Source organism: Rhamphochromis longiceps, linkage group LG4 (genome assembly GCF_057381845.1).
Source record: "Rhamphochromis longiceps isolate RC_006_pf linkage group LG4, R_longiceps_female_GT1.1, whole genome shotgun sequence".
In the NCBI taxonomy this organism is placed as follows: domain Eukaryota; kingdom Metazoa; phylum Chordata; class Actinopteri; order Cichliformes; family Cichlidae; genus Rhamphochromis; species Rhamphochromis longiceps.
The window spans coordinates 5,917,208-5,983,591 of record NC_140560.1 but is presented as its reverse complement, the minus strand read 5'-3'; the positions used below and the strand labels follow the sequence as shown (position 1 = coordinate 5,983,591).

Genomic DNA, 66,384 nt, shown 5'->3' with positions numbered 1-66,384 from the left:
ACGCTGTTGGACCTTCTTTACAACATTGAAGGTGTTTGAGCTCCATTGGAGGTCTGTGTCTATGTGCACTCCCAGGAACTTAAAGCTGGACACCCTTTCCACGCACGCTGTGTTGATGCGGATGGGCTGCAGCTTGGAATTCCTCCTTCTGAAGTCAACTATCAGCTCTTCCATCTTAGTGGCATTAAGGTCCAAGTTGTTGTCTGACACCAATCTGACAGTTTCTGAACCTCAGCTCTGCATGCCATCTTGTTGCCCCCAGAGATGAGCCCCACCATGGTGGTATCATCCAAAAACTTAATGACTGCATTGTCTGGGTACTGACATAGTTATGTGTGTACAGAGTGTACAGTAGGGGACTTGTGGAGAATCTGTGTTAAGGCTGAGGAAAGACGAGGACCCACAATAACTCTCTGTACGCAGCAGCAGGTGGCAAAAGGAGTCTGAAATTCCGCAGTCTGTCCGGAGGTATCGTATTAAAAGCAGAGCTAAAGTCAACGAAGAGCAGCCTGGCGTAACGTCCCTGTTGTTCCAGGTGGGAGATGGTGGTGTGGAGTGTTATAACAATGGTGTCTTCAGAATCAGAATACTTTATTGATCCCTGGGGGAAATAATTTTTTTGTTACAGTGCTCCATTATAAACCAACATAAACCAACATTAACAAGACAGACAATACGCTAACTAAGAATAGTACAATATATATATATATATATATATATATATATATATATATATATATATATATATATATATAAGTCACTCATTAATAAATAGCTGGAAAAGAAACATGTGTAGCTGAGCAGTAACCAGTGTGTTAAGTGGATGCGTTGTACAGGGAGATGGCCACAGGCAGGAAAGATTTCCTGTGTCGTTCAGTGGTGCTTTTCGGTAATCTCAGTCTCTCACTGAACGAGCTCCTGTGACTGACCAGCATGTCATGGAGTGGGTGGGAGGTGTTATCCAACATTGTCTTCATCTTGGACAGCATCCGCCTCTCCGACACCACCTTGAGGGAGTCCAGCTCCATCCCCACAACATTACTGGCCTTACGGATTAGTTTATTAAGTCTGTTGGCATCTGCGACCCTCAGCCTGCTCCCCCAGCATGCAACAGCATAGAGGATCGCACTGGCCACAACAGACTCATAGAAAATCCTGAGCATTTTCTGGCAGATGTAGAAGGATCTCAGTCGCCTCAAAAAATAGAGACGACTCTGGCCCTTCCTGTAAAGTGCTGTGGTGTTTGTAGCCCAGTCCAGTTTATTGTCAATGTGTACTCCAAGGTATTTATAGTCCTCCACAATGTCAACACTGACCCCCTGGATTGAAACAGGGGTCAAGTGTTTCCTGGTCTTCCTGAAGTCCACTATCAATTCCTTGGTCTTTGCCACGTTGAGCTGCAGATGATTCTGCTCACACCACGTGACAAAGGAGTCGACCACAGCCCGGTACTCTGTCTCGTCATCCCTGCTGATGCAACCAACCACCGCAGAGCCATCAGAGAACTTCTGAAGATGGCAGGTCTCTGTGCAGTGGCTGAAGTCTGTGGTGTAGAGGGTGAAGAGGAAGGGGGAGAGGTGGTGCCCCTGTGGTGCCCCTGTGTTGCTGATTACCTTGTCAGACACACACTGTGGGAGACGTACATATTGTGGTCTTCCTGTCAGGTAATCAACAATCCAGGACACCAGAGAAGCATCCACCTGCATCGCTGCTAACTTATCACCCAGGAGGGTCGGCCTGATGGTGTTGAAAGCACTAGAAAAGTCAAAAAACATGACCCTCACAGTGCTCGCCGGCTGGTCCAGATGGGTGTAGACACGATTGAGCAGGTAGATGATGGCGTCCTCAGTTCCGAGACGAGGCTGATAAGCGAACTGAAGGGGATGCAGATGTGGTCTTACTATGGGTCGCAGCTGGTCCAGGATGAGCCTTTCCAGGGTCTTTATGATGTGGGAGGTCAGTGCCACGGGCCTGTAATCCTGGGGGCCACTGGGACGTGGCGTCTTTGGTACAGGGACGAGGCATGATGTCTTCCACATCACTGGGACCCTCTGCAGACTCAGACTCAGCATAAACAGTTTATGAAAGACTCCACACAGCTGGGGGGCACAGGTCTTGAGGACGAGGGGACTCACTCCGTCTGGTCCAGCAGACTTCCCTGAGTGAAGTCTCCTCATTTGCATCTCAACCTGGTATTGAGAGAAGGTGATGGGTGGGGGAGGGGTGTCAGGAATCTCACAGGAGGCAACAGCGACATGCGAAGAGAGAGGCTGGCACAGTGGTGTGGCTCTGGATTCCAGGCTGACTACAGGTGAGGTTGTGGAGGTGGGAGCAGACACTGTGGTGTCGAATCTATTGAAAAAAAGATTCAACTCGTTAGCTCTATTCTCACCTCCCTCAGCTCCCCTGCTGTTGGTTGGCCTGAATCCAGTGATGGTCTTCATGCCCCTCCACACCTCTCTCATGCTGTTCTGCTGGAGTTTCCAATCCAGCTTCCTCCTGTAATTGTCCTTAGCCTCTCTGATCTTGTCCTTTAGTAACACCTGGACCTTCCTCACCTCCTCTTTATTGCCCCCTCTGAAAGCCCTCTTCTTCTTGTTGAGGAGGGCTTTGATGTCCTTAGTCACCCACGGCTTGTTATTTGGGTAACAATGAACAGTCTGAGCTGGAACAATGGAGTCGGTGCGGAACGTTATGTAGTCTGTGATACACTCAGTAAGCCCATTGATGTCGTCGGCGTGAGGCTCACAGAGTGTTTCCCAGTTGGTCACCTCGAAACAGCCCTGTAGTTCCGCTAAGGCCTCCTCTGACCACCTCCTAACACTCCTCGTGGTCACAGGTTCCCTCCTCACAATTGGCACATAGCGGGGGGTGAGGTGAATCAGGTTATGATCTGACCTACCAAGTGGGGGGAGGGAGGAGGAGCTGTATGCATCCTTGACATTAGCATACAGTAGGTCTAGAATTTTTTCAACATATTCTCTGAATGTTGTTAGTGTATTTTCCAGTGATACATGGTTGAAGTCACCCGAGATCACAATAAAGGCACTCGGGTGCTGAGTCTGTAACCGGGCTATGGCAGAGTGGATAGTGTCACATGCAGCTGTGGGGTTAGCAGAGGGAGGAACATAAACAGTCACCAAGATGACGTGAGAGAATTCCCTGGGTAAATAATACGGCCTGAGTCCAACAGCACACAGTTCAATGTCTGGGCAACAAATCCTTTCTTTGATTGTTATGTTGGCAGGGTTACACCACCGGTTGTTAACTAAAACAGCAAGCCCACCTCCTTTCCGCTTACCGCTAGCGATGCTGTCCCTGTCCGCCCGAACATTGTGGAAGCCTTCCACGGAAGCATTCTCATCGGGAATGTCCTGGTGCATCCATGATTCGGTGAAACACATCAGGCTACACTCTCGGTATTCCCTCTGACTCCGTACCAGTGCTGAGAGCTCGCCGATTTTATTCGATAACGATCGCACATTTCCCATCACGATAGAATGGTAAATGGCCTGTATTTATATAGCGCTTTACTAGTCCCTAAGGAACTCAAAGCGCTTTACATATCCAGTCACCCACCCATTCACACATACATTCACACACTGGTGATGGCAAGCTACATTGTAGCAGACACGGCAGACACGGTTTATACCTCCTCCTCGCTTCAAGCCTCCGCTGTCTCACCGTCTCCTTCTTTCTTCTCTTCTGTCCTTGACCTCTGCATCCCCGATGTGTTTTCCTCCAAATTTCAGCTGGTACTTCTGCAGGCCTGGCCAGCGAGCCGGCCAGCATCAGGGCGATCAGCTGATCTCTGGAGTAAACAGTCCGTGAGTGTAGGAGATGTGCCGCGGTCCCGTTCCTTGATAAAAGTAATAGTTCCACGGCCACCAGAAGAACAAAAACTCTCTCAATCCACATGATTGAGTAAAAGATAATAAATGGATGAAAATACAAGTCAGACAAAAAAGAATACGTAACAAAAAGAGCTAAACTAAGAGAAAAAGCAGGAGCGACTGTAACAGGCTGCACACTGGTTGGCGCATGCGCACTACTTCAGCTGATCTGTTAGCTCTGTATGCGAACTGGAGCTGGTGGAGTGTTGGTGGCAGGCAGGACATGATGTGGTGTCAGACTAGTTTCTCAAAAGACCTCATTATAACAGGTGTAAGACTGTGGCTAACTTTAGGCATGGCAGGATGCAGGACTGGGACAGTGGAGCGTTGAAGATCTTAATGAAGACCCTGGCCAGCTGGTCTACACATTCTTTTAGGATCCTCCCGGTCACCCTGTCTGGACCGGCTGTCACGGTTCTGGGTCCGTTGGACCCAGTATTTTGAGTTCATTATGTTTTGGTATTTTTGCATCATGGATTTTCCTTTGTTTCTCTGGTACTTGGTGTTTTTCTATATTATGATTTATGATCTGATACTGTTGTGATTATGATTATTATTTAGTAGACTTTGGCCATGTGTCAATTTCTGTCTCTGTGTTGAGTCCGTGTCTCTCAGTTGTGATTCATGTTTCCTGTTTTATTGTGAAAGTCTTTCTTATGTTAGTGTGTGCAGATTTGTCCCCCTGTCTCGTTAGCCCTGATCTCTCCCAGCTGTGTCTCCCTCCTGTTGCCGATTTCCCCGTTACTACCCTGTGTATATAAGCCCTGTGTTTTCCCATGCTCAGTGTCGCGTCGTACCCTCAGATTATGCCTGTGTGTCCTTGGTCTCAGTGTTCCATCCTCACTTCATATTTGTTTTCCTGCCAGCAATAAAGCTGAGGTTTTTGAGTTACAATTCTGTGTTCGAGTCCTGCATTTGGATCCTCATCTCTGCCTGCCTGCACACAGAGCCCTGACAGAACGACGCGACCAGTAATGGATCCAGCAGACTCCGTATGGTATCGGCGACCCGCAGTCTCCACCTTCCTCAAGGAGAGGGAGAGGCAGGGGGCTAGGTGTGCCTGGGAGCACGAGTCACCATTCGATGGGTCTCGTTTGGCTCTGGGTGGGCCCCGCAGCTTCCAAACTGCGATGGCTACCGCCGTTCCATCAGCTGTTCCGTCAGGGATGCGAGGGGCCAAGTGCTCTCCCTCGACGGCAGTAGCTCCTCCGTTTTCTGGTGTCACTCCACCGCTGCTCTCAGAATTCAGGCCCTGCAGGAGGGGCAAGCAGCGACGAAAGAAGGATTATGTGGTGGAAGACACTGGGCTTACTCCACTGCAATCCTTTGCTTTGTTTTTGGGACTTCCACGTTCGGAGCTACACAAACTTCCCACCTCTTCGTCCCAGCCCGGCCCACCGAAAGACTTTCGGCCCCGTCTGCAGGAGGATTCGCAGTCTGGCTTACCTCCCTCTTCCCAGAGTGAGCGACGCTCACGCAGCCGTTGCTCCGCTTCCTCTGGACAGTCAGCAGTGGTGAGCAACAAAGACTGTCTTTCTCATGCTCCTCCTGAACTCATGAACATAACAAACAATAAATCCACCCCTAAGATTCTGAAGACTACCTGCCATTCAAGTGAATCTAAATCTACTAACTTAAAGGTAGTTGAGTCTGTGTTTGTCAACCCTGTGAACCCCTGCTCTGAGGATTTAAGAACCTGTTTTCATTCTGCCCAATCTGAACCTAGTGTTAAAATGAATAAGACTACTCCACTTAAATCTGGGGGGAGAAATGTTCGAACTGCTGTGAAATTTCCGGAGGCTTCAAGTTCTGTTTTCAAGTCAGCTGAAAGGGGGGTGGTTAATGTTTCTAAGCCAGCCTTTCAGCCATGTACTTTTCAGCAAGGGCGCAGGCAGTTGGTAGGGACAGAAATTGCAGGCTGTAACTCAGGCTCTCTGAAGGAAGGGGCTGTCTGTTCCCCAAGGACATTTAAGGACTCTAGTTGCATCTCTCTACAATCTATTAAGACCGTGGCTCTTCCCAGGGACTGTTCTGTGTCCCGGTTGAATGTTTCTGAGGTTGCCCACTCTGCTAAGACTATATGCCCAGACCCAGTTGGCAATATTGGGCATTTTGAGACCATTCCTGAGCTTCTCTCTCCTCCTGTTTCTGCTCCTAGGGTAGCTTGGGCCCAGCGTTCCCCTCCACCCGTTTCAGTTCCTCGGGTGGAAGGGTTTGGTGTTCAGCTGGTGCCGGCACCCGTTCCTGTGTCAGCTGGAGGCTCAGGTGAGCCCTTCCAGCAGTTTTTGTCGTGTTCAGAAGGCTCAGGAGGATTAGCTCAGTCACCATCACAACCACCATCACTACAACCTTTATGGCAGTTCCCAGCTCAGTTTTCTGATCAGCAGCCACCTTCAGTTCAGTCAGCTGATCAGCAGCCACCTTCAGCTCAGTTTACAGTGTCCCCTGATCAGCAGCCACCTTCAGCTCAGTTTACAGTGTCCCCTGATCAGCAGCCACCTTCAGCTCAGTTTACAGTGTCTCCTGATCAGCAGCCACCTTCAGCTTAGTTAGCTGATCAGCAGCCACCTGTAGCCCTGTCACCTACTCCACTATCACTTTCACCTCAAGTTCAGTCATCCATAGCTCAGTCGTTACCGCAATCGGATTTTCTACATGCTTTGTTACAGTCCATAACCCAGTCAGTAGCTCAGTTAGTGAAGGAATCATTGGCGTTGTCATCCGCTAAATCAGCCACTCATCTCCACCCTCAGCCAGGGGTCCCACTCACCTCTGGTCCTGCATCTACTCCAGCTGGAGGGCCTGAGGAGCCCGTCCAGCCTCATGTTTCGCCTGCTGGGGGTTCGGGAGAACCCAGCCAGCCTCATGTTTCGTCTGCTGGGGGTTCGGGAGAACCCAGCCAGCCTCATGTTTCGTCTGCTGGAGGGCCCGAGTCGCCCATCCAGCCTCATGCCACGTCTGCTGGAGGGCCCGAGTCGCCCGTCCAGCCTCAAGCCACGTCTGCTGGAGGGCCCGAGTCGCCCGTCCAGCCTCATGCCACGTCTGCTGGAGGGCCCGAATCGCCCGTCCAGCCTCAAGCCACGTCTGCTGGAGGGCCCGAGGAGCCCGTCCAGCACCACGCCTCGTTAGCTGAGGGTCCTGGGGGACACCTGCTGATGGTCCGGGGAAATTGGTTCAGCCATCACCTGCTGAATTGCCCCCCGCGACTTTTACATCATCACCTGCATCCGTCCCGCTGCCGTCAGGTTCCGCAGCCGTCCCTTCATCCACGCCTGGTCCGGCCTCCGTGTCTTCATCCACGCCTGGTCCGGCCTCCGTGTCTTCATCCACGCCTTCGTCTTCGCCTTCGTCTTCGTCTTCGTCTGGTCCGTCTTCGGCGTCTTCATCCACGCCTTCGCCTTCGCCTTCGTCTGGTCCGGCTTCGGCTCCGCCTTCGTCTTCGCCTTCGTCTGGTCCTGCGGTTGCCACACCGCCGTCAGAGCCAGCTCGACCCATTCTGCCTCACCTCTGCCGGCCGTTTTCTAGGCCTATTAGGTGGCATCATGGCCTTCGGGGACGGCCTCCGGAAAGGGGTTGTCGCCGCCGCTGGCATCGCGGCCGCCCTCCGGACCTGCTCAGTGGCTGCCACTGCCTTCCAAGTGGTCGGCCTCCGGAACTGTTCGCCCGTCGCCGCCGTTGCCATGTGCACGGTCGGCCTCCAGAACTGTTCGCCCGTCGCCGCCGTTGCCGTGTGCACGGTCGGCCCCCTGAACTTTTTGTGGACTCTTGGTGAGCTCTGGTTTCGTTTTGTTTTTGATATGCTTTCCTGCGTTTTTGGACTCTGGTGCTCCTTGTTTTTTGTTTGGGCTCTGTCCCTCCATCCTGGACCCACTCCGCCCGCCCTGGCCTGGTGCTTTGTTGTGCTTTTTTTTTTTTTTTTTTTGGGGGGGGGCTGTCAGGAGCCAGCCCTTAGCGGTGGGGTACTGTCACGGTTCTGGGTCCGTTGGACCCAGTATTTTGAGTTCATTATGTTTTGGTATTTTTGCATCATGGATTTTCCTTTGTTTCTCTGGTACTTGGTGTTTTTCTATATTATGATTTATGATCTGATACTGTTGTGATTATGATTATTATTTAGTAGACTTTGGCCATGTGTCAATTTCTGTCTCTGTGTTGAGTTCGTGTCTCTCAGTTGTGATTCATGTTTCCTGTTTTATTGTGAAAGTCTTTCTTATGTTAGTGTGTGCAGATTTGTCCCCCCTGTCTCGTTAGCCCTGATCTCTCCCAGCTGTGTCTCCCTCCTGTTGCCGATTTCCCCGTTACTACCCTGTGTATATAAGCCCTGTGTTTTCCCATGCTCAGTGTCGCATCGTACCCTCAGATTATGTCCTTGGTCTCAGTGTTCCATCCTCACTTCATGTTTGTTTTCCTGCCAGCAATAAAGCTGAGGTTTTTGAGTTACAATTCTGTGTTCGAGTCCTGCATTTGGATCCTCATCTCTGCCTGCCCGCACACAGAGCCCTGACACCGGCAGCCTTCCTGGGGCTCACTGCCCTCAGTGTGCATCTCTTCTCAAATTCCTGCACCATGCTGCTGTCTGATGTTTGAGTTGTGGCTGCCTCTGGTCCCTTCACTTCGAAGTTGCAAAGAAGTGGTGGTCGCTCTGGCCCTCAGTCATCATGGTATTGCCAGTCTTGTAGTTGCTTAGGTACTAAACTCCCTGCCATACCTGTCATGAATTGTTGTTGCTGAAGTGGTGTTCATCCTTCCTCTTGTGCGCCGCCTTGGCCTCTCTGATACCTCTTTTCAGATCTGGTTGCACTGTACTGCATACTGTCACCAGATCTGAAAGTGGCGTCACGTTGCTTCAGCAGGACCTGGACCTCTTTAGTCATCCAAGGTTTCTGGTTGGAATACACCCGGAGACGTTTGTCCACAGTGACACTGTCGACACAGAAGTTGATGTAGGCGAGCACAGACGTATTATGCTCCTCCAGGTCCTGGGCCCTGTTTCAGGAAGCCGGTTTAGTGGAAAAACTGAGTAAGTATACCCTGAGTTAACGAAAACTCTGGGTTTTTGGTTTCACAAAGCGAGTTCAGATGAAGCCTCAGTGAGTCACTATGACGACACACTCCGTGAAGCTAACCTGCCCCCTAGCAGGTTTACTACAACTAACCCTGACTGTCTCCGCCCCTTTGTCGGAAACCTGACAGTAGGAAGTGTCGGACATGGCGTGCCCCTTCCTTGAAGAGCCAGTAGATCGTGAAGCCCAAATTCTCCGCAGAGCTCTCCGCCGGGAGAGAGTGATTAGAGCGCGTTTGGACATTTTATCATTTCCTGATGATTTTCTGTGCGAACGTTACCGTTTCTCAGCACAATCTATAATTTATTTGAATAACATCCTCAGGCCATATATTACGCATGTGACACATCGCGGACATGCTCTCAGTTCATTACATATTATTTGTATTGCACTTCGGTTTTTTGCAAACGGGAGCTTTCTGTATAATATTGGTGACGCTGAGCACGTTTCCAAGGCTACCGTCTGTCGGGCAGTCAGGAATGTTACAGTTGCACTGAAACGTCTCCTGTACTCGTTTGTGGTGTTCCCCAGTCATAGACCCACAAGATTTATCAAAGAGGGATGCCACAAAATTGCAGGTATCAGGATGACCAAAACTTAATTCATGATGTGGTGATACTTGAACTACTACTTAAATTTTATATTTATTTCCAGGGTTCCCAGGCGTGATTGGCTGTACAGATGGCACTCACATTCCAATCATTGCTCCTTCAGTAAATGAAGGAGACTATGTGAACAGGAAGTCTTTCCACAGCATCAATGTACAGGTACATAGTTCCCTGTAGCATTTCAAACTAACAAATTATTTCATTATAGTAATGGATGCTAATTTGTGTTCTCTGCACTGTGAAGATCATATGTGATGCTGCCAACATTATCACAAATGTGGAAGCCAAGTGGCCAGGCTCTGTTCATGACTCACAAATATTCCGTGAATGTACACTGAGCACAAAATTTGGACATGGTGAGTTGAAAATACTTTAAAATATATAAAGACCAATTGCTACAGGGACATTTGAACTGAAGTGTATCCTTCTGTCTTAGGAGAGTTCACTGGCTACTTGCTTGGTGATAGGGGGTATCCATGTTTACCCTATTTGCTTACCCCTTACCCTGACCCTGAACCGGGCCCACAGCAGCGATATAATCTGGCTAATTGCAGGACAAGAGCCAGAATTGAAATGACTATCGGAATGCTTAAGGCCCGGTTACAGTGCCTGCAAAGACTCAGGGTCACCCCAGAAAGGGCATGTGACATTATTGTGGCATGTGTGATTCTTCACAACATTGCCACAATTAGAGGAGAACACTGTCCTTCTGAACCAAACAGCAGTGATCCAAACCATGAACATCCTGACCCTCCCACGGACATACAAGATGGAAGCGCAGTCAGAGACACCATATGTCACAATCATTTCTTTTGACCCATCACCTCAACATGTTGAAAGAGGAATAAACAGATTTTTTGTTCAACTGGCTTTATTGGTCGCCTGTGTTTCCTGTACACAAAGTATTAAAAGATGTAAACCTCATAAAGTGTCTCTGTTGCTTCCTCCTCTGTAACAGCTGTCAATGTTTCTTCATTATTTTCCTGTAGTAAAGAAATAAACAACATTGCTGTTCTACTGTAAACTCATATAATCTGTGGAGTATTACTCACAACTGCATGTTGGTCTGGCTCAACAGGAGGCTGCACCAGATGCAGTACACCACCACCATCAACTGATAGAATATGAGGTTTATACAGGTCACTTATAACTTACAAGGGACCAAATGGCAATTAACAAACATACCAAGCACCTTACACTTCATTGTCATTATGCTCTCAAAGACAACCAAGACTGAGGGAAGGCAAAATCAGTAGGAAAATAACTTCACTACAAAATAATCCATTATGGTAAAGAGTTTATCAAATGAATGAGCAGCACTGCAAAGGTGACTGTGAAGAAAGGATGTATGCACATCATGTATTATTTTGAATTTACCCCCTATGTAGGCACTTGTGTCTTGCGGGGTTATTGACTCAGAGGATGTCCCCGCAGAGATGCCTTCGGCCACAGGGCGCCCACTGTTTTGGCTGAGGGCCAACTGCTCAGCCTCTGTGAGTGGTGGTGGTGGAGGACCCCCACCTGTTTTTCGGGCCTCCGCTTTTTTTCTGTTGGCTATAACGGGCCACATTTGAGCATACAGAGTAAGCAAATATGTACTTGTAATGTGCTCAGATAATTTCAATAAGTGCTTACAGAGGGGAAATTAATGTAGCCTCTAACTGCAATTGATTTACATCGGACAAACAGACCAAGCACTATGGCTCATAATACAATTACACCTCACCTGTTTGGACTATATTTTTATATTTCATTTTTACTTGCTGCCAGGAACGTTTGGGGCCTGTTGGGTTGCACCTGCGCTCACATCATGTCACAAAATAAAATGTATGAAATAAAAAATAAAATAAAATATAATAAAATAACGTGTTAAATGGGTGGGAAATCCCTAGATCAATGTTTAAATTAACACTCACGCATTGACTCTGTCGGCTATGTTTTGCCATGCATGCTCCCTTTCTTTTGCAGCTGAGGCTGTGTTACTTTTTTCCCGCAAAATTTGCATGTTATCTGCATATGCTGCCATCAGAATTTGGGCCTCAAGCGCTGTAAGATACATTGACCGCGCCTTCTTTCCCTCCGTCTCCATGGTGACTCGCTTAATCTGTGCTCCACTAATCAGGGCTTTATGTATCCTCGTGCGCGCGCTTAACTTGGGGTTAAAGCAACTCCGCGTTGATTGAACTAATTGTTATCAGCCTTTCTGAAACCGAATATTCCGAGTTGGACACTTCGGGGTTACTCAACCCCGTGTATCATTTTTAACTCTGAGTTTTCTAAACCGGCTTCCTGAAATAGGGCCCTGGTGTTCAAACACACTCCAGTCTGTGTTTTCAAAACAGTTGTGATTCACCTTCCGGCCAGGTTTTCACAGTCTATGTGGCTAGGGATGGGTACCAGTATCCGGTGCCATTATGGCACCGGTTCTGACATAAACGGTAGTAACCAGACCAAAAAGCAGCGCAGGTTTATTTCGGTGCTTTTTTTTCCTGAGATGTCATACACTTTGGATTCTAGCCAATCATTTTACCTTTGCAAGGATAGTAGGCGAGCCCAGGTACGTACATTCTTTTAGAGCAGAGCTACAGATTAAAAATGCCCAAGGCGAAGCGGTCAAAAGTCTGGCTGTACTCCACAGCAAAAGATGCAAACTCAGCAGCCTGCAACAAGTGCTTTAAGGTGATACTGTGCAAAGGAGGCAACACCTCGAATCTGATGAAACACCTGGCGACGTATAGCATTTTGTTAAAAGCCAAGAAATGCACCGTATTTGATATCTTGCTGTGAGACCTCACACCGAGCACATCTTCTGCACGTGTGGTGCCTGTTATTGGACCCGGAGTTAGCAACATCCCCCAAGAACCCAAAGACGAGAGTCCTGGCCCCCAGCCCTGTCACTGTAGCAGAAATGATGACGGATGATGATGGCAGCAGCAGCCGTTCTTCTCTGCGTGAGTAGCTTAATGTTGTTCGTGTGTAATTTACGTTGAGTAGGCTAACCACGTTATTACATTAATGCACGTAAGGTGAACTAGCAAACACCGTCGTAGTTACATGCGGCTGTCTTCTTGTTTGATGGCAGATACTCCCTTCACCCTGGCCAAAAAGGCTAAAATGACCAAAGAAAAAGTGGGAAAGAGCTAAACGAGAGGTTTTTGGACAAAATTGGTGTTTTTTCCATTGATTAAGCACTGCTTCCAGCCAAGAGTGATACCATATATGCCCTATAGCTGCAGAAAAGGCTAACATTGTTACCTTTTTACAAAAAAACCAGCCAAACATAAGAGGTTTTTGGACAAAGTGTGTGTTCTCCATTCTTTAAGCACCGGTTCGAGCACCGGTGCGAGCACCGTTTAAGCACCGGCACCGTTTCAAAAGTACCGGTTTGGTACTGGTATCGGATAAAACCTAAACGATACCCATCCCTATATGTGGCTGACCGTGCTCTCCTGGCGGGAGTATGCAGGTCTCCATAGCATGGATATGTGGTTTGACAAACCTAGGTGTGGTAGTGGGGTTGTTCTGTAGCTTTTTGGATGTTGCTGTAGGCTTTGTCCAGTGTGTTTTCCCCCTTTAATATGCAGTTCAATTCTGGGGTGTATTGAACTTAAGTCAGCATGGATAAAGTCCCCAGCTATGACATCCACTGTGTCGCGACAGGAGTTTTGCTGACTACTTTTTGCCTTGTGCAACTCATCCATGGCCGAGTTAGCATTAGCATCTGGTGGTACATACAGCTGTTACCAGGACGACAGTAAAATCACGAGTTATGTAGACGGGTCTGCATTTAACAGTCAAATATTCTAAATCCAAATCCTAGGTTTTAGAGTAGAGCATTTAAAGTGGATCATATAGGCTAGGCACCATTAAATACACAGGGTACTTGTACTAAAACAGCAATTGTGCAATTGTACAAAAATGAAACTACAACTCAAAATACCTCATACATAAGAAATAATAATATGTATCTGTAAAATGTTTCTCAGCTGTATTAATTTTATTCAGTTATTCACATTTGTTTTGAGTCACTGTTAACTGAATATTTTAAAATGTAGGTATTGACTTGCAGATTTTTTTATTTCTTGTATGATAATACTTGTTAATTAAACAATAAGAACATGTAACTTGATGTCTTCTTTCATCATGAAGTTATAATCTGATATACACAACTTTGTTGATCAGTTTTGATAGTTTTGTTCTGTGGTTTTGCAGTTTTATTTGTTTCATTTATTTTATTTAATTCTGTATTTGTTTTTAAATTGCTGTACTAATGTAAGATTATGTTTTAAAGGCTTTTGAAAGCCACCTATAAATAACTTGTAGGTAGGTCATGTATGCTATTACACTTTACTTTACTGTTGTAATACATTAATTGGATGCTTTGGCTTGACTTTATATAATTATATAGAGATATTATTACATAATTCCTATAAGAATTAATTATGGAACAGTACAGTGGTTAGCACTGTCGTTTCACAGCAAGAAGGTCCTGGAGTTTGCATGTTCATGAAGTGGTTTATTGACATATGCAAACATAAATGTAAATACAGCATATAAAAATAGATTTTTTTTTTTCTCTTTAACACAGTCAGAACTCTCTTTTCCAGGTTTTTCTGTAATTTCTTTTAGGCATCTCCAGTTTTCTTGAAGGACATTCCAAAGTTCTTAGAAGGCTTCCTGCAATCCCAGCAACACCACACTTCAGTGACCTGATGACACAAATGCACAAACAATCCGTGGAACCCCCTCATTCAGAAGCAGTGTAAAAAGAGAACTTGCTCATTGTAACAGATCGGAACATGAGGAAAACCAGTTTAGTGATGGGCCAGAGATACCTGCCTAAACCACCTGGGTTGGCTGGAAGACTGTTTACTTAGCCTAGCAGGGCGAGGGACACTGTCTCAGCTGAACTCTGGACATTCACACACATACATATACACTGATATGCACACACTCATCCCCCCTCCCGTTCCAAACGCCTTCGACGCTTATTCCCTTCCGATGCTGACGGTGGATCAAGGAGACCAGCGCACAGGCTGCAGGCCCGGATGTACTGTCTAATTCCCCCTTTACCCACCCCTGTTGCTTGTCATGTGTTTCTTTGGTGCATTAAGAGTTTTTTCATGTGCTATGTGCAGAGGTGTTTTTTTCTGTTCTCAAACTGATCTCCCTGTTGGAGCTCAGTCTGGGGGGAGTTATTTTTTTCTCCTTATCTTTCCTCATGTGGTGCATTTTCCATTGTTATACTTCTCTGACCTGTCTTCCCCATGTGATGTTTTGTGTAATGTATGTATATATGGTCGGAGGGTAAGATGGCGCCGCCATTGCGTGCAATAGGTCGGCAGCCTTATGAAATTTCCCCTTGTGGGACTAATAAAGGTATATGAATTCAATTCAAATCAAACCTCAAGCCTATTAAGAAAGATATTATGGTCAACAGTATCAAAGGGACAACTGAGGTCAAAGAATATGAGTAATGAAAACATTTCTGCATCAGATATCAATAGAAAATCAATGCGAATATTTTAAAAAGCAGTTTCAGTGGAGTGCTGATATTGAAAACCGGATTAAAAATGGTCAAACATCTATAATCTGCATAGAGATCTAAACTGATTTGCCAGTTTTGTGACCTCAGTGTTGTCAGACTAAACCTAGATTCACATGTTCACATCCAACAATATGTTGAGAATTCGCCTATGTTTATCAGAGGGAAAAAACTTTAGTGAGCAAATATACATAAGCAGACACTTTATAAGCAATGTCACGATGCTACAATACAGAACAGTTTGCTTTTTTGCTTTATACATTTTACATACAGAATAAACGTGCTTTAAATCCTCACCACTGATTTGTGTCATGAAATTACCCTTCAGGTGTCTTTCTGTTGTGTTATTTATTAACACATAAAATAAAAGTCCCTTTAATTTTAGAAAATACTAAAAAACATTGGTTGAATTTGATTATCAGTGGATATAATTCGGAAGCAGAATTCAACTCAAATCACAGCTTTATTGCTGAATTACAGGAGTCAGGAAGCAAAATAAAATTGAACCCAGGCTGGGAAGCAACAGGGAACGTAGTACCCTGGATACACAAAGGACAGCGAGAGGGAAGATGTGACAAAGAACAGAAGCAAACTGAGGGGATAAATTCACAGGAGGAGACTTAGGATTGCATAGAAACTAATGATATACAATATAAACTGAAACCAAGAACAGACTCAATAAAGCTCAATATAATGAAAAACAGTAAGTGCTATAAAAGGACTTAAAACTCAGAACACTGGGTCCTAAACCCAAGACCATGACCCTGTCTATAGCTCTAGCTCTAGCTAGCTATCAAGTGAACTTAAGATATGTGGGCTGTTTTCAGCTTCATGTAGGATTTTAGCATCCAGCTAGGACCAGCTTATTGGTATACTTACTTTAATACACATACAGCATCTGAAACACAAACAAGCAACTTATTTAATTCCAATTAACTTCAAACTTCAATTTAAATGAAAATGATCACAGTTTATCTATTTAAGCTGCCATGAACAAATCTTAGCTGTTCCTGTCGTACACACATACTGACAAATACTGAAATAACATTTGAATCAATTAAGGTTTCCCACATTGAAAATCCCACCACTCACAGCTGGAACCTCTCCCAACATTAGAAAATCCACAATGCATCTGTAAAGTTGCATTTTAGGCCACATAGGCTGTGTATTTGATTTAATGGTCAAAGAATCTGCCACAATGCATTGTTTAGAGAAAGCTACTGTAGTTTTTTAAATAAAGTCAACTTACTGTAAAACCATTTTTATATTGCCTTTGCTAGTCAGTGACAGACATTGCCCTACCCCAACTTTTTTTTCTAACATCAAATTCAAAAACTTACTTTTTACTGTTAGCTTCACACTCCCACAGGTGTTCTGTCATGTTATTATCTTTCCAAAAACACTTGTGCTCTCGTTGCTCTGTTAGCTTTTATGCCATTTTTTTAATTACCGTTGTGTGCCTTAACTAACATAACATTCTCAGGTCTCTCTTATTCTCAAATGAATAACCAAAGCCAAAGACTCTACGTGCACTCTTCCCAATGCAGACAGCATTGGTCAAAGCATGTTTACCCGCTCAGTGTCCCCCTACAGTTGATATCACCAAGTCTTCCCTGGAGTCAGGAGTCTGGGCCCTGACAACTTTAACAATTACCAAACAGTCCTCAAACTTCACCCTTGGGTTTCCTAATAGGTGCTACACAAATTATTATTATTATGATGATGATGATGATGATGATGATGATGATGATGATGATGATGATGATGATGATAAACCCCATCTGAACATGTAGTTATATTCAAATAAGCAGTCAATAGTACTGTAGTTTTGCATGTACAGTGGGGAAAAAACACAAAAAAATTAACTTTATCTTTTATGTTTTAGGTACAGTGTTGTCATCTGTACATATAATTTTCACTGTATCTCTATAAAATTGTTAGAAGGATGTAATTATTCAAATATTTTCTTATTTTTGTAAACAAATATGGCTGACCTCCACCAAAAGGTCATGCTGTTCTTCACTAGGACAAAACCTTCATGCTGATATAAAAGGACATACATTCCAAATCAAGAGCAGGGACAGTGCCAGACCATATATACAGACCTGGCAACAATAGAGATGGACCAAGACATGCTCAGAATAAGAAAGTTCACAAAGACTCTCAACTATTTCTGGATTGGACTCCATGCTGACACGGAATCATGTAGGTGGTCTCTGGAAAACCAGAATTAGGAACTAGGGCAAAGAATGACAGGATAGCCTTTTTAGACTGCGAGATTTCCATCAGTAATGAAGGGCATTTAAAAACTGATTTGTACCATAAACCAGTGCATATGGATCAGTACTAAAAGGCTTAACTCTCAACACCCACTGGAGCACAAACCAATTCAATTCAATTTCTTTATTGTCCCACAAGGGGAAATTAGTTTAGCAGCAGGATATAAATAAACAGAACAATACTATAAAATAATAATGACAATAATAGTGATAGAAAGTCCAAGGACAGTTATTTGCCATTGAGGAGACAAGATGCAGTGGGGATAAAAGAGTCTTTTAGTCTTCCTCACAGGTACTCTAAAACGGCGGCTGTAAGGCAACAACTCAAACTCACTGTGAAGTGGATGGTTCAAACAATTAATAATAGAATGAGCCTTTCTAAGCACATTTCTATTGTAAATGGCCAAAAGTCCATCTTGCCAGCGCCCTGAAATTTTGCTAGCAGTTTTTACCAGAAGTCCCAACCGATGCTTATTCTTCACCGTCAGGTTACCAAACCAGGCAGCGATACAAAAAGACATCACAGATTTGATAAAACTTCTATAAAACAAAGACAACATCTCAGATGAGACATTAAAAGATCTCATTTTCCTTAAAAAGAACAGTCTTTGTTGAACTTTTTAGTAGTGGCATCAACATGAGATTCAAAACACAGTTTATGGTCGAGTACCACACCTAGATATTTATATCTCTCAACTATCCCAATATCGGCAGTTTTAATGATAGTAGGTGATGAGCTATAAGAGGACTTCCTAAAATCAACAATCATGTCTTTAGTTTTTGACACATTAAGTGAAAGGAAGGACTCATCACACCAATTCACAAAATCATCTACAACCTGTCCATGGCCTGACTCATCCCCCACTAGAAGACTGACGATCACTGTGTCGTCAGCAAACTTCAGGATATGTCTGTTCGTGAAATTGCTGCGACACTCATTTGTGTACAGAATGAACAGAAGGGGAGAGAGGCAGCAACCCTAACCCTGAACTGGGGATCAAGACGTCACCAACACCGTGCATTATGGGACTATTGTTCACACAGGTCCAAATTGTATACATAGAATATTACAGAGCAGCTATCCCCAAGGTCAAGGAAAGTCAGAAAGCCATCTTAAATCTGCACTCTAATCAAAAAACAAGAGAAAGTGATGCATTTACTTGGAAATGTTATTTTTTTTTAAAACTGTCATAAACAACACAGGCTTATAGTTGTAAATTGCTAATATAAATTGCTAATGTTTCCCATTCATATGCAAAATGTTAAGACAAGTGTGCAACACACCTGCAACTTGAATACCTTACTTTAGTGCAAGAGCTGTAAATTTAGGCGAGAATAAAGAGTAATATAACTAACTAACAACCTCTTATTACAAGTTTTAATTCACTTTTTATGTAAATAGATACATTTCTAAAAAAAATGTAACTTAACATGTTAATAATTTCAAACTGAATTTCCCTTGTTACTGCAGTTTACCTGCAGTACCTTTGCAGCCTGGTAATCACTATTATAGAGGTTGCTTTTGGATTTGAAAGTAAAAACCCTTAAAACACTTAGAAACTCTTTATAATGGTGAGCTGTGTTGTAAAATGGCGTAAACATTAGATTACCTCTGTACAGAAGTCTCTATTCAAAGGCTCCAAGTCTCTGATCCTTGGGGTATAACCACAACAGGTTAACAGAAACTGATTTAAGCCAGTGATGGGGGGGATACGCCCAGCACTCACTACTAAATGCCCACAGTCTGCTAGATGATGGGGACAGACAAATAGTCACATAGCCCTGCTTAAAGAACTTTTTGAGTAGATTCACTCACTGATTTCCATCATTATACTCCTTTTGTACTGTCTAAGTGCTGGAAATCAGCCATGATAGCTTGTGTAATATTTGGTTATTTCTTGATGAATTCAGGTGGCTAAATCCGCAAAGAACAACAGCAGAGGCCAGATAATTACAATCTCTACTGGAGATCACTGAAAATATCACAACTTATTTCTAGGTATTTCTTTAACCGCTCTTAACACTCTGACTATGCTGGTTTTCTTGTTTAGGTTTGAAGTTAGGTGAAAAATCATATTGACCCAACGGCCTACAACTGCATCTACCCTGGGCTGGATTACCAGTCCAATCCAGACCACTGATGATTCTTCATATTATCTCAACAAGCTTCTGCTGCCCCCAAGAGGCCAGAAGAAAGAAAAAAGCAAAGATATACATGTAGCCTCATAAACCATCAGTTTTAACAATTTGTGATATTCTATTTTTTTCTTTTTTTTTCTTTTTAGAAAGATGCACATCTGAGTTTAAATTAATTTCTGTTGTCCCATCATGTCGATTACAATGTAATATCCTTGAGTTCTTTGCTTAATTATATTCATGAAATGTAATTAAAGTCTTAATGTAACAGACTGACGTTTTTAAACAGAGAACACGCACAGACGAGGACGTTGTTGTGTCAGTGATCTGTTCTGATTCATTATGATTCAGTAACAAATGATGAATGATATAAAATGATAATTAATTTTAACCACAGGATTTTTCAAACAAAAAATGTATTCATAAAGCACAACAATAAGTACAACAGTGTCACCTCTTAGCAGTCCAAACAAATGATTGTACAACTACATTTCTATCCGAAACCGTTAAAACAATTTTTCAACCCTTTCCCAAGACCGAATTAAACGGGAACTACATATAACGGCCAGGTAAATTGTTTAGGTAAACAAGTAAATAATTTGATTCTAATAATAATAATAATAATAATAATAATAATAATAATAATAATAATAATAATAATAATAATAATAATAATAAAATTGGACTTACAAAAGAAGAAACACTGGGAAACTAAGGTAAACAGTGTTTTTAAAACACGCGAGACTAATAAGTATAACATCACTTTGTGATCCAGTTCGATTTTCTATCGTAGACGCAAAAAATAACGTAAACACCAAATGTGTTTGGTGAATTTTCCCGACTGTTCTTGAACGCAACGCGTCTCGTCACCCTGACCCGGAGGAACTTCTGTTCAGCTTTATTACCCACAATTCCTTTCTCCGCCTTCCTCTTTCCGTGCTGCAGCAATGTCTAAGAGAGGTATGAGAGTTGCTTTATAAAATCCACCTCCATCTGCTCTTTCTAAGACGAGCTACAGCGTATATAGTTGTTTATGTGTGATAGAGAAGCTAAATCAATGTTTTTGTGGGACTAGTTTTGAAATTATGACAAAAGTTAGCGATTTTATAAAGATCGCGGTTGAGATGGGAATTGAAGGAAGCCATGTTTTTCGTTCAGCGCCATGTATTACTGAAGCGAGAAATGCTAGAGGCGGAAAATGTGTACGAGCTAGTCGCATTTTCTTCCACACACTTTAGCCTTCTGTGTGGTGATAAGGTCTTTGTTTTTAAGTGAGTTATAACGATGCTTCCTGACCTGAAAGTGTGCCAATGAAGTGAATTTATTTGTGGTGATCAGGGCTAGCCGGGAAAGCTAAGCAGAGCCGGTGCACACCAAGCGTGAATTGTAGATAAATTGGAGCTGCCACATTTGAAACAAACTCTTATTGAGCAAAAGGGAAAATGCGTGAGGTTCAATGTAGTTTTAGCTCTTGGTTACTACGTGTCATTACTCTTAACCCAGTGAATGGAAAATAGGGTTTAAAGTGTTTACGTGTTTTGTAGCTTCGAAATTAAACAGAATTGTAAAAAGTTGTGTATTTGTAATATCCTTAAGGTTAGACGTTCCTTTAGATTTGGCTTCTCTGAATTTTAACCATCATTGTGTCCTGATCAAAGGTCATATTCATGCTGCGTTACAAGCTTCAGTAAAGCATGCTGTAGCTTGCTGCTTATGTATTACAGTGGGTGTGTAGATTTCTCAAATGTGACATTCGCTCCTAAAATGGACCTATGTGATGATTAAAGCGCTATCGTAAGTCAGGGATTTCAGTGTCACTAAGTACACAAGGGCACTCATGGTAAATACTTACATTTGAAATATCTTTCCTCTGAGTTTGAATCACAAATGCCCAATTTGTCAGGTAGAAATGATTCTTACTCGAGCATGTTTCTTTTCCTGCAGGACGTGGTGGTTCCTCTGGAGCCAAGTTCCGCATCTCCCTGGGTCTCCCAGTAGGAGCAGTTATCAACTGCGCGGACAACACAGGTAGGTCTGTGGTAACTCGTTGCTGTGTCAGGTTGACTCCTGTTGACTTTTGCTTCTCTTGTTCACCTTTTCTATACAATACGGTCTTAAACTCTTAAGTGATTGAAGGGAATTTAAGATCCAGCCTAAAACTTGCTGTTTTTGATGTTGAGCTGTTATCTTTTCACTAAGACTGACCACACCATTCTTCCCTGTATGTGAACTAGTTTATTTGGTGTGCTCCTTCTGATTTTGTTGTTGTAAATAGTTCAAACTAAAAGTATCACAAAAGGACAAAGTTGGTAAATCTCAGGGTTGGTTTGTTTTTTTCTTTCAAATTTTGAAAGTTATGTGAAACTGCTTAATTTTAACTTGGCTATAGAGAACCATGTGCTGCTCAATGATGAATGTACTGGAAACCTGGATTAATTTCTTACTGCTTGGAATGGCGATAAACCTCCCACTTCCTTGGTATTGCCCTGTGTAGAGAAGAAACCCCTTACTCGTTATTCCCTGTAACTTCATAGTGTTTTTTTTCCTAAAGCAGTTGTTTGCAGAGTAATGATCACAAAAGGCTAATAAAACACATTAGCAAATATAATCATTGTACTCTTTCTTATTGAAAGATATTGTTTTAATCCTTGTTGCTTATACCTGCTGATGTTTGCACTGAATAAGTCTGCTTTTGTTGTCCTGGAAGCAGCTTTATCATTAAATATAAGTGACGACTTGGAATACATGGTATCTACCATACTGACTAATGCATATAAATGGATTATTTGAGATTTTTTTATTTAACCTCTGTGTGAAAATTAACATGTAAAGCATCAGTGTGTCAGGTCTAAGGAGAGAGGTTTTCTGAAAACTAAGATCTCACCCAACATGGTTCTTTTGTTTCCACTTTTTCTAGACAGAATGCTTTTGACTGTTTGATTGTACTTGATTGTACCTGAAGGCTCACCTGACTTAAAATCTATACTCAAAAACATGTTGTTGAAGTTGAACTTGGATTAATATGTAGATTAATGGGCACGATTGGTAGCAGTGTCCAATTAATTTACCTTGGGGGGTAAAGTAATTAGACACTGAAGGTATGTTGTTTTTTAGAACCAATTTAAAAAGTACTTGGCAGAAAAAGAAACTGTTTCAGAACTTTGAGTAACTGCATCTCACATTATGTGAACCTGTGCATAAACATAGCACTGTTGTTTAAAAGTGAAACTACAGTGACAGGTAGGGCTTTGCGATATGACCAAAATCTCGTATCCCAATATAAGACATCTATCGTCCCGATAACGATACAAATCACAAAATTGTAACATTTTCTGTGAATTCTGTGAATCTCGGGCAGCTTGACTTGTGTGAAGTGTTTCTAGCTGGGCGTCGTGTACCTGGAGTCGAGTGTTTTAACCGATGCATGAAACGATACATTTTTAGATATAAGTTGAAACGGCCGGCGTTTTCTTTGTATTTATTACACGGCGTGCTGCAGGGAAAAGCCTGTTCTAACGTTTGAGTCTAAGGTTTATTTTTTAGCACCTGGCGGCCCTTTTTTTGCTTCTCACCCGTAAATACTCTGCATACTCTTTCACGTGATTCAGTTTATTTTTGAAAAGTCTCAACAGGATCTTCAGTTTTATTGTGAAAGATTTATGTAGAAAATAAACAAGCGGACACGCGATAGTTTTACCGTCGTTGTTACTAACGACAACGCATAGAAACAGGCGCTTGTCTGTCCGTAGTGTGGTTATATTAAATATAAGAGAAAGAGAGAACTTTAAGACATTAATATAGCCACTACAGTGACATCAAAATAATGAAAAAATATTGCCGTAAACAGTTTATTTTGCGACACCACAAAACAAACTATAGTGTAAAATGAAACGATAGATGTTTTTATATCGTCATGCGATATATCGTTATATCGAACAGCCCTAGTGAAGCACTGGGAAAATGGCTACCAGTTGGTTCCTTCTGTCCGCCCCTTCCAAAAGCACTTGCTTTGTCTGCTCAGTGGCTCGGTGAGTTGTCGTAGAAGGGAATATTGATTTCATCACTGTGGGTGAGACGGCAGCGACCCCACTGTGGCTGACTGATCTCAATCAGGGATGAGACAAGCTGACAAAGTGAATTTATCATAAACCGGAATGGGAGTAGATCTTATTTTCTGCCACCCTGTCCTCTGTTCTCATTATGGTGTTTCTTACTGTGTTTTTCAGGTGCCAAGAACCTGTACATCATCTCTGTGAAAGGCATCAAGGGGCGTCTGAACCGTCTTCCTGCTGCTGGAGTTGGTGACATGGTCATGGCCACAGTCAAGAAAGGCAAGCCAGAGCTCAGGAAGAAAGGTAAGTGGGAAACTGGTCGTCATACAGTCTTCACCAGACATGTAGGTTCTGTTTGCAGCGTTGCACACACTTTCATAAACTAATTATTAAATGTCATTTAAGCTGCTTTCCTGCAGAAGCAGTCATTTCTCAATGATAGATAACTAAACAATAAGGAGCGGTGGATCCATTAACAGTGAAGCTGGTGACTGTATTCCTCTTTGCCTGTTTAGCTTTAGTTTAGTGAAACGTGTTTACAGGTTCTGGTTGGAGTAGCCTTCCAGCTGGAAGATCCCTAGAGCAGAGCAGGAACTACCGTCGCCATCTGCAGTCTTTAAATGTCTAAATATAAGTTGCCAGTTTCAGTTGCAGAAAGTTGTTCAAATATGGTTTTTAGTTTTTCATTTTAAGCTCAAATTAACCTTGTTCCCCTCTCCACAGTGCATCCTGCGGTGGTGATACGGCAGCGGAAGTCGTATAGACGAAAAGATGGCGTGTTTCTCTATTTTGAAGACAACGCGGGTGTCATAGTAAACAACAAAGGAGAAATGAAAGGTGGGTTTTTGAAACGTGGTGTGGCATTCATGCGCGCTGTACAGGGAGGTGATTGGTGTGTGGTCATGACAGGCGCATATTTGCCCTTCCAAAAGCACTTGCTTTGTCTGCTCAGTGGCTCGGTGAGTTGTCGTAGAAGGGAATATTGATTTCATCACTGTGGGTGAGACGGCAGCGACCCCACTGTGGCTGACTGATCTCAATCAGGGATGAGACAATTTATAAATACTCAGTACAACTTTTTCTTTTAATGTATTGGTTAATGTTATGTTTGACCCAAATGATGTGCTCCCAGTAATGAAAATAACACCACCTTATCAATTTGCCTAACTTTTATGCCTCTCCATTGTAAAATCAGTTTATTTTTTAAGCTTTTAAAATAACACAAGTATCGGGACTTATGTTCCTTCGTGTGTGTGTGTCTACAGGTTCTGCCATCACAGGCCCAGTGGCCAAAGAGTGTGCTGACCTGTGGCCCAGGATTGCCTCCAATGCTGGCAGCATAGCCTGAGCTGAACCCTGCACCTGTTTGTTTTCAATAAAAACTTGTTATTGAGATGTGTCTTGGTTGTTTCATTTACCTTTCGGTCCAAAATGTTAAGACTATTACAGAAAAGGCTCTTATTGTTGTGTTTTAATATTCATAAAGAGTCAAGTACATGCTCAGAACTTTTTTGGTAATATGAAGTTTATTTTTCTTTTATATTCAGTATGTACATGACTGAGAGCTGGTACCCCTTGCCGTTCCTCACATTAGATACACTAGGGCCAACAAAGATGTTGTTAACAAAAATGTCAAGACTACAGCTGTAGGGAGAAGTCTAAACTTTGAACCTGACTGGAGAATTTAAATCAAAACAAACTAACTCGTGAGGGGTGAATTTTACAGCCGACATGAGGATGGGATAGAAGCCACACAAAATTAATAAAGAGGAATACACTTCAAAATGTGTTTTTACAGTGTCTAGCTGTCACCACCTAACCGTGAATGAAATCTTCCCCTAGTGGACTTCTTTATAGGAGTGTGGCATTAATAGAGTTTTGAATATACAGTGGAGGTGACCTGTGAATTGGCATGCATGTGTACACCATCCTTTTTCAGTTAGTGTATAAATGTGCTTTCCTGCTCGGCCATTTTCAGTTCTGTCTGCTGTACTTGGACATCCCTGGCACCTCACTGCTTGGCAGATGGAAGCCACACTACCATCTGCATATAGCATGTTTCCTCTGTCATAGATGCCTTCATCATGCCCATGTTCCAAAGTCAATCAGTCTGAGGTACAAAGAAAAGAAAAACATTGCATTTTCCCGCACTTCACTGTGACAGTATGTCTGCATACAGTTTCAGTTGTGAAAAAGTGGCGCTTAACAAAGGTACAGATAATACTGTGTATGTGTAGGTGAACGTTCAGCTGTGGTCATGTAGCCTGTGTACCTGCAGGTTTAGTAAAAGAACTTGGAAGTGTTAATGCAAGAGGTTAGTGACACAATGGACATAAAATGCCTGACAAATAAGCAGACAGTGCAAAGCTATCTAGCTGTAGAATGCACAGTTGTGGTCAGAAGTTTACATACTTTATATTTTGAGCCTTAACAATTTCTTTGAATTGTTCTTTTCCCCTGGTATAATAATTGCAGGGCATACATCTTTAATGTTTTAAAAAATATTTAGTACACAACTTTGAATTTATTTTGTTTTTAGAAAACAGAACTAGTGATAACCTCACATAATCCTCCTCACTAAAACACTGAGGGAGAGAAGCAAAGTGAGACCGGAATAAAGTCTTTCCTGGAGCGAGGTGACGGGAATACTTGTCAAATGAGCCACGAGATGGTTTCTCGTGGCTCATTTGTGGTCAAAATTATATATACAGGCTAAAATATATACACACATTCACTTTTGTCTTTCAACTTCAAGAGCTATTCTCATTATCGATCATAATTGACTTTCTCTTTACCAGCATAGAGGAAGTTATATGACAACAATCATTGAATTGACAAATATGCAGAACAACTGGAAAGTCTAAGAAAGGAGAATTACAGAGTTACACAACTTGGGAAGGTGTCTTGGAGCCATTTATAAACATCTGCAGATTCCAAGATCATCAGTTTGAACAATTTTGTGTAGGTACAAGTTGTTTGGATGTGTCATCACCGCCAAGTTGTAGAAGAAGACCCTATCCTGCACTCAGGTGAAGAAATTGGTTAGGATATTCAAGAACAACCAAGGCTCAAGTCTGCCTGAGTCTTGGAAACTGCTATAATGTCAGTGTCACTGTACAGTAGGACAGGTTTTGGATCACTGTGGTGTTTGGAGGCTTTAAAACCTCTGCAAATATACCAACTATCGAGCATGGTGGTGGCAGTATGCTCTCAGGCTGTTTTGCTGGATACAACAGAATGTTCCAACAGGAGGGTAATGCTAAACATGGATCAAAACTGGTTTTGGACTGGATAAAGCAGACAAAGCTTCTAGAATGGCTTTGCTAATGGCTAATAACAACTAATAAACAACAGTTCAACATTACTTTAAGATATGAAAGTCATTCAGTTTGGGAAACCTGAAGTTTAAGAGATTCTTTCTGCTGCAAAGATGGGTTAGAGAAACCACAGCTCATCAAACAGCATTGCTCTAGAAATGCCCCTTTATGTCTAAATTAGTTTAAAATTGGGAAGTACAACTTTTTTTTGATCGTTATAAAGCCTTCAATTAAACCAATGAATCCAATTAAACTATCAACTACTTTAAGTTTACCTACTGGTTTATAAAATGGTTTTGATTGGATACTCATGTCTATTCTTGGTAATGGGCTTCTTAAGAGTTTTGTTCCCACATACTAGGGCAACACATAGGTTAGTACTGCTGCCACAGAGGTGTAGAAATAAGAAAAGTGTATTTTAATTTTTTTTTTATCCAATCTCATGTAAAAGGAAATTTCAATGCTATTTTTTATTTTTCATAAACAACCAAATCTCAGCATACTTAAAATGTGTGGCACAGTCGGTCTACTCTGGACTGGTTTAGGATGGTGTCATTCTAGTATTACTACTGTGTGTCAGAAATGCTGTGTCATCCATGGCAACTCAAGTTTTCTTCAAGATATTTTCAGTGTCTTTTCAAGTTTTGCTAGATGGACATTATTCTCCATTAACACAGCATACAGTCTGCTCTGAACTTCCTGGACAATCATCTATTTTTCAGGAGAATGGCCCATGCATCTGAGATGGCTTGAAATGAGTAGGAGCACAGAGTTTAAGAGAACACAGCCACCAAAAGCATTTGTGGGAACTACTTGAAGATATTTGTAAAATCTGTAGGTCTTCATGACTTCTTAATAGTGAAATTTAACAGTTTGATGTCTTCAGCAGTGTTCAACAATACAGTAAGACAAGAAAATCCATTAAATGAGCATGTGTTTACAGTAGAATTTCTTTGGCTGTGCGGTATCTCAAAAAAAATTCCTGGTCTTTACATCTGAAAAAAAAGCTTACATTTACTGTATTTGATCAAAAGGCTAGAGTGTCAATTCTTCAGTCATTTTGTATGACAGCAGTTCAGGTTTGAATAAAGTAATGGACTGAGTAAGATAGGATATTAACCACTTTCTTGGGCATTTGTTTCAAGCTGTCTCAGAGTTGTGTATTCTATTTTCTTGTTTGGGTTTCTACTGTCAATATAACTTCTTTCCCAATGGTCTTGCCAACCAGCTCCATTTCTACACTTGACACTAAACATCTCTTTGATTATTTTACAGTTTCACTTTTATTTCACCAACGCCAAACAGAAGCAGCTTAGTGGGGGTTTTTGTTTTTAAATATACAGTAGAGCTTACCCAATGCTGTAGTGGAAAAAGAGTTTAAATTTCCAGGGAGCCACCTTCACTACAAGTCAGAATTTTGGCCAAGCTATGTGAAGTTCCCATTGTGTGGACTTAAGATGTGCCATTTCCCAGAAAGAAATGGGAACCAATTTGTTTTATTTCCCAACAAGTTAACTTTAGATCTTGAATTCAGGTAGAAGAACCGACCCATATGGAAAAGAAATAGTGAAAACTTATATGATTTACTCATGAAAGTGGCCACTTTCTCATTACTTTCATACATTGTTTTAGTAAGTATCCAAAACATACAAGTTTCATTATATAATTTTTCAAGGGATCTTATATCTGTTTTCACTCTTATATGCTTTTCAAGACAGACACAAGACAGATACAAACTTTATAAGATTTATATATATCTTTTCCATATGGAGAAGCTGTTCTATTTGGATAATTAAGCTAGATTCTGAACAATACATTTTATGTGGTGCTCTAAAAGTTGAAGTTTAGCAGACTCATGAGTTGATTTGTACCTCAAGAGTGACTCTGCCTCTGATAAATTTATCTAACAAATTAAAATTCAAGGTATTACATCCAGTCTGGGAATAAATGGCCTCCCTCCCTTCCCTTTGCTGTCCTTGTCGCTGGGGGCCTCAGTGCGGGTGCTCTGTGTTGGGCTGGGCTGTGGGCGCTGTTCACAGGTGGCATGGGGGTGGGTGTGCCATGTCCCATCCCGGTAGGTGCAGTAGCATACTGTTCGCTCGTCAATGTTCACACGCTCCCCTGCTGGGATCACCCTGTTCCCAGCAAAACAGTTGGGACCTATAATGACAGTTAACATTTTATTGTCGTTTCCGTCATCAAACAGTGAACGAGTTCATAGAAGAGCGTATCCTTCCTCTGTAGTCGAGGTTATCGCTTGTGAAACATGCCGGCTGTCTCTCTAATGGGACCGTACCTTTGGTCTCATTGTTTTCAAGTAGGGTTTACTTTTAAAAATAATCATAAACCTAAAGAATAAATAACTCCATTCTTGCATATTTTAAGTCTCAGATCTGTAATTACAGACAAATCTGGCTGTAGGTTATTATAGGGCTTTAACCCCAATTTGATATGGGGGTCCACTCCCAAGCTACAACCCACCAACCACCCACCTCAGCACTGTCAGTATTAGCTGTATGCTTGATGCTTTGTGAATTATTCAGTTAAAAAAATATTATCATGGCTTGCTAGTGTGCTCAAAACAAACAAGCACACAGTGAAATGTTTTTTTTCCATTGCAACACAGGTCTAAATATAGTTGTTTTTTTATTTTATTTTAATATTACCTGTTAAAATTATTGTTTTTCCTGTTTCGTTTAAATTATGTCAATTTTCTTGCATACAGCAGTTTTACTATTGATTTACTATTTTAGTTTAAGAAGTCTCTCTTCCCAAAAGATAAATGAATGCCCTCTAATATCTCTCAGGTCTATATCATATTAAAGCAACAACAAAATCGCAGTTACAAATTATGTGGGATAGTAATTACTGACTAAATAATGCAAACAGCCTGCCTTTGATTTGCATTCCTTATTCACAGATGGGGCTCCTTTATTTGGCGGCTACCTGAGAAACAATTACCAACCCCAACCAGCAGGAGCACAGGAAGTACAGTTCATCTAATGCCAGATCTGATGGCATCCAATAAAGCACAGCTGACATAAGGGAATTTGGCAGTAGTAAGGAAAAAAATAAATAAATTAAGAAAACAGTGACGCAACAAACTGAACCATCTGTCCCGCTGTCTGTGCAGAACTGAAGCAGTAAAAATAGAAGGTTCAACTTAACTGCAACTGCCTTTAGACACCAAGAGCAAGGCAACAGCAAAGCATGTTTATGTGCATGTTCCTGTTGGGTTTTTTTTTTTCACCTTTTAACTGCTTTCCATGTCCAATTTATTCTATAATTAAGGCAACATATAAAAGCAAAGCTAATATACCCACTGCTACAAAAGAGCTCAAACTCTCCCACACACACACACACACACACACACACACACACACACACACACACACACACACACACACTGATGCACCAGTGTTTCAAAGCCAGTAGCAATGAAAGTCTGAGTGACATAACGGGAATGACTGTATAAGCTGCAGGGTGTGTGATGTGACATAACCAGTGCAGCTTCTGAGAGCTCCAGGGTGAACATACTGACTGTCACAATGACCGCTCTTACTATAGTGCACACTGGGATCAACAGCTTAAATATGTGTGTGTGTGTGTGTGTGTGTGTGTGTGTGTGTGTGTGTGTGTGTGTGTGTGTGTGTGTGTGTGTGTGTGTGTGTGTGTGTGTGCGCGCGCATGAGGATAAAGTCAGTGAGATGGGATATAACAGCACAGAGGAGAGTGGATGTACACATAGATGAAACAAATGACAGCTGGGAATGGGGAAAACATTCAGACAGCAACATTTTAAACAGAACTGTTATGAAAAAATGTCCAAAAGCACTGATAAGCTGTATAAAAGCATGCACTGAGTTTGTAAGTAATTTAATGTCCATGTTTAATTAGAACTTCAATTCAATGTTATTTATATAGCGCCAAATCACAACAACAGTTGCCTCAAGGCGCTTTATATTGTAAGGTAGACCCTACAACAATAGATAAAGAGAAAAACCCAAGAAACTTGCAACTGTTCTTGCATTACCCAACCTCACCCCAACCCAGGGGATGATGATACCTCCACCCGACCTGATGTCCTGGGTCCCCCTTGCTGTAGCATTTATGTTGTACGTCATGAGTCTTGTCATAGTTGTGATAGCAGTTGCTTCTTCCAGATGTTGGACTACTGAGCTACTAGTTTTTTCGATGTTAGTCTAGTTGTTGGGTGTAAAAGAATCCATATTTCTCGTCATGTAACTCCTTCCGCTGCTATTGCAGCATAGTGTAGTAGCATGCCAACAGCTCCCTATTCTCATTCCTCGTCTTCTTATGCTTTATTGTTTCAGTAGCCCACTTCTCATCAATGTGCCCTAGTTCCTTAACATCTGATACAGACTTTGTTAATGCAGGCAACGTCCAGGTATGGATTTTGTGGGCTATGTGTCTCTTGCTCATATTTCTGATGCTCATATTCCCTCACAAAAAAAAAATGTCCCTACTCGACCTGTAGACAGCCTTTATCCTAGTTTGGGTTCTCTATCCCACTACCATGGGCCTGAGCGCTTGAGGGTCCTGCGCATAGTGGTTCCATTTACCATTTTTTTTAGCTACTGGGTAGAGCTACATCTATCACTACAGCCATCTTTCTCTGCTTGTCCACCACTACTATGTCAAGTGGGTTAGCCACCACTAGTTTGTCTGTCTATACAAAGGAGGGGGGAACAACTAAGCTGTAGTGCCTCTTCACCTCACTGTGCAATACCTTTTGTGCAATACTTTTGTAAATAGTCAACGGTGCAATAGACTCAATACTTGAAATGTGCAATTCACTTGTATTTTTATTTTTATTCCTATTTATTCTATTTATCCCCTTCGTATATTTTATTTATATTGTCTCTGTATTTATATATATATATGTGTGTGTGTGTGTGTGTGTGTATTATATATATATATATATATATAATATTCTGTAACTCTGTAACTTCTGTTGGTGCTGTGCTTTTTTGGAAATCGAATTTCCCAGAGGAACCCACCCGAGGGATTAATAAAGTTCTATCTAATCTAATCTAATCTAATCTGCAAGTCTCACAGGATCTTAGCTCATGGTGTTCCATGCCCTTCCTGCTAGCATCTTGCACCCTGCGCTTATGTGCTGGATTGTCTCTAGATCTTTGCACAGCCTGCGCCTTGGAACTTGCCTTGTGTGATAGACCCCACCCTCTATGGCTTTGTCCAGCCACTGGTAAGGTTTCTTGATGCGAGTCACTTCTTCTGTAGTACGGTAATCCTACAAGTACTAGGGTACAAGATCAAGGATATATGTAGATATAGATCCTCGTGGACAAGAAGGCTGGAAGCCAAAATCAGGGTAGCACAGAAGGATTTTCATTTTTTTAACTGAGACATGATCCATGCCTACCTCTGAAGAAGCTAACGGCAGTCCACAGATGATAGGAAGCACAAAGGAGGTGGCTAACAGCAGGTACTCATCTAGACTGGCTAACAAAGGGTAGACAATCCTGATCATGAAGGATGCTCACAAGGGCACGCCATCATGAAATTACTGGCCAATTACCTGCCTCTCCCACACATGGCAGCTCCTGTCAACATTGTAGCTACCAAGCTGAGTAGGTGCATTAGTCAGTATGTAACCACAGTTCAGAAAGGCATTGGAAAAAACACCAGAGGGCCAAAGAACCAACTTCTTATTAATAGAGCAGTAGACCAGGACTCTAAGACCAGGCAGACAACCTGAGCAACCTGAATTGACTACACGAATGCCTGAAACGAGGTCATTTTGGACCATGCTTTGTGCACTGGTCATGTTGTCATGTTGGAACTATTCCTACATAGTCGGGAGCTTGAAACTGTCAAATACATCTTGGTATGATGAAGCATTAAAAGTTCCTTTTAATGGAAATAAGTAGTTGAGCCCAACTCCATAATACCCCTCCACCAAACTTTACACTTAGAATAATGCAGTCAGACAAGTACCATTCCCCTGGCAAAATCTCTGCTCGTCCATCAGATTGCCAGTTGGAGACATGACAAATTTCAATGCAATAATAAATCAGGCAAATATCTGGCAAACCTACTTAAGCAAAATAAAGAAAAAACAACAATTACAGTTATCAAAGACTTAGCAGGGAAACCATTTCGTAATCTTAAAGATATAAATAATGTTTTTAGGACGTTTGACATGAATCTGTACACTTCTGACCATGACTCGAATATGGAAGATATTCACAAATTTCTTAGTGCTATAGATCTGGCTCATTTAACACAAGACCAAGTTAGGATGTTGGATAAACCTATTGCTCTAGAAGAACTATTCTGTACTCTTAATCAAATCCCCAATAATAAGGCACCTGGCCCAGATGGAGTCCCTGCTGGGTCCTACAAACATTTTTGGCCAACCTTGTTCCCACTATTTATAAGAATGACAGATAAATTTATGATTACCTCTAGAATTCCTCCTATCACGAATACTGTTGTTAAAACCGAATAAAGATCTCACTCAGTCAACTAGTTATACACCACTTTCTCTGGTAAATAAAGACATTACAAATATAAGCAAGGTCCTAGCATCCTGCTTTGAGAAAGTAATTCCAGCACTTATCCATCCTGACCAGACAGGTTTCATCAAAGCCATTCATCTATAAACACTCATAAACTATTTAACTTAATGCTTTCACAGTATCAAAAAAGTAACACTCTAATTGTATCACTCGATACAGAAAAAGTATTTGACAAAGTCAACTGTAAATTCCTGTTTGCAATATTTGAGAAATTTGGATTCAGAGAATCATTTCTCAATAGGATAAGAGCATTTTACACATTGGTTGACTCCCTCTGATCAGGTCTGGGGGCAGCCCAGAACTCCATGGTCCCAACTTCAAAATGCTTCCGCAAAGGAAGAGAAGTGGAGGGCAGGGGTTCGGGATGTAGATGGGGTCATCCAATAGCCGGACGTACCAATCATTCAAGACCCACCTTGCTTCTAGTCCCCCCAATACTTGTGTATTAATGTGAGCAGGTGGTCTGAGAATAATAATGACTTGAAAAGCGCCATAAAAAAAGGGGGGGGGGGGGGGGGGGGAGGAAGAAGGAAGATGGAAGGAGCGAAAGAAGAAGGGGCGTGGATGACTATGAGTTATTTCTTATTCTGAATTCATCAATTTGGATGAGTGAGTGAATAGTTTTACTGACTCCTCACTCCATTGAGGGTCATTGATGCTCAGACTGGGGATTGGGGCACACCCCGATTGTGTCATGGAGATCAGGCTCAAATTTTCAGATAATTTCCAGTCTGGAAAGTTTCCCATCCAGATGATGTGCAGTAATTGAGTTTTTTTTCTTTAAAATGAACAATAGAAAGTTCCTACCAGCTATTTGATACTATATAATACTGATATACGCTTTATGGGCAACAATATCTCAATAAATAATGCCATTTATTAAACCTGCTTGGCAGAATTTGGTACTTTTGAGTGTGTTAGGTCCCGGGGAATACCCAAATATATTACAACAGTACTAATCAAGGGAGAACATCATTACGAACAAAATGAATGACAAAGTCATAAAAATTTGGAATGATTAAAAAAAACCCACCTAAGATAAATGACAGCAAATATCTTTCTGGGGTCTGCATGCACCCAAGTCAGTAGGATGAAGGTTAAGAGAAGATCCTGTAACTGCAGTTTGAGGGAAAATCTAAAATTTAATAATTTATTTTACGAAATTTAAAAAGCATTAGCATTAAAAAAAAAAGTTAAGTTTGTTTATATATGCTGTCAATTTCAGTTCTTTTAAGGAAATGAGAATGAGGAAAAAAACCACTGGTCAATCGGCTAAGAAAACTGCAATCTATAACTGAGAACACAGAGCATTACAAATGACTTTATACAACTCTTGCTATCGTCCATTCCTTAATAAAAATTTAAGCTTAGTTTTAATGATTACATTTACTACAGAGAGCAAAAGAAGCGATCTGAAAAGTTTTGGTAAGTACTAGGGGAGCACCAATCCAATATTTGGATCAGATATTGACCCGATCCTGGCTCAAAAAAGTAAATCAGCTGTTGGTGACAATGGGCCAATCCATGGGGCTGTCTATTTGCTGTCTATCTGGTTGGTATTGGGAGACCTAATGGAGAAAGCTTACAGCAAATTATCAGTTTTGGCATATCTGAAGATATTTCATAATCATTACACCAACACCCTTTGTATTTACAAAGGTTTTCGATTTAACTACAAACTGTGGACAAGCTCAGATTTGGAGTCACTTTTACTGTCATTATGTTTGGTAAGAGAGACATTATATAAGGTAGAAGGCCAAAGGCTGCTGATTTTGTGTAACACTCGATGGGAAGCTTAAATTGCACTTATGGTAACATAACATTATGAACACAATCTGCCCACTGAAACTAGAGTCTTTAAGAAAAACAACTGTGAAACTTGTGAATGCATTTTAATATACGATCACTTGCCAAACAGGAAGTCTTAGCGTGTTTTCTAAAGACTTTTTGAGTTACGAATAAATCCATATTTGTTTCTTTTTGTTTGCAAGAAGGGGATTTAAATTTTCATGATATTCTCCCAGTTTACACGATTATGCAACATAATGTATGCAAAGCTGATACTGAAGCAGATCTTTATGAGGCAAAGAGAAAGAAACACTTTGAACCTGAGTGACTCTCACCGGTCTTACATATGGGGCAGCAGTGGTTGGGTTCGTAGGTGGGGTTAACGCAGTGTGGGGCTGGGCACTCTGAAATGCTGCAGTACACCTCTCTGTTGGGCTCACAGCGACATCGCTCACACCTTGACAGCTGAAACACACAGGTAAGCGTGAACATCATTATTACATGTTAACATTTGGATAGTCTGCATGGTCTCAAAATAAAGATGCGTAACAATGGTAGGGTTAGAGTTGCTTTTTCTTTAACATTCTGGTGCCTTCAGAATGTTAAAAAAAGGCATCCTTTTTTTTAAAGTGCTAGTGCTCTGGGCAGCAAACCCATCCTGGACCCATCCTGCCCTCTATCAACAGTTTAATGCTTCTGTAATAGGGTGGTGTGTTAGTACGGGGGGATCATTTCTTTGCACACTTTGGATTTCCCAGTACCAGCCCAGTATTATTTAAATGCCAGCACCTATCTGAATATTGTTCCTGACCAATGTCCATCACCTTGAGACTACAGTCTACACATCTCCCTACACATCACATGTCACAAAGCTCACACCACTCAAATGGTTTCTTGAACATTAAAAAAGGTTCAGTGTACTCAAATGGCTTCCACATTCACCAGCGCTCTGTCCAATAAAGCACCTTTGTGATGTGGTGGAACAGGAGATAGGCATCATGGATGTGCAGCTTTTAAATGTTATCATGTCAGTCTAGACCAAAACCTCTGAGGAATGTCACCTTGTTGAGTCAATGTCAAAAGTAGTTATTGAGTGTATATCTAAAACATATTTATGGAATTTATTGTAGGTTACTTCATTAGCTTATTCGTGTAAGCCTTCAAACAATCATAAATTGGGCCAAACAACCTGCAACAGCAGGAAGGGTTTGAATTTGGTTGTCGGAGGAGTTTACAGAAGTTCGAGATAATGAATCACTGCAACAAGGAAAATCTTTTTTCTAGACATTTACTCAATGACCTGAAAATTAAGAATTTAACATTTCACCTTTCATCCCAAAGTTATTCAAGCATGTTGCAAATTTGCTGTTTTTTGTTTTGTTTTTTCCCCCTCTGGTTTTAGATGAGTTGGTAATTTCATATTACATGATTATGTATTACCAATGAAAAATGTATCAGTGACATGATGACGTATAGTATTACTGCATGCATTAAAACTATTCTGGCAAAAACAGCTGTGTTCTGTAAAATAAGGCATATAAGGGCTGTGTATCTAAAGTTTGCACATTCTGAACTAGTTTGAATAAGTGTTGTGAAACAACAAAACAAAACCAAAAATCCCCCCCACTCCCCAAACCCTGTAAACCTTTATTTTTTTTTCCTGTAAACGTGTTGCTTATTTCTTTGGAACACTTTTAGAAAACATCACAGTGACACAGCGAGGATGCTATACAAAACATTCTATGCTTTACATGTGTCATGCAGCTGCAAGAAGAGGAGAAAATACACTATTTTACTGAGCGGCAAAAAAGGAAACAATAATTTATGAACTTTATTATAAGTAGGTGATGGAAAAACATCTGGATTGAGAGAGGATCCCTACTAGCATGGAACACATCAACAGGGTTGTAATATTATGAACTTGTGGCTGGGACATGGATCGGAGGAGTTATTCAGAAGTTTGGCTATTTCTCACCCTGAACTCCTCCAGCAGCCTGTATGTTTTGCCTCCGTAGACACAGACTCTGGCCATAGCCTCGCACACCGGGCAGCACGCTTTATACCTGATCCGCGTGCACCGGGGGTGGATGCGAGGACACTTGGGTCGGACGCATACTGGGCCGTCGATGGTGCATGTGCATGGACACGACGTAGGGCTCGGGTAGTAAACCTCTCCGATGCTGTACACGAAGCCGTGGTCGTCGATACACCACTTCCCCCTGTAGTCGCCGAACTCGTAGTCCAAGTCGGTTTTGGAGTATTCCGCAGCAACCGCCACGCGCGCCGGACCGTGCGGCAGCGGAAGGAGTAGCAGGATCAGCACGAGCAGGACTGAGAGATAGCGGTTTGCCATGGCGAGCAGGTTACCTGACACTAAACCGTGTGTGCGATTACTGAGGAGCTTCTCTAACCGAACTTCTCCTCCTACTATCAGGAGCGCCTGTGACGCCCATACATGCGCGTCACCCTGGAGCGTCACTGAAATTACCCGAGGACAGCAGGCGGCTCCCCGAGCCCTTAATTTCGGCCAAATCCGGAGGTAACGTTAGGATATTAAAGCGCAGGGAAGGGCAAATGTTTGATCATAGCTTAGTTTCATAATAACACATTTTTAGGGTCAAAATGTGGTAAGAAAAAAGGGAAAAAAGGAGGAAAGAGCAAAGCTGAACAAAAGTTATAGACGTGTGCAAGGTGTTATCTGGGAGAAAAGTCAAGGGGCAAGGTTGTTTAAATATTTTATGTTGTTTTTATTCATGTTTAAGTAATAATGAATGATTTTCAACTAAACAAAGTTGGAACCTAAACATATTACCACTATATTTACATAAAAATTGTATTCTCCTTTTCTTTAAATTCATTATTTATACAGCAGCCATAGTTTCATATTTGCTAATTTGCTCTTGTCACCAAATAAGATTAAATGTCATTTTAACTTCCTACGATTGCCTTTTACATTGCTCCAGAGGTTCCAACTTTAACATGTCAGACAAATAAATGAATAATTAAATGATACTGGAATCTCTGAAAATAAATCCTTCATTTTGTAACAGACAGCGGATGGAAACCATGAACAGAAACAGCATTTGTATATGATAACAAAATCGTATTCCATCGCATTAACATCAATATTATTATTGTATGGCAAATCTTTTGTTTCAGTCCTTTGTTTATTTTTAGGAATGAAGTATTGCATAAAATGTTTATGTGTAACTGTTTTTAAGCTAAGTAATGTCAGTGTGTGAATGTGTGTGTGAATGGGTGGATGACTGGATATGTAAAGCGCTTTGGGGTCCTTAGGGACTAGTAAAGCACTATATAAATACAGGCCATTTACCATTTTAATGTCATGGATTGTGCTGCTTTCATTACCTTTAGATGTAATGTCTGTTTAGCATGTTACATTTAACCCAAAACTATGTGAAAAAGTACTCTTTGTGTCTGTCCCTAACCAAGCATAATCGATATTACTCAAATCAAACGTTTAGTTGTTTGTTTGTTTTTTTTGCTAAACTTAGTTTTTGTAACTTGATCTAGCAAAATAGTTTCCGTGCTTTAATGAAACCACAATAGGCAGGGATGTGTGGTATCCGTGTTGCACTCAGCAGTGATGCAAGGTTGTGTCATGGTCCTGGGTCGGTGACCCAGCGCTTTAAGTTTATTATTATCATTTTCCAATTTATTATCATGATTATTATTGTTGTTTGAGTTCTACGTGTTATTTTCGGTCTGCCTCTGAGTCTGCGTCTGTATCTGTCTGTCTATGGTGTCACCCCTTCTGTTTGTGAATCTGTTTAGTTCAATGTCTTGTCTGGTTCCATGTGTCTGAGTTTCCTGTTTTATTGTGAAGGTCTGTGTCGTATGTGAGTGTGCTCAGGTTTACGTTTCCCCTGTCTCATCAGCTGTGATTTCTCCCAGGTGTGTTCCCCTCCTGTCTCTCATCCCTTGATTACTGCTATCTGTGTATTTAAGCCCTGTGTTTCTTTGTGTCAGTGTCGTGTCGTACCCTCAACTTGCTGTGTGTTTGTAATGTCCTGTCCTCCAGCACCTCGGTTTAGAGTTTTGTTTTTGTAAGTTTTATTTCGTGAATCTTTCCTCCAGCAATAAAGCTGCATTTTCAGTTTATTCCCATCTCCAAGAGTCCTGCAATTTTGGGTCCACCACTTCTGCTTGCCTGCCACACAGCCAACCATGACAGGTTGTACCTGGTCGTGGAACCCATTGAGTGATTCTTAGGACACTCTGTCATGTCCCATGATCCACTCCACAGGAGATTTTCCACTGGACCAACTGAATCCAAATAAATAATAAATAAATACTTCTATTTACCAGTGATTTGGGTGCGACTTTACGGAGCGAGTCATGACACAGATAAAATCCCTCATCTGTCGGTGCAAAAAGGCCACAACATAACATAACAACCCTTTTTCACTGAAAAGGCCTGTGATTGGCCAATGACCCCCACAATGTGTAGACAACCTGATAACAGAGCCTAGAGGTGGTGCACGAGTATAGTTCTTCTTCGGATCACTTCTTTTCTGTTTTGTAAGTTTGGGTTATTCGGGGGATTTTTAACACCATGACAAGGAAAATCTGAAAGAAGATGTGGCTGCCCGTCAGTCTGGGAATGGTTGTATAGCAAGGGCATTTCCAAACAAACTGAAGTCAGTTATTCTACAGTGAGAAAGGTTATTCACAACAGTGGGGGGAAAAAGTTGACTTTCTTCACAGGAGTGGACATTCCTGCAAAATCACTTCACGGTCCACCTGTGCAATGCTCAGATAAAATGCAAAACAAAACAACAAACAAAAACAGCTTCATCTTTAACTCTACAGGCCTCAGTTAACATTTTAAATGTTAAGGTTCATGACAGTACATTTGGAAAATAACTAAACAAGTATTACTTGTTTGGAAAGGCTACCAAAGCTCTCAAAAATCAACACATCATACCAAAATCTAAAATATCTCAAGAGCAGATGAAAAACAAAATTCACTGACATCTATCAGTCTGGAAATGGTTACAAAGTCATTCCTAAGGCTTTGAGACTACAGCAAACCACAGTGAGAGCAATTATCCATAAATGAAAAAAACTTGGATTAGTGGTGAAGCCTCCCAGGTTTGGCCCACCTACCACAATTACTCCAGGAGAGGGTTAGGGTGGACTGGTGCCCGCTGAACTACCTCCAGATCAACACCAGTAAAACCACGGAGCTGGTGGTAGACTTCCGCAGGCACAAATACCATCCAAGGTATGGACATTGAGGCTGTGGACAGCTACAGGTACCTTGGTGTTTATCTGAACAATAAACTGGACTGGACTCACAATTCAGACGCCCTCTACAGGAAAGTGCAGAGCAGGCTGTACCTGCTGACTCATCCAGGAGGTCACAAAAATCCAGAACAATATCTGAACAACTGCAGGCCTCACTCGCCCCAATTGAGGTCAGTAATGATTCAACATGGTTCAACAAACAGCTTAAAAATGCTGAACTGAGACATTTTGCACTGAAAAATTCCATCACAGAGATGAGAATGAGTAATTGCAGTTCTTGCTGTCATGAGAAAGACTCATGAAAGCCACCATTCCTATTATAGGAATGGTGGCAAGGCCATTGGACAGTTACTTTTCATATAGCAAATGTTTAGATAGCTTCGATAGATGGATAAGTCATATAGAAAATGATTACTTCTTTTGTACTGTACCTGATCAAGACCCATGCTTGCTAGGTATGGCCCCACTAGGGGGCCCTGATTACCCACTTTAAGACAAAGTATCTAAGATTTATTGGGAAGTTTTTGAATTATGATTATTCTGGCCTCTTCCAGGAGATCAGTTTGCTTTGGAAGACCCTGCCAGGGCCTATTTCCACGAACATCACAGCTAAAAGAACTTTAGCTAAACTAAACCAAATTGAGGCAGCAATATTTTGAACATCAGCCTCACCAGAAGATAAGGGATCTGACAAGCTGAATAAGAAGTCCTATTAAACTTGGTTGGCAGAAAGTTCTATGGAAACAATATTTGTTTTGTTGTTTCCAGGAGAATTGAAGAAACGAGTGGAAAGAGGGGAACATGTATACCGAGACGAAAGGAGCAGAAATACTCACCACGGACACTGGGAGAAGTCACAGCACGGGAGCAGGGAACAAGCACCCTAAGAGAGCACGCACTGGGGATTATTTGCATTTTGTCATTTGTTCACTCTAAATAAACACACTGTATTCTACATAGGAAGTCCTCGTTTGGGTCCTCCCTTTGCCAGCCTGACCTCCCTTTTGCCTCTCTTCCATAGTTCATTTGATTGGTACACAGAGCATGTTTGTTGGGTTAAAAGTCAAGGGAGATGAGCAAAATTTGTATCACAGTTGAATAAAAATGCCAGAGTCTTGGGAATCACTTCAGTGATTTTAATGCAACAAGTTTGGTTCAACTGCACCAGCGGAGACAGCATGGGGAGTTGACAACGATGGCTGTAGGTAAATGAACATAACAGACAATTTGCATAATGGTTTACTTGTTACAGCAACAGGATAAGCATGTGCAAGCTACTGGATACAATATAGCTATGCTCCTAAGCAGAAGGACAACATAGAACTACCACCTATGAATTTATATTGCCATATGAACATATGTTTCTAAATATTACTCAAAGGGATAAAGTAAGTTCATGAAATCCAAAAAATAAAAGGCAACTTAGGCAACATCTGAGTCTCTCCTGACTCTCCTGACTGTCAGTAAATATGAAAGACATTCTAAGTCCTTTGGATACAGAGTTATCTATGTATTCTAACTTATTCTCACACATAACGTCAATAATGACAGCAGCTGGTTGGTGGACTATAATTTCTGTCTTTAAGTCATCAGCATTACAGCATAAGCAGAATATGAAAGACTAACAACATTTAAGATGGTCAAATTGTTATGCATCCACAACACCACTATTATTCCTTCTGTAGGGCCAGGTGTTAAATCCTGTATTTGGTTGTGTGCATCATCCTTGACAGCTCACAAACCGTTTCCTAAAATATTTTCTGGTTAAAAACAAATGTACTTGGCTGCTTATATTTATTTTTATCAATACATCTTTATTTCAAAAAGGTGTTGAAGCAGATTTTCAGTGTCTTTTCTCTCTGTCCTTATTCTCCTCCATTTTTCTCCTTCTGTTAATTTTCTTCCCAACTTCTCTTTTTCCTTTTCTTTTATCTTTCCCATTCCATGGTCATGTCTGTTCTGATTGTAATAACTCTAAATAATAATAATAATAATAATAATAATAATAATAATAATAATAATAATAATAATAATAATATATATATATATATATATATATATATATATATTTTTTTTTTTAAACCTAATAAACTATGACAATCAAGTGGACCAGTATAGGATTTAGGACACGGCCCCCTGGAGCCTAGATGGTGGTGGTGGTGAAGATGAAGACTGAGGTTTGAATAGAGCTCTGTCTGAGGTGTCTGAGGTGGAGATGGGGAGGAGGCAGGCTGCACAAAAAAAGTCTAAAAAAAGAACAATGGAGAGCTGAGATTTAAAGCATGCGAAGCAGAGGCTAATTGGCTCAAAGCAAAAGGGTGAAAAGATGATTGGACTAAAGTAATGATGTCAGTATTGAGATTGACAGCGTGAGAAAGCAGTAGACATGTAAATAGGAAAGCAGCTGAACACCCAAGAAAGCAGGCAGATGACTGATGACTGATCTTACTTATTGAATTTATGCATAAGCTTCATTGCTAAAGTAAAAACTTGTACCTTACTGTAAGAATATTAACCTAACCAATTAAACATATGTCCTGAATAGGAGAATTCAATAATCAAATGTGGATAATGAAATGTTTTATTTGACCCCACAGTTTGCCTCTTTTACTTCCTCCTCTTCTTCAACATGCTTCTTCCCATCAGGCTGCTTCACCCATTGTAGTTTGAAGACTCCACTCAGGCCATGCTCTGTCAGTCTCTGTCTGAACTGTGAAACATAAATGCTTCATTAATATCCTGTTGAATCTTTAAATATCTCTGATTAATGAGACTTGTCTGTGGGAAAACGTTTTAATAAATCATTTACCTAGAGGTAAAGAAAGAGCTTCATCACTTGATGAACATGTAATTATAATGATGACATTTAAATATCACTTTCTACACATTAACAAAACTGTACTTTAAGTACATTTTCAGTAAATAATGTTTGTTTTTCAATATTTTAGTTGGCTTCTATAAAAAGATTATTACTAAACTCAGTTTTGTATTTTTAGCAGTAAGATTTTACTTTTCAAATACTGGACTTTTCAAATAAGCTTTATTGTGCAGTTTGCCCAGATCTATGAATAAAAAAAGTGACGAAATGAAGAAAACGTGTAAAATATGTTGCCTTCCTCAATGCACACCACAACTGGAGGCAAATCCCCTGTGCCGTGCATAGGTGTGGTTTCCCCTTAGGGGTTCACGAACGGTTTCCACCTCTATTCTGATCTTTTTTTATGGTGAGGTGTTAATTGGTATCTATTTCCCACTTACGATTCATATCTTTATGCTCAGTCAAAATAAGACAGTGTTAAAGGCTCTGACTAGCTTCACATCCATGAGGCAGTCTTCAACTCACCCACCCCCACTGCTGCTGTTCCACCTCTGACACTTCACACCTCCTCTACTCACCCTGCTCACTCCTCTCCATCCCCAACAACAGCATCCAAAACAACTCAACACAAGGCTCCAGCCTGTCTTTCTCACCACCCAGGTTAGGAGGGAAATGAGGAGGATTAAAGCCAGGAAGTTAGCGGGTCCAGATGGTATCAGCTCAAAGGTTGTCAGGTCCTGCGCAGACCAACTGTGTTGGGTGATGGAGTGCGTCTTCAACCTGAGCCTGAGGCTGGGGAGAGTCCCACAGCTCTGTAAAAACCTCCTATGTTGTACCAGTGCCAAAGACCTCATGCCCCAAGGACCTCAACAGCTACAGGCCAGTGGCTCTGACATCCCACCTGATGAAGACCCTGGAGCGGCTGGTCCTGGCTCAGCTTTGGCACCTGGTGATCTCATCACTGGGCCCTCTTCAGTTTGGCTACCAGCCTGGCATTGGAGCGGATGATGCCGTCATTCACCTCATGCATCGTTCCCTCTCTCACCTGGAGACCGCTGGGAGCACTGTGAGAATCATGTTCTTTGATTTCTCCAGTGCCTTCAACACCGTCCTGCCCACAGTCCTGAAGGACAAGCTGGAGAACTCAGGTGTGGACCATCACCTCTCTACCTGGATTTTGGACTACCTCATCGACGGACCACAGTATGTGAGAACTCAGGGCTGTGTGTCGGACAGGGTCGTCTGCAGTACGGGGGCCCCACAGGGAACGGGAACGGTTCTGGCTCCGTTTCTCTTCACCATCTACACTGCAGACTTAACCCACAACTCCACCCAGTGCTTCCTGCAGAAGTTCTCTGATGACTCTGTAATAGTCGGCCTCATCACTGATGGGGACGACAAGGAGTACAGAGATCTGACCCTAGACTTTGTGGAGTGGTGCCAGCTGAGCTACCTCCAGATCAACACTAATAAAACCAAGGAGCTGGTGGTAGACTTCCGCAGGCACAAATAACATCCAAGGTATGGACATTGAGGCTGTGGACAGCTACAGGTACCTTGGTGTTTATCTGAACAATAAACTGGACTGGACTCACTCTCATCCTAAAGTCTCAAGAAGACCTTAAGCATTTCACTTAGATGTTGAAGACTGCAATGCAGTATGCACTGAACTGTCTCTGGTCCTTGTTGCCACTTGCAATACAGGAAGTGGCCCCAGATTTCAGTTTTGGGCACATATTTTGTGATCTGCTAACTGCGTTAAATTGAAAAATGCTGAGGCACCTGATAACATTTTGAATTATCATTATTTTTATTACTATATTCATCTATTTAAAAAAGATTCATTTCATGTCGGTTTTGCTGTCAGTCTTATTTTTGATATCACATACCTGTTATAAAGACTTTCTTTGAGTAAAACGTTTATTTTTTTCATTATAGGTAAATATTATTTGAAACTCAGGTATGACCTTTTCCAAGATTTCCTCCTCCAGGTCCTCCATTTCCACAGAGGGGTCAGTTTTCTTCAGCTTAATCTTCAGCACCTTCCTCTCCCTGAGTGCTGAGTTTATAAAAAAAGAATGAGGGAAAAAAAATGCTGTGATGTAACGATCTTCTGAGACTAAAGAAAATATCAGAATATATTAAAAATACAGTAAAATCAGAACTCACCAGTATAACAGACAAAGTACCAGTTTTCACCGCAACGATAGTTGACCCACTTGCCTTTAAATATAGTCCCACATGCATCTGTGGCTATCTTGGATGGTTTATCAGGAGCCCAGTTGTGTAATAACTGTGCAGTTCCATCCGACCACTTCCAGGAATTTCTGTATAGTCCAATCCACGTGTAGGAACTCACTGTTATCTTTTTCAGCTCTTCATTCTCAGATTGGTTTCTCACACTGGCAAGGTCAGTGTGGTTCTTTCTGCAGTAGCTCTGAGCATCCTCCCAGGTGTTACTCATATTCACAAATATGAAGCGTGATGTGTCTGAAAACATTTGAGCAAAGAAACATAAGTAAGGGTCTAACTTCACTGCTCAGCCAAAGAATGCAAATGAGCTATACATCTGTGTTACTTATTCATCACCTCCATTTGAGATTACAATGATAGTCATGATAATAATCAGGACACTGATATACAGTATGCATATTGTATTTAATTACTTTTATTGTAGCAGAAGAATGGCAGTTGGCTGTTGCATTCTACATCTGCCCATTTCCCATTTTTAAGCATTGCTGCACAAACTTTATGGTGTCCTAAACCATTGGGTTCCTCGTCATTCCACATCCTGAACTCAGTCTCCCCTTCACCATAGTAATCCTGGTTTTCCAGAGACCACTTCCATGCTTCAGTGTCAGGTATAAGTCCAATCCACACATTAGAAAACCCTTCTGTGAGGTTCCTCAGTTTGGCCAAGTCTTGCTCATTATGTACAATGGCTAGGTCAGTATACTTGTTCCTGCAGTATTCCTGAGCTCTGGTCCAGTCTCTTCCATATTCAACAAGGTTGTAAAGATGAGGAAAATAGCCAGGTAAGTAAAACAGTCCTGTGGAAATGATATGTGCACACACACACACACACACACACACACACACACACACACACACACACACACACACACACACACACACACACACACACACACACACACATAATTAATTTTTTTAGTTTGGTGTCTTTAGTAGCAAAAACAGCTAAAATGGGTGACATGTCAGAGTGCAGTCAAATCACTGACCACAAATGTGCGCTTCGAAGCATTTGAAAACAAACTCAATTTATAATTTGTGGTCAAAAAAATCATAGACAAATGCACACATTTTGTTTTCTTTGTGCAATTAAAACAATGAAAATAAATGAAGTGGAAATAAATAATTCAAACTGACCTGACAGGAGCATCATCATAACTGTAGTCTCTTTCATGATGCAGTGTTAGACACACTGTTCCGGTATGATATTTTCTGTGGGGGAAGTAAAAATATATACTGTAACAGTACCGCACTGAAACTCATAGCTTAGTAAAGGGTGTACTATGTATTGTACACTCAACAAAAATATAAACGCAACACCTTTGTTACTGCTCCCATTCCCCATGGGATGGACGTAGAGACCTAAAATTCATTCCAGATACACAATATAACCATCCCTCCCAAACAGTGGTCACAAATCAGTCCAAATGTGTGGTAGTGGGCACATCTGCTATATTGAGATAATCCATCCCACCTCACAGGTGTGCCACATCAGGATGCTGATCTGACATCATGAGTAGTGCACAGGTGTACCTCAGACTGCCCATAACAAAAGGCCACCCTGGAATGTGCAGTTTTGTCTCACAGCAAAATGCCACAGATGCCACAAGCAATGAGGATGCGTGCAATTGGCATGCTGACAGCAGGAATGTCAACCAGATCTGTCGCCCGTGCATTGAATGTTCATTTCTCAACCATAAGCCGTCTCCACAGGCGTTTCAGAGAATATGGCAGCACATCCAACCGGCCTCACAACCGCAGACCTCGTGTAACCACACCAGCCCAGGACCTCCACATCCAGCAGGTTCACCTCCAAGATCGTCTGAGACCAGCCACCCAGACAGCTGCTGGAACAATTGGTTTGCACAACCAAGCAATTTCTGCACAAACTGTCTCAGGGACGCTCAACTGCATGCCCGTCGTCCTCATCGGGGTCTTGACCTGACTCCAGCTCGTCGCCGTAACAGACTTGTGTGGGCAAATGCTCACATTCGATGGCGTCTGGCACATTGGAGAGGTGTGCGCTTCACGGATGAATCATGGTTCACATTGTTCAGGGCAGATGGCAGCTGAGAATGTCCCAGTTCTTGCATGGCCAGCATACTCACCGGACATGTCACCCATTGAGCATGTTCGGGATGTGCTTGACCGGCGTATACGACAGCGTGTACCAGTTCCCACGAATATCCAACAACCTCGCACAGCCATTGAAGTGGAGTGGACCAACATTCCACAGGCCACAATTGACAGACTCCATGCGACGATGTGTTGCACTGCATGAGGCAAATGGTGGTCACACCAGATACTGACCGGTTCTGGGTCCCCAGACCCCCAATAGCGCAAAAAACTGCACATTCCAGGGTGGCCTTTTGTTGTGGGCAGTCTGAGGTACACCTGTGCACTACTCATGATGTCAGATCAGCATCCTGATGTGGCACACCTGTGAGGTGGGATGGATTATCTCAATATAGCAGATGTGCCCACTACCACACATTTGGACTGATTTGTGACCACTGTTTGGGAGGGATGGTTATATTGTGTATCTGGAATGAATTTTAGGTCTCTACGTCCATCCCATGGGGAATGGGAGCAGTAACTAAGGTGTTGCGTTTATATTTTTGTTGAGTGTAGATAGATCAAAAACTTGATTTGTGAAATAGTAACTATAGCTGGGAAATAATAAAGAAAGCAAAACATTTGTCCAGATTGTACTAGGAAATGGAAATTGAAGTTCAGTTCAGAAAATGTATTGTCAGTGACAGGTTTAGTTGGATGTGTGTAAAAATCAGTCCATAGAATAAACACAAATAAAACATATCAAAGCTAATGTGAATACAAAAAAAGACAATATGAAAATGTGTTGCAATGTTGTGATAATGTCTGAATAAAAGCAGAACAAGAACCATAAAATTCAACATTCAGGACGTGGCTCTGGCATTATAAATCTATTTAAATACATTATGAATATAGTAATTATAAAAACCTTTGTGGATATGTTCATCTTCTCTTTTGTGGCTCCACTTACAGTTTTGGACTAGCGCTGGGTATCGATTTGATTTCTATAACTGATTCGGTTCTGAATGACAAGGTCCCGATTTAATTGGATTCAATTTTGACTCAGACAGTCAGAAATATTATATATTCTGATCATTTATCAGTACATATCCATATTTTTAAATCTAAAACAAAGCTGACACTTGTGAGACTCAGAGGTGCAAGCATCACAGCAGATGCCGTTGTGTCAGAGTAACTGAAGTAAAGGATAAAACACAGAAAAATATAAAGGAAATTTTCTGGCCTGGCTTTTTATAGCCGATAACCACCTTAAAAATATTCTGCAGTAGATCAAAAACTGAAGAAATCCATGAATCAACATATGAACATTACCTGATGCCGCTGAAGTGAAGCAGAGCAAAGTTAGAGAGGTTTTATTAGAAACACGGCTGAGCGTTTTGCAATTTGGCAGAATTTGTAAAAGTTTACATTTCTTCAGTGCTGAACAGCAGAAATTAGGCTTTCTTGTCTGCAGTGATGCGGATGCTGCACCGGTCTGTTTCAGTTTCAAGTTTTATTGTCGTGTACAGATAAACAGTGTAGCCACATTTATCCATAATGAAAATTTTTGGCTCGTGCTCCTCAGCCTTACATGAGCATATAGAGAGTGTGCAGTTTATTAAGGAGAAAATAACAGAATTTAGCAGTAGTAATAATAATATTAATAACAATGACAAGGAGAAAAGGAGAAAAACAAAGTAATAATATTAGAGAATTAAGACAAGGTGGTATTTACAAGTTTGTGCAAAGTTGTGCAACGAGCATTTAAGTGGCATTTGTTGAAGTGGTAGTGTGCAAAGTCCTGTAATTGTAGCGAGTGTGTAGTTGTGTGTATGGAATGTCAGCAGTTCAAAAGTCTGATGGCTTGTGGGTAACTGTCTCTGTGTCTGGTAATGTGGGTCTGGATGCTCCTGAACCACCTGCCGGACGGCAGGAGTGTGAAAGGTCTGTGGCTGGGATCAGAGAGGATCCGCTGCGTCTTCCTCATGCAGCGATGTCTGTAGAGATCCTGCATGGCTGGCAGTTCAGTCCTGGTGATACACTGTGCTGATCTCACAACCCTCTGCAGAGCTTTACGGTCCAGAGCATTACAGCTGCCGTACCAGATGGTGATGCAGCCAGTCAGAATACTCTCAATGGTGCATCGATAGAAGTTTGTAAGTATTCTGAGGTTCATGCTGAATCTTCTCAGCCGCTGTCTTGCTGCCTTTGTTAGCACATCAACATGGTGTGACCAGCTCAGAGCCTCGCTGATGTTGATGCCCAGGAATCTGAAGCAGCTGACGCTCTCCACCTCTGCTCCTTCGATGTGGATGGAGGTGTGGCCTCCTCTCTGCAGTCTCCTGTAATCCACGATGAGCTCCTTGATTTTGCTGACGTTAAGCAGCAGGTTGTTGTTGCAGCACCATGATGTCAGGACTCTTACGTCTGCCCTGTATACCGCCTCATCTCCATCAGAAATGCAGCCGGTGATGGTAGTGTCGTCTGCAAATTTGATGATGGTGTTGGACAATGTTCCCTATAATTTTTATCATAACTCTGGTTTTACGTGGCCGATCAACACAATTTGAAAACTGGTATAAAGTTCACACTTTTTCTGTCAATTGTTCCGTCTCTCCTGCTCACATCTCCAATGGTTGTACACGTTGTCATTAACGTGGCTTCACTCCACATCAGTCACGCCGCTTTGCTAGCTGTCATAGCCTGTCAACGATGTTGATTAGCTGCGTGTATACGAATGTAAATCGCATTATTGGCTGGACTATGGGATAAGGTGGCATCGTTCTAATCCTATACGGGAGCAGCCAGTCACTTACTGACTAACACTGCAAAACAGAATTGTTAAAATATTATTAATTTCAATTCAGGTTAGATTTTTTTGTGCGCAATGCAGATTTTCTGAGTGCAGAGACCGTGCCAGCAGTGCGCAATTGCGCACACGCGCAGCTTAGAGGGAACATTGGTGTTGGAGCTTTGTGTTGCTGTACAGTCGTGGGTGAACAGCGTGTACAGCAGGGGGCTGAGCACACATCGCTGGGGGGCACCTGTGCTGAGTGTGAGTGTGGATGAGTTGTTGCTGCCAATCCGAAACAACTGAGGTCTGTGTGTCAGGATCCAGCTGCACAGGGAGGAGCTGATGTTCAGGTCATGGAGTTTCATGACGAGTCTGGATGGTATGATGGTGTTGAAGGTGGAGGTGTAGTCTATGAACAGCATCCACACATATGTGTTTTTCTGGTCCAGGTGAGAGAGGGCAGTGTAAAGTGCAACTGCTATTGCATCGTCTGTAGATCTGTTGGGCCTGTAGGCAAACTGGAACGGATCAAGTGAAGCAGGGAGTAAAGATGTGATGTGAGCTTTGACTATACGCTCAAAGCACTTCATGGCAATGGAGGTGAGTGCTACTGGGCGATAGTCATTTAGGAAGCTCACATTCATTTCCTTAGGGACAGGGATGATGGTGGTCCTCTTAAAACATTTTGGGACAGCAGACTGGAGCAGGGAAAGGTTAAAAATGTCTGTGAAGACACATGCTCATCAGGTAGAGAAGCAGTTACCTCCCTCACTCTGCCGCTGTTTCCCTTGTAGTCTGTGATGGTCTTCAGACCACTCCACATGTTCCTGGTGTTGGAGTTGCTGTAGCAGAGTTCCACCTTTTCTTTGTACTGCCCTTCTTTAACCTTCTTTATTGGTTTCCTGAGTGTATACCGGGATGTTTTGCATTCACCTGGGTCTCCGTATTTAAAGGCTGTAGTCTGTGCTCTGAGCACTGCGCGGACCTCTCCGCTAACCCACGGCTTCTGGTTGGCATAGGTTCGTACAATAGCCCTCGGTACAACGTCATTGGTGCATTTGTGAATAAAGTCTGTTACGTAATCAGCATAATTGTTGATATTGTTGTCAGCAGCGGATTTCCCAGTCTGTGATGCTAAAGCAGTGACGCAGGGTGCTGTCTGATTGGTCGGTCCACCGTTGAACTGAACCGTCATGGGCTGGTCGCTTTTCAGCCTCTGCCAATAGGCTGGCAGCAGCAGAACAGAGGAGTGTTCTGATTTGCCAAAGGCCAGTCGGGGTGGGCTTTGTAGGCATGTGCGTACAGAGTGTGAACATGGTCCAAGGTGTTGTGACCACGGGTTGGAAAGTTTACATGCTGGTAAAACTTCGGCAGAACTTTCTTCATGTTGGCTTTATTAAAGTCGTTAGCCACGATAAAAGCAGCCTCCGGGTGTAACGCTTCATGCCGGTCGATAATGTCAAACAGTTCGTCCGGTGCAGAATACCGCTGTAAACTCCCTGGGCAAATAAAAGGGTCTGCATCTGATCATGAGGTGTTCAAAATCAGGAGAACACCCTGACGAAACTGTCTGTACATCAGTACACCACCGTTTGTTGGTCATTACGCACATGCCACCTCCCCTACATTTACCTGAGTCCTTTGTTCTGTCCCGGCGGTTAATGGAGAGCTCCTCAGGGACAATGTGAAATGTCTTTGTTTGTGAAAACAAAGACATTGCAGTTCTTAATGTCCCTTTGGAAAGTTATCCTGGCCCTTAGTTCATCCAGCTTGTTTTCCAAGGACTTTATGTTTGCTAGAAGAATGCTGGCAAGCGGGGTGCGATGTCGTCTTTTTCTCAGCCTGACCCGAATCCTGGCTCTTTTACCCCTTTTTCTCCGGTGTTTCTTCTGCCCAGGTAGCAAAGGTGAGTCACCACCATTCACAAAAAAGTTGGTTTTTGAGTTTTGTCGAATGTTCAGGAGAGTTTGTCTATCATAGGGGATAAAAGCATCACAGGCTGCAAAGAAACTAAGAAATAACATAACGAACATAAGAAGAATGCAAAGTTGAGGAGGACACCGAGCGACGGCAGCCATCCTTACTGGCGGCATCTTCAAAGATAAAGTTGTGGTGAAGTTGTGTTGAAGAGGGAGCTGTGTGTAAAAGCAAAGCTCTCAATTTACCGGTTGATCTACGTCCCTACCCTCACCTATGGTCACGAGCTGTGGGTAGTGACCAAAAGAACAAGATCGCAGATACAAGCAGCGGAAATGGGCTTTCACCGACGGGTGCCTGGCCTCTCCCTTAGAGATAGGGTGAGATGTTTGGCCATCCGGGAGGGACTCAGAGTAGAGGCGCTGCTCCTCCACATCGAAGGAGCCAGTTGAGGTGGTTCAGGGATCTGACAAGGATGCCTCCTGGGCGCCTCCTGGGTGAGGTATTCCGGCATGTCCCACCGGGAGGAGGCCCCGGGGCAGACCCAGGACACGCTGGAGAGATTAAATCTCTCGGCTGGCCTGGGAACGCCTTGGTATTCCCCTGGATAAGCTGAGGAGGTGGCTGGGGGGAGGGAGGTCTGGGCTTCTCTGCTTAAGCTGCTGCCCCCGCGACCCGGCCCCAGATAAACAGAAGAAGATGGATGGATGGATGGATGGATGGATGGATGGATGGATGCATCAGATCTGCAGTCATATGTTCCGGACATTCAGGTGAAGAGAGAAGCTTAATTGTGAACTACTAACCTAATCTGGTGGTGAGTTGGATCAGGTGGCAGAGGGATGATGGATAGACCTGGCGTGCCTAAATGTATGGTGAGAGTGTGCTGGGGATGCATGACAGAGGCTCTGGTCCACAAGATCTTCAACTCCTACCTTCGGCAGAGCTTCAACAGCATTCTGAGGGAGACTGGGGACAAATGAACCATGTTCAGCACCTCCATTGCTAAAGGAGCTGCAGCCACAAGGTGGTTGGTGCCCGTCATGGTAATAATCCCTGAACCAGATGGTGGACACCAGAGGTGAAGGGAACATCAGGTTGAAGGAGTCCGCTCAGGCTTGGGTAGCCCATGGGCCTTCAGAGGCAGCTATAGGTACCGACAGTTACCTGGTCTCTCAGGCAGTTAAATCATTAGTGGCAGGGCCCCTAGGGAGGAGGAGGTTCACGCTAGTTTCCTGAAGGCTCTGGATATTGTAAGGCTGTCTTAGTTGACATGCCTATATACCTTCTAGTATGGGGTTGGACCCCCTTTTGCCTTCAGAGCTTTGTGGCATAGCTTCAACAAGGTCAGTGTTGTACCTCAGTTGTAACAAGTGGCTATTCGATTTAATGTTACCTTGCTATCAGCTTGAAGTAGTCTGTCCATTCTCGCCTGACCTCTGACATCAACAAGGTTAATTTACCCAGAAAAGCTGCTGCTTACTGATTTTATTTTTTTTCAGACCATCAGTAAATCCTAATTGTCTGAAAGAATCCAAGTAGATTAGCAGTTTCTGAAACATTCAGACCAGCCTGTCAGGTATAAACTACTATGTCACTCTCAATCACTTTTATTTCTGGTGCTTAATTTGAACTTCAGCAGGTTTTCTTCACCACGTCTAAATGCCTAAATGCTGACCCTTGATTGGGTGATTAGATATTTATATTAACAAGCAGTTGAAGAGGCATACCTAGTAAAGAGGCTGCTGAATGTATTTAGTGTGACTTTACTGGACTATAAAATCAGAAGTGCTAAAGTAGCAATTAGAAGTGTCTCTATTAAAAAGAAAAACCCTCCATAAAGCTCGGACATCTTACAATTCATCGCTGATTGAATATAATGAGACCAACCAAAGGTTTATTTTCAGCACTGTAGCTAATTATAATTGTAAGCTGACAAAACGTCAGCGCTCAGTTGATCCTATAATTTAAATAACAAACAAGCCTTATTTGTCACATACACAATCATACAAAGTACAACATGGAGTGAAATGTTTTGCGTCCCTGCTGCAGATGTAGCCACGCCATTCCAGGGCTTGGTTTTTAGCATGGGGGATTTAGCCAGGACCCTTACTGGAAACTGGGTGGGAACTGAACTCCTGCTCCAAAGGTGTGTAGTCTTATCACTACATTATCCAACTATCACTAGTTCTGGCACTTCATGAATTTGTTTCCAAAGAACATTTTAACCATCAAAAAAAATTCATAACCTCCCACAGATAAATCCTTTACATCTTTAATGCTACTGATATTTATTTGACTCTTTTTCTCTGATTGATCTTTCTTAATTAACTTCAACAATCACTTCCTCCAAGCCATCAACATGTCTGTCAGAGCCAAGTACAGGACTGCTGAAAGAAGTACTCCCATTAATTAATGAGAATAATAATTAATCTGAAGTAATCACAATACTGAAGCAGCACTAGTGAAGGTTACAAATGATCTTATGGCCTCTGACTATGGACTCATCTCTGTGCCTGTGTTAGGAGACTTGGGTCATTGACCCAGAGTTTTGAGTTGTCATTGCTGTTGAACTTTGATTTTGCCCTTATTCATCATTTCTAATCTTTTGGTTTCTTTGTTAGAGTACTGCCTTCTGGTTTCTGTCTGTGCTCGTAGTTGCTCCATGCCCTCCTGGGTTTTAATTGCACCTTAGAACACACATGCATCAACACTACAATGAGCGGGTGGAGGGAGGTTTGGAGTCTTCTCTCACCCCCGTTCTCTGCGGCCTGCTGGAGCGGGGGGGCTAGGAGGAGGAGTTGGCCGTCCGACTGCGGTCTGGAGTGTGGGGCCTCCCTGCTGCCCCTCTGTTGGTCTTCCTTGGTCTCTTGTGTTCTGGGGGCCTCTGGATGTCTGGAGTTTTGATCTCCTCCATACCTGCTTCATACCCTGGAGGACGGGGCTGTGGCTCCCCACACTCCCTAGCAGATCGTTACACGGAGAAACCTTTGGAATGCAAGCATGCTGATCCACACAGGTATGCACACAGGTGTACACACGGGTATTCACATACGCGGACTACAGCTTTCTTGGCTGCTGCCTCAAAGCACATTGTGCGCTGTCTATCTTGCGTGCTGCACAATATCATTTATTATTTTGTATCTACTGATATCTACTGCTAGCTAGTTTATTGTGATGGTGCCGGTTTTTTTTATGCTGCTCTTTGTTGTTTGCTTTCTCTTCTGTTTTTTTTCTCCATACAGGTGACCCGGGTGTTTTGTTTTTTTTGTTTGTTTTTCTTTCTTTCTTCCCCCCCTTCTCACCGTCTCTTCTCCCCTTTGGTTTTCTTTCTCTCCCTCTCTTTCTTTCATTCTTTCTCCCTGTCCTATCCCCCAGTCATGTCTGTCCCGTTTGTAGCAACTGAAAATAAAATAAATTCATAATTATAATAAAGGTCAATCAAATGGACCAATATGGCAAGGCCATGATGATCCACTTGGTAAAATAAATCCGCTTGGCATCTTTCTTGGCCTTAAGACAACAATTCTGATGGCTAAAGATCCAAACGGGACACAAGAAAGGAAAAAAAAAAAAAAGGAGACTTGGGTCATTGACCCAGAGTTTTGAGTTGTCATTGCTGTTTAACTTTGATTTTGCCCTTATTCATCATTTCTAATCTTTTGGTTTCTTTGTTAGAGTACTGCCTTCTGGTTTCTGTCTGTGCTCGTAGTTGCTCTGTCTCCCCTGTCAGCTGTATCCCCTTGTTAAGTCCGCATCTCTGTGTTATGTTTCCTGTTTTACTTTAAAAGTCTGTGTCCTATGTTAATGTATCTGGTTTTGCTTCCCTTGTCTCACTAGGCCTGATTTGTTCCAGCTGTGTTTTCGTCCTGTCTCTCATTCCCTGATTGCTCCCTCTGTGTATTTAAGCTCTGTGTTTTCCTCTGTCTATGTTGTGATCTACCCTCATTTCATGCTGTGTGGTCTGTCTGCTTGTCAGTTCAGTTTATTGTTATTTTCAGTTTAGTTTTTGTATTTTTAGTTTTGTTAGTTCTCTGTCTGCCATCTAGCAATAAATCAAAGTTTGAGTTTACTTTCTGCCTCAGAGTGTTTGTACATTGGGTCCTCCTTACCACCACTCCTGCCTGCACACAGCCTACACATGACAGCCTGTCCTGTTACTACTGTAATTCTACAGACTGAGCTACCTCAGTCTGCTGAGCTGACAGCAGAAAAGGAACTAAATTCCTCTCTCGGTTTTTTGTACCAAATTTATTATAGTTATATACAATTAATTCCAACATCCGATATTTAAAAAAATCTAACAAAATTAATAATAATAATAAAAACAGTTCTCTTACATTTTGAAGATTTTTATTTGCCTATATGTAGATGTTTCCATCTAACTTGAAACAGAAATAACTTCTTATCTAAAGAGAAACCAAGAACTAAAAGCAAAGATGACAAACTCAGAAGCACTAATTTAAACAGGGGACAAAATAAGTCTTGAACATGAATACTATGACAAATCCAAAAGAATACATCATGAATCCATAAAACACAAAGCCACAGGTCAACAACTCAGGGACCTTAAGTATGCCAAAACTTGTAAACAGTGCCACTGATGTCACTTGTGTAACTTGTTGGTAAGTGGCATGATCAGTGGTGTCAAAATGAGACACCATGAGAAATAAAAAAGTTGAAAAACCTAGCTGGCGGGTGCTCATTAAAAATGTCTTTAAAAAAAAGAACACTACCAAAATGATGTTGAATTTAACAGCAGCATCTGAGAGCAGATTGAAGCATTCATTACACGATTTAGGTAGAGTCATCATGACACTCGAATTTTAAATCAAATCAAATCACTTTTATTGTCACATCACATGTGCAGGTACATTGGTACAGTACATGTGAGTGAAATTCTTGTGTGCGAGCTTCACAAGCAACAGAGTTGCTTTAAGTTAGATTCAATATCAATACCTAGGAAAATACCATCAATACCACAGCGAAGATCTCACCCTCCAACAGCTGAACGTGAGACTAGGAAGCTTGACAAATAGGCGGTGTAACAGGTGAATGGCTATTTAGACGCTGTACCAGTCTGTCATGGTAAAGAGAGAGCTGACCGCAAAAGCGAAGCTCTTGATTTACCGCTTGATCTAAGTCCCCATCCTCACCTATAGTCACAAGCTTTGGGTAGTGACTGAAAGAATGAGAACGAGGGTGTAAGCGGCAGAAATGAGCTCTCTCCAAAGGGTGGCTGGCATTTCCCTTAGAGATAGGGTGAGGCGTTTGGCCACCTGGGAGCAGGGAAAGATAGATGGATGGATTTCTCCTTTCCTTCTTGGGCTCCTTATTGAATCCAGAATCAAATTTAAAACCCTTTTCCTGACATAAAAGGTCTTAAATAATCAAGCCCATCATATCTTGTTAATACTACTTAGTACCATATCACCCTAATAGAGCAGTTCACTCCTACTTGCAGTGTTGGGAAGGTTACTTTTAAAATGTATTCCATTACAGAATACAGAATACATGCCCCAAAATGTATTCTGTAACCTATTCCGTTACTCAATGACAGTAACGTATTCTGAATACTTTGGATTACTTAATATATTGTGGCGAGTTCAGACAAGGAGGAGACGGAGGTATCGTTTGGTCTTGCTTCCCGTGAGCTAGCCAGGGAGCACAGCCGTTTATTACATTTGCAGAAGAACACACTGCCACTAGCTAACTGCTCAGCGCGGCAACCACAACACACATAGGGCGCCCTCTGACCCCGGAAGGACACACCGTCGCAGCGAGAGGGCGTCACCCGTCACCATGGCAACATACACAAAACATAACTGTACAAGCAGAACCCCGAACAGCCCTGACCCGCTACAATATTATCATGCTTTTTACAACAATGTGAATGTACTATTGCTGTGTGATTTATTACTATTACTGAAGGTCCACGACTCTGAACTGTAGTAAAGGGACCTCTGACTAATGCTGGGCTCACACTGTGCGATTTTTGGCCCATTTTGAGCCGATTTTTGAGTCGTGCGATCGTTTTGGCGATCGGCCCGATTTTGGCCTTCATCGTGCGTCGTGCATCGTGTAGTATACGTGGGGTAACGAGAAGCGATTGACACCTCACGACCAGCTCCCGATCATCAATCGCTTGGTCGTGAGGGTGTCACCGCAGTTTGCCACACTGCGCACGCGCAAACACAAATGTCAGCGAAAAAGACGGCGTAGCACGGCAGTGCAGCGTGTGATCTGGACACAAGCGATGGAGGCACAACCTGTAGAACCATCCGAGCCCTTTCGATGTGGCCTCACAAAATTATCACGACCACAACAACCGTGAAAATAGTTGGATCGACACTGCTGCTCAATCACAGCTGCCTGACCAATGTTTTTCATTAGCAATTTAGCAAAGTTGATGGTGGTGGTGTGTCTGTGTGAGTGAAAGACGGAGAGGGAGAGCGAGCGACAGAATTTCTGTTATAACCTTCATTTTTATGGACGCACAGTGTGAGCACTCAGGTCGCATCAGAGCATCGGGCCGTATAGTGTGAGACCCTGCATCGTGACCTATGAACTTCTAACCCCTGCGAGTCAATCGTACAGTTTGAGCAGGAGCTGAATCGCGCGACTGAAAAAATCGCACAGTGTAAGCCCAGCATAATACGGCGGGGTCCCTGTCGGCTGGTAGCCGAAAAATAGCTCTACTTTGTTGTGTGGGTCAACTTTTCTTGCGACAGACAGAGAGAGGCGTTGAAAGGCTGCTCCAACGGAACTTGTTGTTTTCGGAGGAAAACACGAACACAGTGTACAGTCGAGTCTTAATAGCTTACTTACAACTGGGCTCGTCAGGCACTCTTCTTGGCTGCAGTGGTTATTATTATATTTACATGCTTCCAGCTCCCGTTTTTGCTCGATGACTGCTCGTACCTTTCCACTCCCCTTTTTCTCCCTCCTAGCGCTCACAGACACATAACGTGTATGGCAGTCCATTCTCCCTGCAGCACGGACTACACTGAACATGATGCTACATTCTTTAGAGCTATGCTTGTAGCATTCTGCCTGTTAGCTTAGCACAACAACAACGAAAAGGCGCTCTCTCACCCAGGAAACACACAGTCGCAGAGAGAGAGAGCGTCGCCCTGTAACCATGGCAACCGTAACGCTGCCGCCTGGAACAACAGATCGTAGCTGTCAAACAAAACCCAAACAGTCCTGACCCGCGACAAAATGAAACAGGAAAGTACCCCAGTGTATTCCATTTATTTCAACAAAGTAACTGTATTCTGAATACCACCTTTTTAAACGGTAACTGTAACGGAATACAGTTACTCATATTTTGTATTCTAAATACGTAACGGCGGTACATGTATTCCGTTACTCCCCAACACTGCCTACTTGTAGGGTTGCCAACTCCCTGAAAAATAAATAAGGGACACCTCGTGGCCAGGGCCGGGCAACCCAGTTGTCTTCACCCTTCCCAGTGTGGTAGCTCTTTTTTTGTGTGTGTGAAATTATTTTTTAACCATTTGACTTGAATTTGATTTAAGCAGATGCATATTCTTTGTGATATGACCATATGGGAAACAAATGATCATTTAGCCATTTATTTTTAGCTCAAAATGACAACATTAACACAGTAAAACAGGTCTCTTTCTTAAACAGAAGCCTGTCATGCTTAACTTTTGAGAATATAAGTAAATCTTTCTTTAAAAGAACTCTGTCCTGCTTAACTTAAAATTATATAAATTAATAGAAAGCAATAGAACGAAAAATATTCTTGTAACAGTGCACATATAGTGCATTTAGTACAATTGGCTTCAGTTGCGGTATTATTTCAGCTTTTCTAATGCTAATCAGCTGCTCCTGTTTGTAAACCCACTTGTTCCCATGATTACGCACCTTAACTCATCATCATTATTCATCTATGTATTACTTTTATGTATTATTCATCTATTTGTTGTAATCATCCATCCTTGCAGTTGTTTATTACACAAAATAAATGATATTATCACACTTCTGGCCACATAGCGCTGATATTCACCGCACATGCCCATATTAACCTTAACCAGAGGGTTTAAACAACAAACCAGTGTTTACATACCATATCTGCTTCTGCCGTGGCCTGGTGGACAAAAAATTGGTTAAGGGTTCCCCGAGCTTTCACGCCCCTCATGTTCTTCTTGTGCCCACCACTAGAAGCATGCCTATGGAAAAAGTGCGCCGGCACACAGTGCAGTGCGCTTTATAGGTGTTATCGTGCACTTTCCCAGCCAGGTGTTTTCCTTTTCCCAGTCCTCCCTGTACTTTTGCAGCCTTTTTTCTTTTCTTTCTCTGAGGGGAACAAACATTGCTGCTCTAACGCTGGGCTCACACTGTGCGATTTTTGGCCCATTTTGAGCCGATTTTTGAGTCGTGCGACCGATTTGGTGATCGGCCCGATTTTGGCCTTCATCGTGCATCGTGTAGTATACGTGGGGTAACGAGAAGCGATTAACACCTCACGACCAGCTCCCGATCATCAATCGCTCGTGAGGGTGTCACCACAGCCGCTCACACTGCTCATGCGCAAACACGTAAACATCGGTGAAAAAGACGGCGCAGCACGGCTGTGCAGCGTGTGATCTGGACACAAGTGATGGAGGCACTTGTAGAACTTTGGAAAGCTCATCCGAGCCTTTTCGATGTGGCATCACAAAATTATCACGACCACAACAACCGTGAAAATAGTTGGATTTACACTGCTGCTCAATCACAGCTGCCTGATCATGTTTTTCATTAGCAATTTAGCAAAGTTGATGGTGGTGTGTCTGTGTGAGTGAAAGACAGAGAGAGCGAGCGACAGATTTTCTGTTATAACCTTCATGTTATGTTGGCACAGTGTGAGCACTCAGGTCGCATCAGAGCATCGGGCCGTATAGTGTGAGACCCTGCATCGTGACCTGCAAACTTCTAATCCCTGCGAGTCAATCGTGCAGTTTGAGCAAGAGCTGAATAACTTGACTGAAAAAAATCGCAGTGTCTGCCCAGCTTTAGGTGTACTGTCATCCGAGACGTGCACCGCAGTGTCGGCGTTTGTTTCCCTGTTGGCCATGCTTGTTGTTGTGGTCATCTGTTGTCTTCCGGTATTTTCTCCGCAAGCGACCTTTCCTCGACCAATGAGATAATCTGAATTGTCATACTCGAATTGTCATAAGTGTGCTGTCAGCTCATTGGTCACAAAGCAGGAGAGGGTCTGGGAATTATGTTTTCAAACAAAGTGTTAATTCCATTAAAAGTTATAGACTACTTTTGATTCTCACTGTATTACGGGACAAAGTGCGTCCCTTATTAGCTCAATACGGGACGTGTTCTTTTGTTTCGAAATACGGGACGATTCCGTTTTTTAAGGGACGGTTGGCAACCCTACCTACTTGTGATCCCTATTGTATTTAAACATAACTGGAAGCAGAGCTGGAGGATGTTATAAATTAAATCAAGTCTAAATTTAACATTGAGCACTATGTAACACTGTACTATTCATTGGATTGTAATTATTTGCATACCATAGTCAAAAAACGGTTTTGGTGTCAGAGAAAGAGGAAGCCAAGTGAATGAAGACATGAAATCATGTAGAACTGAGGAAGGCTGAAACACAATCGGCTAACTGTAGCAGTGATCGCAATGTTGCACTCGTAGTATGGCACTATAGTTGGCAATGCCATTTAAAAAGTGGGGGTTAGCTCAGCTGACGGCAGGACGGGAACACTTTCCAGGATTTATGCATTCAAAACTCACTTATCACAAATCCAAAAGAACAAATCATGAATCCATAAAGCACAAAGCCAGAGGTCAACAACACCAGGAGTATGCTAAAAACTGTAAACATTGCCACTGATGTCACTTGTGTAACTTGTTGATAAGTGGGATGATCAGTGGTGTCAAAATGGTAAATGACCTGCATTTGTATAGCGCTTTTACTTAGTCCCTAAGGAACCCAAAGCGCTTTGCACTACATTCAGTCATTCACCCATTCACACACACATTCACAAAAGCTGAAGATAAATCTAGTAGGACTATATTTATCCAAAATGCATAAGAATATCATTAGTATTTTTTAGTAATGCTGTTTCAGTGCTGTGGTTTCACTGGAAACCAGCTTGGAATTTGTCCAAGATATTAGTTACCACTTGATTATTGTTATTGATTATTAATCAAACCAGGCTGAGTGTGGTTAGCAACTCCTTCATGTGAAGGTAGTGAACCTGGGGATTTGTGTCTCCATGATAATGGATGGGATATGATCACTGATTCAGGGGTTTGGGTTGACAGCTGGGGGTAATCAGGCTTCTACCCCATTGAGAATTCATGAGCATAAACTATTAATCCAATTAACCAAGATGTCCAAAAAAGTAGGTGTGGTGATGTGGACGTGAGAAAGGAGAGCTGAAAACCTGGCTGTCAGGTGCTCATTAAAAATGTCAGACTAAATGGTTTTCTTCTGGGAAGAAAATACTGGCTGTATCAAAAATTACACATTTGTGGTCGGACCAAACTCCCTTCATATGAATCAGACATTTGCAGGGAGTTTATAGACTGGCCAAGATTAAAACCCAGATAAAACCTAGATGCACTTAGTTAAATGACTTGGCAATATCAAGTAATTCTGTGACAGTACAGTTAGAAGGATCGCCAGTATGTAAAGAACACTACCAAAATGATGTTGAATTTAACAGCAAAGAGCAGACTGAATTTATTACATGATTTAGGTAGAGTCATCATGTGCTAGAATTTAAGGTTCAATATCAATACCCAGGAAAATACCATCAATACCACAGCGAAGATCTCATCCTCCAACAGCTGAATGTGAGACTGGGAAGCTTGACATATAGATGGTATAACAGGTAAATGGTTAATTTGCAGTAAATGTAAGAAAACAGCTGTATGGAGTGTGAACTGAAAGATTTCTGGAGCATCATTCTATACATACATGTCTTGCAAGAGTAAGGTTATTTCAGTGGGCCTCATTTACTAACAGTGCATACACATAAATCTGTAATTTATCAATATTTTACTACTTTAGGATTACATTTACAATTCCTTCTTATGAACAAATGACAAAAATGACTTTGACCATCACTTGCAGTATAATTCCTTGGAAACTTTGGCAGTGGGTTTCTCACCTGAGGCTGACAGCTCCTTGTCCTCCACCTGTTTTCTTCTTTTTTCTTGTAATCTGACTTTTTTTTTTCACATCAGACTTTCTGATTCCAGGCTTTTAAAATGTTTGTCACTCCGTGGAAACTCTTTGGAAAGTTGAGCCTCAACAGTCAGACTTCCCCCTTATTTCCTGCGGTGGAGCTGCAGGCTGGAGATATTGTATAATGTTTATTTATATAGCAAAATGGGGGCGGGTCAGCATGCAGATAGTATGCAAGTTAGCAATAGGAGACTGCCTTGTGCAGGGTGGTGAGGACATAGTATGCTGGCATGTTTCAGAAATCCAGTGGTAATTTTTCATGCAAACTTTTTTTTCTTTTCCACGCAGAGCACAGGCGAGTTTAGAGCCTTTGGGCGATGTGCGCAATCATCATCAATCTTATTTGCCAACTCGTCTACTGCATACAGGAGAGAGTGAAAACTGTCCGTGTTGTTGCTCATGATGTTACAGTCTCTCACAAAGAGGCTGGTTAGTCACCTAAATGACAGTTTCTTGGGTGCAGCAGAATGGAGATGCTGAGAAACAACTGAAAAACAGCAAAAGTTCAAACTTGTCTGGGGACGTTGTCTGCCTGCACACAGCCTACACATGACAGCCTGTCCTGTTACTACAGTAATTCATTATTATTATTATTAGGTTGTTGTAAAAGTCCCTAAAAAGCTGCACTAAGAGTACTTAAAGGGACTTGAAAGAGCATATTTCTCCTTTTCTTCTTTGGCTCCCTATTAAATCTAGAATCAAATTTAAAATCTGTCTCCTCACATGCAAGATTTTTAATAATCAAGCCCCATTTTATTTTAAATTCCACTTAGAAACTATATCACCCTATCGTATTTAAACATATAACTGCAAACAGAGCCATCAACTGCAAATTATATGTAAATTCAGGACCTAGAGGATTTTTAAAACAAAAATAAAACCAAGTCTGAATTTAACATCGTGCACTATGTAAAACACATCAGCAAATTTGTGTTTAGACTAACACTGCACTATTCATTGCTGTGAGGTTTCTTTGCATGCTATAGTTGTGTGCAAACAAAGGTTTTGGTGTCAGTCAACTACTTGACTCCCTGGTGTAACTCTCAAATGCACTCCTAAAAGTACATAGCATGTAATCTGGAGCTGAAATGGTGTCTCAATAATTTAGAAGATCATCATTTAGCTTGGAAAGCCAGATTGCTGATCTATATAAACGCCCTCCGTAAAACTACAAGAGCAGAGGGGGGCTCTGTATTTACATGCATGAACGCTGGTGCAACAACAGGACAATTATAAACAGTCACTGCTCCCTGAATCTTGAGTACATGTCAGTAAGATGCCGGCCTATTTTTCTACCAAGAGAGCTAACAGTAGGGATCATCACGGCTGTGCACATTCCACCCAACGCCAAAGTAAACTGGATTCCAACCTGCTGCTGACCACTTGTTAACTACCATAAAAGTAGTTAACAAGCATAACGGATAAAAATGTACCAACGCACACCAAATATTAACTAGGTGGAAAAGCAAGATTAAATAAATAAGTCTTCAGCCGTGATTTAAACAGTGGCATAGAGTCAGACGCCCGGATAGATTGTTCCATAAGACTGGGGCAGCTACAGCAAACGCACGGTCGCCACGAGACTTCAGCCGAGAATGAGGTTGCTCCAGAAGAAGTTGGGTAGCAGATCTAAGTGCTCTGACAGGAGTGTGTAACCTAAGAAGCTCATTGAGGTAGCTCGGCGCCAAATTATTGATAATTTTGTAAGTGAAAAGTAGTATTTTAAATTGAATACGGTATTTAACTGGCAGTCAGTGCAAGCCAGCAAGAACAGGAGTGATGGAAGAAAATTTCCTGCTACCTGTCAAAAGGCGTGGAGTGCATAATGTTGAAGTTCCAGTAGTAAGGGTGAGGTGTCTATGATGTGTTCAGCAGTCTGATGGCCTGATGGAAAAAGCCGCCTCTCAGTCTGCTGGTTCGGGACCGGATGCTGCAGAACCTCCTTCCTGAGGGAAGTAGTCTTAACAGTTTATGGCTGGGGTGACTGGAGTCCTTGATGATCCCCCCCCCCCCCCCCCCCGCTTTCCTCAGGCAAAGCTTCCTATAGATGTCTTGGAGGGAGGGAAGCTCACCTCCAATTATCCGTTCAGAGCACCGCACTACTCTCTGGAGAGCTTTGCGGTTGTAAGCGGTGCTGTTGCCATACCAGGTGGTGATGCATCCAGTGAGGATGCTCTCAATGGCACAGCAGTAGAAGGTCCTGAGGATGCGGGGGCTCATGCCAAATCTTTTCAGTCTCCTGAGAAAGAAGAGGCTGTTTTGTTTATGTGTACTGACCATGTGAGATTCTCAGCCAGATGTACACCAAGGAACCGGAAGCTGCTCACTCTCTCCACAGCACCTCCGGAAGTCCACTATCAACTCCTTTGTCTTTGCGACGTTGAGGGTGAGATGGTTGTCTTGACACCAGTGGGTCAGGGCGCTGACCTCCTCCCTGTAAGCCGTCTCATCACCGTTGGTGATAAGACCCACCACTGTAGTGTCGTCCGCAAACTTCACAATGATGTTGGAGTTGTTAGTGGCCGTGCAGTCGTAGGTGTAGAGTGAGTACAGGAGAGGGCTCAGTACACACCCCTGTGGAGCACCAGTGTTCAGTGTGATGGGGGATGAGGTGATGCTGCCCAGTCTGACCACTTGGCGTCTGTCAGACAGGAAGTTAAGGATCCAGCTGCAGAGGGAGCTGCTCAGTCCTAGATCCTGCAGTTTCCTGTCCAGCTTTGAGGGAACGATGGTATTGAATGCTGAGCTGTAATCCACAAACAGCATTCTCACATACGTGTCTCTCTTCTCCAGGTGTGACAG

At 42.3% G+C, this 66,384-nt stretch overlaps 3 protein-coding genes across 7 annotated transcripts; 1 reads left to right on the top strand and 2 right to left on the bottom strand.

Annotated features, from left to right (window-relative positions):
• Positions 1-20,410: 20,410 nt before the first annotated feature.
• rpl23 (ribosomal protein L23) lies at positions 20,411-24,969 on the top strand. Its single transcript, XM_085403019.1, has 5 exons — positions 20,411-20,484; positions 21,469-21,552; positions 23,751-23,879; positions 24,300-24,413; positions 24,842-24,969. The coding sequence occupies exons 1-5, from the start codon at positions 20,472-20,474 to the stop codon at positions 24,922-24,924; spliced, it is 423 nt and encodes a 140-aa protein (XP_085259145.1). The 5' UTR covers positions 20,411-20,471; the 3' UTR covers positions 24,925-24,969.
• Positions 24,970-24,999: 30 nt separating this feature from the next.
• LOC146670907 (von Willebrand factor C domain-containing protein 2-like) lies at positions 25,000-37,684 on the bottom strand. 3 transcript variants are annotated; one of them, XM_085403017.1, is made up of 4 exons: positions 37,223-37,684; positions 35,583-35,712; positions 28,824-29,053; positions 25,000-25,686 (listed from the first exon to the last, which is right to left on the bottom strand). In XM_085403017.1, the coding sequence occupies exons 1-4, from the start codon at positions 37,598-37,600 to the stop codon at positions 25,678-25,680; spliced, it is 747 nt and encodes a 248-aa protein (XP_085259143.1). In that variant the 5' UTR covers positions 37,601-37,684; the 3' UTR covers positions 25,000-25,677. The 3 variants fall into 3 exon arrangements, with proteins under 3 accessions (XP_085259143.1, XP_085259142.1, XP_085259144.1); XM_085403016.1 differs by having other exon boundaries at positions 25,000-29,053; XM_085403018.1 differs by having other exon boundaries at positions 25,000-29,053; positions 35,592-35,712.
• A 4,925-nt stretch (positions 37,685-42,609) lies between these two features.
• LOC146670906 (putative C-type lectin domain family 20 member A) lies at positions 42,610-59,412 on the bottom strand. Of its 3 annotated transcripts, none has more exons than XM_085405086.1 (6): positions 59,177-59,412; positions 46,724-46,798; positions 46,003-46,386; positions 45,506-45,826; positions 45,304-45,395; positions 42,610-43,228 (listed from the first exon to the last, which is right to left on the bottom strand). In XM_085405086.1, the coding sequence occupies exons 2-6, from the start codon at positions 46,758-46,760 to the stop codon at positions 43,100-43,102; spliced, it is 963 nt and encodes a 320-aa protein (XP_085261212.1). In that variant the 5' UTR covers positions 46,761-46,798; positions 59,177-59,412; the 3' UTR covers positions 42,610-43,099. The 3 variants fall into 3 exon arrangements, with proteins under 3 accessions (XP_085261212.1, XP_085261211.1, XP_085261214.1); XM_085405085.1 differs by having other exon boundaries at positions 59,181-59,412; XM_085405088.1 differs by having other exon boundaries at positions 42,610-43,223; positions 59,181-59,412.
• Positions 59,413-66,384: the final 6,972 nt, after the last annotated feature.

Bases quoted from the DNA above. Each gene is read 5' to 3' on its own strand.
- rpl23 (XM_085403019.1), top strand. The intron at 21,553-23,750 runs GTAGGTCTGTGG...TGTGTTTTTCAG, and splicing joins CAACTGCGCGGACAACACAG to GTGCCAAGAACCTGTACATC. The intron at 23,880-24,299 runs GTAAGTGGGAAA...CCCTCTCCACAG, and splicing joins GCCAGAGCTCAGGAAGAAAG to TGCATCCTGCGGTGGTGATA.
- LOC146670907 (XM_085403016.1), bottom strand. From the start codon at position 37,600: ATGGCAAACCGCTATCTCTCAGTCCTGCTCGTGCTGATCCTGCTACTC. The intron at 35,713-37,222 runs GTGAGAAATAGC...TGTGTGTTTCAG, and splicing joins GGCTGCTGGAGGAGTTCAGG to CTGTCAAGGTGTGAGCGATG. The intron at 29,054-35,582 runs GTGAGAGTCACT...CTGTCATTATAG, and splicing joins CTGCCCCATATGTAAGACCG to GTCCCAACTGTTTTGCTGGG.
- LOC146670906 (XM_085405086.1), bottom strand. From the start codon at position 46,760: ATGAAAGAGACTACAGTTATGATGATGCTCCTGTCAG. The intron at 46,387-46,723 runs GTCAGTTTGAAT...TCATTTCCACAG, and splicing joins TATGATGATGCTCCTGTCAG to GACTGTTTTACTTACCTGGC. The intron at 43,229-45,303 runs GTCATACCTGAG...TATGTTTCACAG, and splicing joins AGGAGGAAATCTTGGAAAAG to TTCAGACAGAGACTGACAGA.